Here is a 72,089-nt window from a genome sequence, read left to right on the forward strand (position 1 = left end):
GTGGTTTGTGTCACTGCTCTGGGAAAGCAGCACTGAGGAGGAAATGGGAGCTATCATGTCATGGGGATGAGTAACTGGCTCAGACAGAGCTTCCTTTGTGTCAATGCTTGAAGTCACACTGCTGCCTTATTACAGCCTGTGGCTATTGCAATAAAAAGCAGGTGCAGAAGGGAAATAGGAGGAATGGGAAGGTTTTTAAAAATTCCTCTTTTTTTATATATGAACTCTCATTTTTTAAAACTAACTATAAGTCTTGGGATGTATTTGAATTCTTCAAATCTCTGTACAAAACTGACTAAGTAGATTTTGTCTGCAGTGTAATTTACTTTATCAGTAATCTCAGCATGAAGCAGATTTTTAGCAGCCACTCTTGGGTGTTTGTATCACTCTCAATCACACACAGGTAAATGTTTAGCTCTTAGGAAAATGACTCACCTGTCTTAGGTGCTTGTAGCTAAATATTTATGTTCTTTCAACCAAATAAGAAACAATACACAATTTAAACACTCGCCATGTTCTAAATCATAATTTGCTTTTGAAGAACAGAATTGAAACTAAGTACAGAGTTGAACATGGAAATGCATTCACTAAATCTCCCTGCTGTCAATTTGGCAAAGTAAAAATCCTGCAGATGCTTGGCTTTATGTGTTTAGCTTCTCACTCCATTCCTGTTTGCTGTTTGTTTTATTTAAGCTCCTTTATTTCCTTGCTGGGAAGAACTCAGCAGAATAGCACTGGGAATTAATTACAGGCTCAGGAGTGGTGCCCCTCAGATGTCTGCACAGCTTCTCAGGCACCAGAGAAGTACAAAAGATTCTTTTGCAGGATCTAGCCTGTGTTGCAGCACAAAATTTCAGATAGATGTGTAAGTTGCTGTTAAGAGCCTGTAATTGCACTTTGACTGATTTTAAAAAAATCCATTTAGGAGCAGCAGTCTGTGTATCCTCACAGAGAGCAATTCTAACTTCAGAGCTTTGAGTAGACTTGAGTGGGTTTGTTGTGGTAGGTGACTTTAATTCCTGCGAATCTGCTTTAGAGAGTTGACCATCACAGTCATCCCTGGATTCCCCAGTACAGTGCCTGGATGCAGCAGGCTGTGTGGACAAAAGAGGTGGTGGGAATTCTTCATGGCCCTCTGATACTGATAAAGATAATTCAGCCTCTCATCAGCAGCCCTACGGAAGATCAAAATGTTTCCGTATGCAAACTCTCCAGGAATGCTGGTTTTGGGAAGCATGGCTCAGCTGATGTGGGTTATTCTTCCAAGGTGTCATAGCCAGGTTTGAGACACTTGTTGGGAGATTGAGTTACCTCAGGCTGGGCAAAAATATCAGTGAGAGTTTTCCACAAACCCCTGCTGTATTCCCATGTCTGTGTTTGCATTAACAGGGCTGAGCAAGGCCATGCTCTGCACTGCTGGGCTTTGGAAACACTTTGCAGGTGCAGCAGCATTTCTTTCACCTCTGACAGCTCAGGTTGCCCTCAGACTGAGGACTCCCCATCCCTGGAAGTGTCCCAGATCAGGTTGGACAGGGCTTGGAGCAACCTGGGATATTGGAAGGTGTCCCTGTCCATGGCAGGGGGTGGAATGAGATGAGATTTAAGGTCCATTTCATCCCAAACCATTCTGGGATTCTATGCCAGGATGTCAGACCTCAGCTGGCAACAGCTCTGGGCAGAGAAACCAATGCATTTCTTAAATTCTTAAGCTTCCCTCTAGTAATATATGAATAAGCCTAAAATTAGTTAAATAATTATGAAAAAAACAGAATTGTTGGTGGCTGTAAATTGTCTCAGCTGAGCTCATGTGAAAAAAAGGTGGCTCTGGTTCTAACCCTGCAAACTGAAAAATCAGGAGTTCCCTTCCCTGTGGGGTATTTAAACCTGTCTCATGCTGGGGAATACAGATGAGAAAGGCAGATATCAGCATATCTGAAATGACTGCACTCACACCAACCCTGGTATCTCTTCTATGCTTTCTATACAACTAAAAACCTTGGGTCTATTTTTATAGAATGTCATCATCATTATTATTATTATTGTTATTATTATTATTATGACGTTATGACAACTGTAGAAAATGTTTTGAATTGCAGGAAGTTTGTCAGGGAAATAGTTTGTCATCTTGTTTGCCTCTAGCACTGTTTTGATAAGGAGTACTAACAAAAGTTTATTGCCTAAGGTGTTAGTGAGATGTGTTTTGTTAGCAATCTGTATGGAAATGCTTTCATGCTCCCAGATTTTCCTTCTCTGGTACCACTTCTAAGATTTGTTTCTCTCTTACATCAATACCATCTCGTTTATGTGCCTGGCATTCTGGAACTAATAGAAAGATCACAGTTAGGGTAAAAAAAATACCCCAAAATCTAAGTAAGCCCTGTTTCCTTGTGCTTAAACGTGTCCCACAGTCTTGATAGGTGTGAAAATTAGAGATATGTTGCCAATAGGTTAAATCATGGAATGGAGTGAAGATCACTGATTTTAATGTTTAAATAGTCTCCAGCACTGCTTGGGAATAGCTGCTATATATCAATTACACACGGAGTAGGAAGTTTTAAGACAACTGGTACTGCTAGAAATTCTGCCTGTCAAATTTGTCATAGTTTATTTAATTACAAGTATGAAGAAGAAACAACCTGGTAGCTTTTCACAGGCTCCCCCCAAGGGCAGATGGGTATTAAAGCCAATTCAGTCTGTTTCCTGATTGCTTCAGGCTACAGAAAATTGTTCCCCAGGGAAGAGAAGTAAATCAGTTATGATCTTTAGTCTCTCAGAGGGAGATTAGAGCCAGCACACTGGTGAAACAGCAGTAGGCTTCCTCTGTGTAACTGATTTCACCTTTAATCCTGCCATTGATTGAATATTGCTAAGAACACTGCCATGCATTTTAAGGTCAAACCGATGATGAACACCCCAGGGAAAGGAAGTTATTTACACAGAAAGGTAAAGACGAGCCTTTAGCTTTACTATTTCAAAAAAGCAGTAAAACATCTACTTTGGGGGAAAAAAAAAAAATTATTCCAATTTCAGCCATCAGCCTTTCCCAAGGTTTTGTAAGGCTGCTTATCACAGTGGTATCTGATCATCTTCCAGGTAATATGGAATAGTGAAGGCTTTTGTGGGTTTCACTGAATGTCTCACTCTTCTTTCTTTTCCAGGTAAAGGTTGCCCTTAATGTGAGGCTTTTATTCTTTATCTGTTGGTGTTAATTTTCTTCTAGGATTAAGTAGAGTTGGGACAAAAAGTGACCCTAAAGTTGCAAGAGTGATTTTATGGCAGAAGACGGTTTTATAAGAAAGGGAAAAAAAAGTTTTCTAAGAACCCCTAAATTTTCAGCTACTGCTGAACCTCCTCTCTTAGCCTGTCATTTTATTTTTCATATCACAGTGTGGTTTTTTTTTTCCTTGAGCTATTATTTGTTTTTAATCAGTACAAGAGGATTCTTCTATCTCTGCTGGACTGAAAAACACAAAATGTGCCTCACAGGAAAGATTTGTATGGTTGTATGCAAAACCTGTGTGCACAGAGCTGTGAGAATTACTGAGTATAGGCTGTGAAAAATGAGCACAATGTCTTGATATGGCTGCAGGTGAGATCTGGCACAGAGAGGTTCTCTGTTGATTTTGTGTTGCTGCTTAGAAACACTGATTGTTGAGAGATTCATTTGCCTTTTAATAAGGATGCACCTACCCCTGGAAGGAGAGTGAGGGTAATTTCTTCTGCCCTGGATGTTTCAGTAAGCCTTGTAGAGCTGTTTATTTGACATGATACTTGATTAGGTCTGCAGATGTTAGTCTGCTGGGAATCTATAAAGATCAATCTCTTCTTTTTATTCTGATTCTTTTGTGATTTTATATATCCAGCGTAGCATGATTTGTTTCCACTCCTTCACACTTGAAATGAACCTCCCTGGTTTTCCATTGCAGAGGTTTTCCTCTAGAGTGAGAACTTGTATTTAGAGCTCATAATAACGTGTTCCTGTCTCTGGAATGCAGCTCTGATCTCTTGGGTTATCTTGGACTCCTATTTTCCTTTCCAAGTGATATGTGTGCCTCTTACTTATACTGGACATTGTTGGGGGCAGAAAATTGGAGGAGCCAGCTCTTAAAAGAACTTCAAAACTTTTGGGAATTCTGATGATGACATATTTAGGATAATACAAACCACAGTGAGACCTAGAAATACATGCAGAATAGGTACTTGGAGATAAATTACTGAACTGAACCAAAGTTGAGAAAACACATTAAATGAGAGGCAGCCCTCTTTTAAAACAGCTTGGTTTATTGCTTAGTGTTTGGGACAAAGTCCTGCCTCCTTCATGCGATCACAGAATTTCTGAGGTGACCTTTGCCTGCCTTAGGTACCCCCTGTATCTCTGGTTTGTTGCTCCCTGCCCAGGACCAATCTCACATGATGCTGCTTGGTGCCAAATGTCCTTTATCTGCAGTTTGGGTCCCTGCCCTTTGTTGCCTCTTAATCCCAGTATTGTGGGAATCCTGTCAGCCACTTCTGTGTGTGGGAGCATGGTTTCATCAGTAGCCACAGAGCCAGTGCTGGTCCGTGGGCAAGGAGCAAGGACCCAGCCACCTCCCTGCCATGCCAAGGCCTGACTTCGAACCAGCAGGTCCCTCGCAAGTCTGGGGCCATTTAGGACCTGCCACCCACGCCTGGCCTTGTAGGGGAGAGTTTGGAGTGGCTCCAGCGCATCTCCAGGAACAGTGGGCAGCAACCATTTGGGCTCTGTCCGACACCATCAACTCCCCAGAGCAGGTTCATCGCAGCCCAAGGCAGCAGGGCCTGCAGTGCCTCTGCAAGGTGGAGGTCAGTGCTTTACTGACCACTGCAGACCAGAAGGCCATCCCCGGGCTCAGGCTGACCTTCTCCTCTGCACAGGAGGAGAGCACCCAGCAAAGCTGGCCTTATTCTCAGGGGCTCTTGGTCGCAGCTCAAGGCTGGCTCCTTCCTGCCCCTCACACAGGGGATTAGATGGATTTGCCGCTTCACTTCGCCCAGGGCAAGCCCCACTCCCCTTCCCCCTTCTCCTGCTTCCTGCTGGGAGGAGTTTTAGGGCCAGGACTCCTGTTTGCATCCCAGGACTCTGTGAGGGACTGGGGGGCACGGGGGGAGCAGGCAGGCAGGGGTTGTGCCCTCCTTGGCAAGGAGGTGTCTGCAGAGTTACACCATTATTTTGCAGCCTTTTCTTGCTGTTTTCCTGGCTCACTTCATGCGCGTTCCTATTCCCAAGCACTTCTCTGGGTTAGCCACAAGGTGCCATCAGTAGACACTTGTACACCAGTATTCCGGGGGCTGGAGGCAGAGAAAGCCAGGCAAAAACGCCCTGATGGAGATGGAAAGGCTGATTAATAAAAACCATAAGCAGGAGGAGATCAAAACACAAAGGAAAACACACCAAGGACAGGCAGCTGGACCTGTGTGTCCCTTGCAGGGTTTTTGCTGCTGCACTGACCATCTCATCAGTTCAGATTTTGGTGGGGTTTTTTGTTAAACTGGTTTTAATCCCCAGTGCCCCTAATGACAGTGGCAGCAAGCAGTGTCCGTGCAGCCCTGCGTCCCATTGTGCTGGCTGCTGTGAGAGCACAGATCAGAAGGCGTGGCCCCTGCCTCCGATGGAAGGCAGGAAGCACATCAAGGGGAAATAATTGCAAAAGGGAGAGCCAGAATAAAAGAAAAGTTAGGGGGAGAGCAGATCTCCTGGAGCATCTTCCTGAATGTGGAAGTGCATTTTCTGGCGAGCTTTTGCTGGGTCCCTCTCAGGTGGCTGCTTCACACAGGCAGAGGTCTGCTAAGGCAGGGGACAGTGAATTTACAGAGCAGCTCTGGAAGGAACAGCAAACAGGAAGGGAAGTACAGGACCCACTTGAAATCCCAGCAGCAGATCTGGTGGAGACAGGTGTTGTTTACAGAGCAGGGCAAATTGAAGTCTTTTCAAGTGTGTGATGCCTCTGCAGAGTTAACAGTTGTTTTCCTACAGGCTGAACTTTGGAAATTGGGATGTAGCTCTTGGAAAAACAGGTTATCCTCCCTGGGAAAGCAGAGGACATCAAGGTTTTCCCAACATGAATAATTAAATTTTTTGCTCTGTGGCAAAGTTTGGGTGGTAGGGGCTGATTCCCACTAGTCTGGAAAGGAAGAGCCAGGATAAAAGTAGGTGACAGTGGGAGAAGTGAAGAGGATAAAGATGATTTTGGAGGAGCTGCCGTGCACAAAAGCACAACACCAGTGCCAGAGCAAGGGGGTGAAGGGGAAAGCTTGGGAGGAATGTGGGGCAATGCCTGGAGGTGAGGCATGTGTTACCTTCTTGGATGTGAGGAACTTCTCCCTAATTGCATTTCTGAGTGCCTCTGACACAGCCTGGTTTGTTTGCCGAGTTTCCTTTTTGGCTCCTTACAAATTGACCCATTTGCTTTACTTTGTGCATTTTTTAATTTTTCTTTGCAAAATAGCCTCACTTTGGGCTCATTTGGTAAATTAATATTAGCGTTTCAATAAGGCTGCTATCACTCCTTATTTTACACTAAATCTTCCCTACAAGTTTTTCTTTCTCCCTCCTCCTCTCTATGACTAATAGATATAATTCCAACAGTTTGACTAACTGCCATGTTACAGAAAAGGCAGTAATTTATACTGATGTAATGGCTGTGATAAAAATCATTTGTGTGCTGATTTTATAAATTAGGTAGGAAATGTGAGTGCCTCTGAAAAATGAAGTGCTACCACATGAATTCCAGTGTTGTTAATGCTTCATACCTTTCTGCTTCATTAAACCAATTTCACGGGGAGATGAGTTAGAGGAGGAAGCTGTGCTGCTTAAGAGACACAACAATGGTTTATTGAAAGAAATGGGGATAAGATTAAATTAAGTGCTACTTGAGAAATATGGAAATACAAAAATATTCAAGCTTAGAGATGGCGAATTCAAAAATATGATAAGTTAGCTCTTTCATACCCAAAGAACTGTCTCATCATAATTGCATAGGCTGAATTCACAGGCTACTAATTAATATTGAAGGCTTTCTTGAACCACTCTTATAAATGAATCAGAGTGCCCTAGAACTAATTTATAACTATTTCCTTTTGGAAACCAAGACAACTTAAAATGCTTTGCTTTCTGTGCATTCCTGTCTTGGCTGCTACATCCTTCGAAATGATTTCTTCCATATATTTTATATTTATTTATTATTTCACATGTTCCATTTATCAGCTGAATTTAAAGGGAGCACTAAACAAAAGGTGTAAGATTAAGAAGCCTTCAGGTCTGGTAAGACCCTTTTAATTTAGGATAATGATCTGGAGCAGCCTAAAATAACTTTTCTGACCACTTTTTGATCTGAATTCAGCTGCATTGAAACCAATGCGTTTCAGTTAGATTTATACCAGAATTTTATTCTGATCGAAGCTGTGGAATATGTAACTTAAGAAAGAATATGTTTATGTCCACAGAATGCCTTGGAGATCAGGTAAGAGCTACAACTAAGAGGCTAATTGATTTTTTACCACTTCCATAAAATAGCTGCAACTATTTCCCCCCCCCCGCCCCCCCCCCCGAGGACGAGAAGTTTTCATTCTCAAACCACTAAACCCTATTTGTCCTGTGGATGGTGGAACATGTAAATACAAAGGGAGTCATTCATTAAATAAGAGGCTTATGCATACACAAGTTTTAAAAAATGCATAGTTTCAAAGCCCAACTGCGAGGCTGCCATTTTCCCCCTGCTTCACAATGAGAACCCTGTGTACAAGTGACCCAAGTGCTGGGATTTGGGCCAGCTCTCAGATTAGCACAGAAAACACGTCGAGACCCCATCCCCCTCCCCCCGATGATAATGGGGGCTCAAACTGTGCCCAATGGGGCCGTGTGTGGGATCTCAGGGACAGCAGCACTGCCCTGCTTTCTCCTGGCCACATCTCTGCCAGCGTTCTGGGGGTGCATCCCCTCATGCCAGCACTGCTGCCCACATGCTCTGGTTTGAAATGAATCACCCTCCGAGGTGGGATAATGGGCCAGGCAGCTTTGAGGCCGCATCAAGTGCTCTCGATTCCCCACGAGGGGTAATCAGAGCTGAGGATGCTCAGCGCTTCTCTGGAGCAGCTCTGGGGTATCACAACACTGCTCATGGCAATCCTGGCAGGGATCTTCCCAACAGAGTGCTGGGCACCATCCAGTCCCAGCGCTGCTGGATAACTCCAGTGGGATTTGGCACCTCCTGGGATTGGCCTGTGAGATGTAATTAACCATTCAACTCATCTGCAAGCACAGTGCATAGCGGGGTTTACTTCTCTTCCTCTCTTGCTTCCAAATCTGTTTGTTAAGGAAGGAAGGAGGGAATAGGATAGCAATAAGAATGGAATTTCTATTTGTGCAAAAATTCTGAGGGTCCAAAGCCTTCGTTACTGCACGTTAACAGAAAGTTACAACCTTGGAATTTGGAATGATGAGATTTTCGAAAAAATCTTGTAGAAATAACAGGCTTTGACAGGTTTTTTTTTCAGAAAAACAAAAGGAACGTGTACATCCCCATCAGGATTTTTAGTATAGACATCAATTTCCAAGAAAAAAACTTGTGCTTTGAAGTAGCCATAACTGCACAGGACCCATATGGCTCATCTTTGAATTACTCCTTCTGTGAGCTTCTCCCTCCTAACTGTACCAGAATAATGTTTTTCATTATCCTGTGGAGATACCCAGACATTTTCTCTGCAATTTGCTGAGGTTTTCAGGGGTTTGAGCAAGAAATTTCATTCTCTGTGTAAGTTTGTTCTTGCCCATTTGCAGGCAATCCTTTCTTACTCCTGCTTGGATGCTCAGGATGGAGCTGAGGCTCATGCTGGATTTGGTGTGAATTCCTGCCTGGCACTGGTGTGTCACTGGTGTGTCACTGGTGTGTCACTGGTGGTGGTTGTTATCACCCAGGCTGGCAGTGGTCAGATCTTGCTGCCACTGGGCTCTTCTGAGCAAGGATGAGGAGCTCTGCTTGCTCCTGGGGGAACTCAGTGTGTTTAAGATTTAGATTTCTTTCTCTCTTTGATCATGTATTTGATTTTATCTTTCTGTCTCTTTTGCATAGTTTTTTTTTCCCTTTTTTTTGTCTCTTATTTTTTCCTCACTCTTTCCCTTCCTCTTTACTTTTTCATCTCTGTACTCTGCCTTTTATCCTGCACTGAGTGAATGCAGCTTGTTTTGAGTCCAGGAATAGAAATGCTTGCCACTTTCCCTTTGCTCTGCTCCAGGCATGTGTAAAGCAGCAGATAAATGTTGACAGCATTTTGTCTTTGTACAAGTTGGGCTTACTGCAGGCATTGAGTGCAAATTGCAGAATAAATTCACGTGCTGAATACTGGAGAAGAATTACTTCAAAGATCTAATAATGAGCAACAGAAGCTGCCCACAGTTGCTAAAGCATTTAGCTTAGTGAGACACTTATAAAAGGTAAACATAACCACAAAAAAGAACTCTGTAGTTTGCCTGTAGAGATTCTTGAACTCCATTCTTTTTTGTATCAATGTGCATTTTGAATCAGTTCATTAGAAGAGAATGAAAAATAGAGTTTGGTTTACAGTGGCCACAAGATTTTGGCACGTTATGAGATATCTCACTCTTTTAAACACTGAGTGAGCTGTACAAGAAAGTCTCACTTCCTAACATGTTTTCTACCCCCACTTATATTATTACCCTGGTTGGTTTAATTTGGAGGCTTTCTAGACTGAACATTCAGTATGGAAGAATTGCATGTTTGCTTTTATTAAAAAACTGCTTGTGCATCTTGGGACCAGCTTTGCTGTTTATGTTAGAAACGTTTTGGGTTTCTTCTATATTTTAGACAATCTGTATTAATTTCAGAGATTTAGTGGTAATGAGTGACTATGTCCAAAAGTAGAACTTTGTAACAAAAGTGTGAAATTCCCAGGACTGAGGCTCTTGACCTCTGCTGTTTGTGTCAGTTTGCCACAAGTCTTGCTGCTGCTGCTTCCAAATTTCCTTCCCATTGAAACCATGGCTTGGTAGGAGAAAGGACTGAAATATTCTTTATCTTGTCCTAAACTGGTTCTTCTTTTTTCTTCCCAACTGCTCTCAGCTCTACCAAGTGAACAGTTTGTGCAAAGGTGTGGGATTTAAATTCTCCTCTCTTACTCCCCACTGTCATATCAATGATTTCCTACCCTCAGAACTGCTGGTGCCAACAGGAGGGATTGATTTGTTTTGCACAGTGGGAATGGGAGGGCTTGGTATGCTCAGCCCATGGAAAATCTGGGCACAATGAAATGCTTTACTGGTTCACCTCTAGGTGAGTTTCATGCACATCTCTTGCAGAGTTACGAAACCAAACTCTCCAGAGTGCAAAACAAAAGTCTGAATAGTTCTGTGGCCCTGCTCATCAGCTGGCAAAAAATCATCAGCTCATTGAGGCTGGATGCCTCATGCTGTACACGGCACTTTCTGGAATGTTTTATTCACTCACTGAGCATTTTGAGCCGTGGAAGTGACTCATGAGCACAAATCCCAGTACGTTTAGCCTTTTTCACTTTAGGTTGTGTGCTTCCAGCATCAAACATTTGTTGGATTTTCCTGTCAGAATAGCAACCTCTAAAGTGTAGATTCAGTGCCGGCATCAGAACAGACTGGTAAAAAATCCTCTCTCTGATATCAGAATGGGGCAAATACCTTTCTTTTCTATCCCCCATTGAGATGCATGTTCAGACTTTTGAAAACAGCATCTGAAGTTTTACATTTTGTCTGATTTCACAGCCAAGACACTGGGCCGAAATTTCTGGGGGGCTTTTAGTGCAGCTTTTCCCCTTTAATGAAGCTGAGCAGAGCTTGTTCACCACCAGCTTTAATTGTTCACCACCCCTGTGCTCACCAGGCTGATGATGCTACTGGTGAAGCAGAGACAAAGTTTACTCACCAAATTTTTTTACTCACTAAAGTCTTGCCATCAATCATTTCTAAACAAGAGTGACAATCCTTGGTTAGCAGAAATGTCAAAGAGTGGGTGGAACGTTCATAACAAGGAGCTATCGTGATATCTCGAATAAAATAGGAGGGAAAACATGATCACAGAAGGGACCAATGATCAACACCATTTGTAGGCAGTAAGAGGCCTCCCATCAACTCCCCCAGCCATGGGCCTGGGGTTTTCATACTTTCTTATCTCTTGACATCACTGTTTCCTTTATGTTATTGACCTGCAGGATGTCAAGTGTGAGGAAATGAAAAGTGCTTTTGGCAATAATGTGCATGACTCCAGAGATGTGAGGGGAAAAGTTAAACTGAGAACTCAGCAGTGCAGTGGGAAGTGGTGAATGAGCAGAACTGGCCCTGATAAATAGCTCAAGTCAGTACCATAACGAGCAGTGCCTCTGTTCAGGGTATTTTTCTGCAGGAGGTTGCTGTTCTTTGGCTGTAGAAGTGACATATTTGCCTTTTTCTGAAGGCCGTGGTCTTATTTTCTCTAAATGTGCCATAGTAAAAAAAAAGCCATGACATGCAACCATGATGACTTGGCCTGCCTTTATCCCCGTGTTCCCTTTCTGGCAGTGCTGGAAGGAGAAATGCTGCACTTGAAAGTCATGTGGCTGATGACTTAGCAGAGTTGGGCATCTTCTGGCACAACCAAATATGTTCTAATGCCAGGAAAACATTTCACAGAGCAATGGGCCTTTGGCCCTTTGTTGGAGCATTAAAACAAGGTATTATAAGATAATTTTAACATCCAGCTTCTCTGTCTGTTGAGGAACTACAAATCCCCTTCCCTCCTTAAGAATTTCGAAATCAAGTTGTGGCCTATGTAGCCTATTCTAGAGACCCTCATAAATGGGAATAGTGCCAAGACAGGCCATCAGGAAGGTGTTGCTATAATTAGTGCTCTTGCAGAGAAAGAGAGAAAACTAGTCTGAGGTTTCCTCTTCCTTTTATGGATAAGAAATATAATAATATATTACCTGATGATAGCATGATTCCAATGCAAATGGCAGGGGCTGGTGGCTTATTTAACAGGCCTGGCCTGTAGCAAGCCTCCCTTCCCCGCTTCAGTTTGAAATTGATTATTTTAATACAGAATTCCTGAATGAAAGAGGTTCTTGGCCTTTTCCTGGGCTGTTGAATAATGTATGTGGGAGAAAGCAAATAGAAGCAGAGGGTCTCAGCTGCTGGAACAATGGGCTGAGCACAGAGCTGAGGGGGCACATTAGTTTATCATTGCCTTGTCAATCCTCATAGGCTGGGAATCGTGGGATAGCCTGGAAAGAAGCAGCTGCTGAACGTGTGGTAAACTGACCGGGGCACTTTGGAGAGACGACTGCATTTACACATCTGAAAACAAGATATTGATTTTCCCCACAAAGCTGGGGAGAAATGGCCATCCTGAAAAAATGTATCTGGATCGTGGCTCGTTTGCAAAGCCCTGGTGCTTTCCTGGCTGTGCCCAGAGCTGGGAGCTTCCTCGTGATGGGGCTTGCAAATCTAAAAATAGTCTCTGCATAAACTTTGCTTTTCCTCCTCGTTGATTGACTGCCCTCCTAATCCTTTTAGTGATTCAGTACAAGTGAAATGTAAATGCAAGCCAGCTTTGTGAGTGTCAACAAAAATATTTTCCCTCGATTAGTAGATTTCTCTTTATTTTTTAAAAGTTACATATTCCCTTTCGTGGGCCAAATTGATCTCGGAGATTCATTTGTGTGATATCCCTGAAACCACAGCCCTGCCCTTTCTAATGGAAGTGGGATTCACTTCTGAGTGCCAGTTTTGGTTTAGGACACATCTTCAGGCAGAGGAGTTTCTTCAGAGCTTTCAGAAGCAACAAAAATAAGAAAGTGAAGCAATGCTTGACAGGAGCAGAGTGGGATGATTAATTATTTTAAACAAGGAAAGGTTTAAGGCAGAGATGAGCACCCATTTCCTAGTGACTAATATTCAGTAAGATGCTGATGTCTTGCTCTAGGCCCAGTTATTATCTGGCTTTACTGACACAAGTTTATGATTATTATTTTAGCTATCAAAAATCCTATTTATGACGCAGGGTTTTCTCTGCTGGGTGCATACAAGAACGTGTTCACCATGTGAATCACAGTATGTTAAGAAGTTTCAACTGAGAAAAAAAGTGGCTTTCCAGAAAGGACACATTTTTTGTCTGTGGAGGTCTAATTGTGGATCCAGATTCCCCACAGGAGTAATGAGTTGGTTTGTCCTTATCTTTGCAGCTTGAATGACATTGCAAACATGAAGATTCTTGGCTTCATGAGCTGCTTTCATGATTTTGTCTGTCAAAAAGCAGCTGCCTCAATACTCACAAGCTGGTGTAAACCTTCCATTTTAGCACTCACAGTATGTGTTGTAAAATAAAACACTTAATGCTTTGATATTGAATATCATCATCCATAGTCAAAAGGGCCTCCAAAAGCAGGACAAAATGAAGGCATGAATTTGCCCAGGGTATTTCCAGATTATTACAACTTTTTCCATCTGGGCAGATATAGGAAATCAGGTTCCTCATTGCCTTCCAGGCTGATACTGTGAGAGCAACAGTAGAATAAAACAACAGAACAGAATAAAAAGATTTTTCTGCATCTTTTTAAAGTCAAGGAATGTTTAACACCTGTAGTATGGTTGGATTCCTCTATCAGTGAGCTGTATCACAAGGTATTACAAAATATAACCCCTTCAAATCAGGGTTCTAAGTCTGCATCTGATAAATGAATAAATGCTCAGAATGGTTTTCTGGTGTTCAGAGAAGCCAGATCTTCCTGCTGACCGCAATGAGAATTCAGTGATTTTAAAACCAGTTTCATTCATTCATATTTAGACTCATTTGGGTATAGGCAGCTGTTGCCTTAGTTAATCATTTCAGAATAAGGGATCAAGGCAGATTTTGCTCTCAAATGTGATCAAGGTTAACCTCTTAGGAATTCACAGATTTCCCATGGAAAATCAGAGGCTTCTCAAAACACAGTAATTGTGTTGTGTGATTTCCTGACATCTCTGGGCTCTGGTTTGAGCTGGTCCCTGTGAATGCTGTCCTCAGGAATACCCACAAACAGAAAATGTGAGGGGAGACACTTAAGTTCTGTGGTGAGAGAATCCTGACTAAGCAGCGAGGAGAAAAGGCTGAGTGACATCAGCCAAAACCCAAGGTTATCACTTACTGGAACTTCACATTATATTTGCTTCAGAGATCTTTTTTGAACAGTAACAAGCTCAAAGTGCCCAGCCTTTCATTCCTTTCCCTGTGACTTCAGCAGGAATTTTGCACAGGGTGAGCCAGAAAGGATCCTCTTAAACTGTGAGATAAAGGAAGGGTTGTTTCTCCTCATAGCTGTACATTCATATAATCCTACAAGGTTTACTTGAATTAATTGCATGGGCAGAAAGTAGTAACAGAGCAAGATGAAGTTTTGACCAAAAAGATGCTGTTTCAGTATCTTTCCTTGGTGAAATAAATGCCAACAATTTATAAACAAAGGAAGATTTGGTGCAGTTTTACTGAGCACTTTTAAGACAAGCCACAGACTCTAGATTCATTAAAATTCATTAAAATTCATGACTTATAGAGTGATGTGCCTGTCAGCTCAGCTCAGTTTTCATTCTGGTGGCACAATCGTGCCTCTTGTCCATGGGATAATCTCATAAGCAGCATGTCCCAGGTTCTATGTTTGTCCCTTTTCCTTAAACTCAAAGCAAGAACTGCCTCAGAAGTGAATATAATGAGGGAATACACCCAAATATAGGCAAGTGTGCTCAGTCTGCTGATGCAGGGGTTGTAGATCCCAGACATACCTGGAAAACCAGTGGAGATGGTGGGTTACTCTCAAATACCACTTGCAGAGTTAGCTGCCACCTTACTCTTCTCCCAGCTGGACAAACACTCCGTTCTTGTCCTGCTCTTCCTCACTGACCAGTGCCCAAACCCTGCTGTTCTGGCCATCCACTGCTGGCACAGAATCTCCTTTCCCCTCTTCCCACTGCAGGTCAGGGACTTTTGTGCCTCATTTCCCCCCAGACTGGCCCTGCATTGCCAGGCTCCTGCAGCATCCCTTGCTCGTGGCTGTTCCCATCACACCCCAGCACCTTTCCCTGTGACCTTTCCTTGTTTCTATTCACATTTCCCTTCTCCCAGTTTACAAAGCATGCTGCAAAGTTAAACACTGATCTGCCCTCACCTCCCAGCCCCAGAAAGGTGCTACCACACTCTGAGTCCTGCCTTGGTAACAGGGCCTCTATTACAAGGAGAATAGCAATATTAAAGTAATTTTCTCAAAATATTTCCTTTCATGTGTGTGTGGTGTGGGGGAGAAGCAATAAGGAATACCTGCATTTTCCTTCAGAGCAAATGCTTTTCAAATTACTCATTCTGCATAGGAGCTAAATGCCTTTCATATTCCCCTAAAATGTCTTATTAAAATAGGGGCTGGTAGGTATGCTCCCATTTCAAAATATTTTTGGAATATACGAAAAGTTTTAATACAGAATAATTAGTCTTGTTTTGTTTCCACTGATGTTACAAAAACATTTCATTCTTTTTCCAGACCAAGAATGCTTCATAGAATACAGTTTTAGAAAAGGTAATCCATGTGTTTTGTTTCAGAGGACAGAAATAAGATTAATCAGAGCTGTCTTTGTAGCATAAAAAGTAGTTAAATTTAACTTCAAACAGTGAGGGGGTACAGAAAGACTTTCAATGCCCTCATTCCTTCTTGTCCACAGTGTTTGGCACTGGATGTGGTCTTTCACATCAATTTTTTTGTATACAACTGGCACAAATTACCTGTTGGTAATGTTGGTGAAAGTGCAGGGAGCGAAGCCCTTGACTGAGAATCTGAGTTGAGTATCCTTTTCTTTTAGTAAATGGTTTGTTTCAAATTTGTTGCTTCTCTGCCCTTCCTGCTGTGTTAACCTGGAGGGAGAGGAAACCCAGCGTTTTTTGCTCCTCCTCTCCCTGAGTCCTATCTCTAAAATCAGTGATCTCCTTAATCTGGGTCCCCCTTATCTGCTAAGAGATAAGGCTCAGTGGCTTGGTTAGAAGTTAAACTCTTCTCTTCCAACTGGTTCACCGTGATTTATCACCTTGTTATTGTTCAGAGGAGATGTCCCAGCCAGGTGCAATGTCAAAAAGCAGCCCTTTGCTACCAGAGTGCCTGTTGGGTTTGTTGTTTTCAATACACTGCATTTTCTTACTGTTCCACTAGGAATTCATCTACCAGCTGATGGTCTCCACTCCGCCTGTCTTTCATGGAGAAATTTCCTTCTCCTGCTAGCAATTGCACTGTCTTCCACTCCTGGAAGAGTTACCTTACCCTGGGGGGGGTGAGGAGGGGAATTTGTGAGTGTTGTCCCTCTGCATTCAGGGTAGCAAATGTGTTCATTTTCCTTTGGACTTAAAATGAAGCTGGTGAAATATAAATCCAGTTTAATGTCATCTGATGGAGCAGGACCTGTATTTCTCTGGGATATCTGCCAATGCATCTTGTTGCCACACCTGAGAGCTTCCAGGCTTCATCTCAGCAAAGCATTCATCAAATTCACCAGTTCTTTTCGTGCAGGATCGAGTATCTCCAGACGTGGCCAAGCAGCAGCCGCAGGTCCTCTCTGCACTCAGGCCCACAGGGAGGCGGCTTCTTAACCTCACTTGTGGTGTGGAAATTAAAAAAAGCAAACCATTTTCAGGTAATCTGTAAATACCTCTGTTACATTATGCACTTTTCACTAATTATTTTCCTGTATGAGTCAGACTGAAATCAAAGGCAATTGCAGCTGAAGGTAATCAAAGGCAACTTTCTGTCAAACCTCGCTGACACTGCTGCAGTACGTGCACCCAGGAATTCCCGTTTTCCTAAACCCCAGCATTGTTACACTGCTGCTGTCAGGGACCAAACATGTCACTGTCAGCACTCACTGCAGCTTCTCCTTTGTAGGAAAGGCAAAAACCTGGCCTGATGTGTGAGAGATCTTTATATAGGTGTCCATACAGAAGTCCATACCAACTTCTCTATTTAGTGAGGTGAATCCTCCACTAAAACAGTGTGTAGTGCTGCAGAGGTTGTGTGTGGAAAAGGTCTCTGTGGTAATTTGTCCGGTGAAAATGTATTAATGTGGTTGGCATATGTCTAATGCCATCTGTATTCAGATAAGTCTGGACATCAGTGAGATAAGATTCACGCAGGAACTTTGTCTTTCTCCATTCCCCACAGATCTTAGGAGGTTATTAAGGTCTGTTTGACTTTGTTTAGTTTAATGTTGTAATGAAAAGTGGCTTCTTCTACCTCCACAGCATCAGGAAACTCGGGTCCCTTCTGGGGGATAGGGATGTAAATCAGAAAGTTCATCTGGATGCTCAGTGCTCCTTAGGCTTGGCCAGCCTTGGCTTCAGGCAGCACTGCTCTGCTGCTGGTGCCACTCCCAGTCAGAACCAACTGCAGGAGAGCAGAACTTTCCAGGTAACACTCTCACAATTGTGTTCTGCACAATCCAAGGACTGCACAACCATTTCTGATCTCCTTGGAGAGAATCAGCCTCCTGCTCTGCTCCTCCAGCACAGACCAGCTCTGCTAAATGCTGAATATGGTCCATGTGGGAAGCCCAGAATGGGACCATCTGCTCTGGCCTAGAAGAGCATTTATTAATGTATTAATCTGTATTAAAGTACTAATACAGATTAATACCTCAACTTTTCCTGGTCAAAAAATATAGTCTGATGTGGCAGTGTAAGAGGAGAGGTGAAAGGAAAACTCAGTCCCCATGGGGGAAGGAATTTGTACATTGATAAAGCAAAGAAAATCTCAAAATTACAAATGTTTCATCTTGCTTATGGCTTCACTGATTGCTAAACTATGGAAAGGAAATTCCTAACCATTTTCTTAGAGGTTACTCCAGTTCCCTCAGTTAACCTTTAGATTGCCTAAAATGCTAACATTTTCAATATAATCCATGAAATAAATACAAAGTGAAAATAGTCAATTAATGGGAAAAAAAGAGTTTAAAGCTAATTATGGGAAACTATGTAAGCTCAGCTTATGAAAGATCTCTTTATCCCCAGTCTCCTTACATTTTTTAAAGTCAGCCTAAAGCATATTTTCTTGTGCCAGCACTACTAGAATTCAAGCTGCATCTTTAATTGGTTTAATGGAGCCACAAGGCCTTACATTAGACAGCTTTTTCCTAGTTCACAGAGGTCATATTGACATGTAACTCGTGGCATTTCCTTGTTTCCAAGATAAGATAAAACAAAGGGGAAGCGTTCAGTTCCAGGTGAGTGGGAGAGGGCACAAGAAATGGGAAGCAGATAAGAGTGTTTGATGCAGGTGGGAATTCATCATGCAGAGTCTTTTTCCTCTCAGGTTGCAGTTGCAGAGGAGGCTGCCTGCTCACAGCACCTCAGCCCTGGCTGAGGAATGCAAGCAAATAAGGGAATGATCCAGTGGAGGAATGAACTGTTGATCAGTCAGTGTCTCCTTTCAAATCTCATAAGGCTGCAGCAGGTTTCACAATGCAGGTGGAAAGAAGCTGGGATAATTCCCGGGCTCCTCTCATGTCAGAATAGCAGAATAAATGCAGGTAAAGGCTTCTAGTGGGTGGTTTTTCAATCCTGTCCTCCCAGCAGAGTCGAATAAATTCCACAGCTGCAAAAAACTGGATTGGATGTTGAAAGTGGAACGCAACTTCTTTTCAGTAAAGAGATTTATGAGTCTTCTCCTCTCTTCAGTGAAGTGTCTTCTACACCAGTGCAACCTTGGCTGGCAGTGATGGCAGTGGTCCCTCAGTGTTTACTGCTGCCCTTGCTGAGTGCAGCTGAGCAATAGCACAAAGCTCCTAAGATTCCCTTGTTCTAGGATTCCTCTTCCCCCTGGGAACAACAGCTCTGAGCCTTCTGTGCAGCTCTTGTAGAGGTGAAGATGTTCTCTCAGTCTTTTTCTTAGGATTTTCTTAGCATTTCTTGGACACCAGGAGGAATTTCCTCACAGAAAGGGCTGTTAAACTTGGGAAGGGGCTGCCCAGGCAGGTTTGGAGTCCCCATCCCCAGCGATGTCTGGATGTGGCACTCAGTGCTCTGGGCTGGGTGGTGAAGGTGGGGATGGGTCACAGGTTGGGCTTGATGATCTTGGAGCTCTTTTCCAAGCCATTAATTCTGTGATTCTGTGATTTTTTGCCAACTCGTGGCTGCAAGGGACAAACTGGAGTTCATGATCAATGGCATTGCACACGGAGGATTATTCTTAGAGTGGCTTTTTGTGTCCAGTTATCTTGAATGTGAGCATTATTTTTGCTTCCAGACTTGGGGCTCACTCTTCAGTGGATGCCATGGATTTGAAAGGCAGTGGGGATGACTGTGGTCGTCTAACTTAACTTCGAAATCTGATGGGAAAAGTTTCTCCTCACAAAATACATCTCAGAGCAGGTCTGTCTCATCACTGAGTTTAAATGAAAGGGGGAAATAACCATAATGTTGCCTGCTTCCAAATTTTTCATCACCCAATTAATATTTTACTAAAACAACATATTTAGGCAGAAAAAATGCTTTGGAAAAACCATGGTGAGTTGTCAATTGTTTCTCCATTGTCGCCTTAGCAGTGCACTCCCCTGTGAATTATTGCTGCAAGATCAGTATGTCAGTAGAATATCATCTTTAAAAATGCTTTTACTCATTCATGCACCTTTTCTCTTGACCCTTGGATTCTCTAGTATTTGTTTTTGTATTATAAAGGCCAGATTTCAGGAACAGTAGCACCAGTTCTGGGTATGAGGGTAAAAATCCTGCTGTTCCTGGAGATTCTTCTGCTTGTGTGCCCCAAGATTACGCTGGTTCCTTGCTCCTTTATTATGCAGGAGATTAATTTTCATCCACAGCCTCACAGATTTTTTTTCAAAGTTTCCAGTCCCCCAGATAGATTCCCCAGCCTGCTATTGTGGCCTGCATACTTTATTTCCAGGTTTGTAATCTTATATTTGGCTCTACTGAGATGTGTATTTGTTCATATTTGTGCACAATTTACCAAGCCATCCAACTTTGTATTGCTGGTCCAGTCTTTTTTAATTAACTCTAAAAATAATACCATTGCAACCAAGAAAACATCCATTTTCTTTACTGATGGATTATTTTTAAATAGGTAAAATAGCCAAAATGAAGATTGCACAGATAAACATTGTGATGATTTTTTTTTTTTTGAGATCTAATCATCATGCAAAGCAAGAAAATAAAATTACTTTATGATATGGTGATAGTTAATGTTGAAACATGTTAATATCTAGGGGTAAAATACTTGCATTAGTATAATGCAGCACAATTATTTCTGTGCTGTTAGATTGTATCTAAGTACAATCTGGAGTAGCCTTTGTTCAAGAAAGCAGAAATCCGTGAGCAATAATACCATGTGTATATTGCCTTGTGTGTCTCTTTTCCTGAATATAATAAGCAGTTAATCACCTTCAAAATCTGATGGGAGAAGTTTCTCCTCAAAAAATACATCTCAGAGCAGCTCTGTCTCATCCGTGTGTTTAAAGGAAAGGGGGAAATAACTGTAATGTGGCCTACTCCCAGATTTTTCATCATCCAATTAATATTTTACTAAAACTTCATATTTAGGCAGAAAAAAATGCTTTGGCAAAACCATGGTGAGTTGTCAATTGTTTCTGTTATAGAGCCTCAGTAGCTGCAGATGCAGATGAGCATTGCCAATAATTCTTCAACAGAAAATGCAATGTATCACCTGTATACTTAAATTCACAAGCCAGAAAACTGGATAAATGATACAAAGAAACAACCTGCCCTCTCTGTTCCATAGGAATTTTGAGCAAAGCATTCTGGATTTATAGAGAAATTAAGAATTTTCTGAGAACAGTTCTTAGAGCGGGTGCTGAGCTGCTGCCTGGTGTGTTAACACCAAGTCAAAACCTCATTTCTGGAAAGCCAACGCTGCTTCTTTCCCCCTTGGGGTGGGGGGTGACCCTCTCTGCTGTGGCTGTGGTGGCACAGAAGGTGCAGTGGGGCTCTGAGCAGGAAGGGTGAAGCTTTTTGGGAGGTGCATTGTTTGGAGTTTCCCAGCGGGCGGCTCATCTGGCAGCGCTGCATCGAGGTGCAGCAGTCACGGAGCCTCATGTCCGGCAGCCACGAAGTCACCTAATCAGATGTGACTGACGCTATTTGACATGACAAGTCACCCAGGAAAGTGCAGGGAAACAAAAAGCATATTTTTAAATGAAAATTTCTGGTGAAAGCCGCTGCGTTTCCCCAGGTTTTGTTCTACACCGCGCCAAAGAACGCGCGTTTGAGAACGGGGCAGGGGGAGGGAAAACGCATGAAAAGGTTTCCTGAGGTAGAAAAAACACAAGCTGCTGTCGTGGGGACACAATAAAACTCGTGCAGAAAGTGGTTTCTTGCAGTCTTTTCACAGGAGAAGCCCTTGGGAACATGGTTTGTGTTTGGGTGTGAGGAGCTGAAGGGCCAGCAGTGCGTTTGTGACGCAGGAACAAACACACGCTGCACACACGGGCAGGAGGGCTTGGGACAGGATCCACAAAAGAAATCGGCCACCTGTTTAACTTTGTATCATACTGGAGATTTCTGCTGTTTGAAAGTACAGTTCTGGCACAAAAAAAAAAACCTGAAAAATACCCCTGGGTTTCGCAGAGCTAAGGAGAAAGGCTCTTCTTCCAGCAGAGCTGCTCTCTTTGCTTCTGGCTCAGTTTCACAGGACTTCCAAAGTTATTCTCAGGATGAATCACAGCCTTCTTCCACTTCTGCTTTGCCTGAGCATCCACGCACAAGGATTGCAGCCGAAAACCCCCTTGTAAATCCTGTTACACCTGCTTAGAGTAGGGATGTTCTTCACTTTGATTTCACTTCTCTTGGAATGCTGCATAATTAGAAATGTCCATCAGGTTTATGCAAAGAAGAGTTCAGCTATGCCTTTGCAATGGTGTTCTCTATTTTTTGTTAAATAAATAATTGATGGCTTTGTTTAAAAATGGATTTCTTTATATTATTTACATATTTATATCATACAGATATAATTTATATATTTATTATGTTTATGTTTATGTTTATGCTTATGTTTATGCTTATGTTTATGTTTGTGTAGATGTAGATGTAGATGTATATTTATATTTATATTTATATTTATATTTATATTTATATTTATATTTATATTTATATTTATTTCTATGTAGTTTGGACATTATGACAGTCTTGTAGGAGAAATGCTTGGAAGAGGTTTGTGAGAGTTCAAACAACGTAAGATATAATAGTTAAAACTGGCTGAAGAAAATGATCCCATAATTAAATTCTCTGTGGTTTTCTGTTTAGCTGTCTTATTCCTTGTAGCCTTTTCTCATTCTTTCTCAGTGGAGTTAAGCAGGCAACAACTTACGTGCAGGAAAGCATAAAGGTGTAATGTATATATACATATAATGGTATAAAGTTCAGGTTTCTACTGCCAGGCAATGAGACATCAACATTCAAAATAATGAAGGCATTTGCTTCCTTTGTTGTTACATAAATGTGGATTTAGGAGTTTAATTGTAAGTCCCTGAGTTGATGTTTTGTGCCATGTAACAGTCAGATCCGTGCTGTGAGAAAGTGGCACCTCAGGAAGCAAGAAACTGAGGGATCAGCTTTCAAGAAGCTGCCTTTCATTTTACTTCTGCAGTATTTATCCCCTAAGACTCCTGTCAAGCACAGGAGGAGAAGCAGCTGTTTAAAATTAGAACAGTACACATGTTAACAAGTGCCCGTACATCCCCTAGCAGGGGCACGGGAACACACTGGAAAATAACAGGCTTTTAAGGCTGCTTTAGCAGCACTGACAATTGTTGGTGTCTGAGAGCTTCAGGTTTCTAGGTGTGACGTGTTTTCCAGCCAAGGCTCCTCAGCTGCCTGCACATATTCTGTAACCTGCCAGGGAGCTGGGCAAACAAGGAGGAGGCAAAACTGGCAGGACACCTCTATTTTGGCACAGATTTTGTATTGGCACAGAGCATTCTGCTCTAGAGGAGTTTCTGTGATGTGAGCGTTGCTCCCATGCACAGTGTGACACTGGAAATCTCTGATTTTCTATATAGAGAAGTGTTTATATTCAGCCAAGCACAAACCAATGTGCTGAGTTGGTGACTTGCCCTGCCTGTGTCAGTCTCTCCTCCCAGGTAATGAGTGACAGGCTAGGAGGAAACAGCCTCAAGTTGTGCCAGAGGTTTAAGTTGAAAATTAGGAAAAATGTCTTCATGGAAAGGCTTGTCAAGCACTGAACAGGTTGTCCAGGGAAGTGGTGGAGTCACCACCCGTGGAAATGTTCAAAGAACGTGTGGATGTGGCACCTGAGGACGTGGCTTAGTGGTGAGCACGGTGCTGGTGCTGGGCTGATGGTTGGAGTTGGTGATTTCAGAGGTCTTTTCCAACCTGAGCAATTCCAAGATTTCACACCTGTGCTTAGGGGTAACTTGGTCTGAGTGGGGCTGGTGATCTTTAGTTTTGGGATAATTTTGCTCTCACTGAGAGCAGGGAGAGCATCACTCATCCTTCCCCTTGCCCTGCCCCGGATGTGCTTGGACAGCTCCACATCCACATCTGCTGCCCCTTCCCGGCTCCCAGGGTTGCCTTGTCCTCAGAAAGACCCTCTCAGCCTCCTCTCGCCTGGGGGACTGGAAACCTGAGCCTGTGAGCCTGCAGCTCCCAGGGGAAGAGCTCTGCATTAGCCTGGAATGGTGACCTGGCCAGTGGTGTTTCCCCAGGGGTCTCACAAGATATTGTTTCAAACCTGGGATCGCCTTCCCAGAGCCTCAGGACTGAGTGCCAGCAACATCCCCTCTGTGTTTCCAGACCTCTTCCACTCTAATCCTTCTGCTCTCCTTTTCTTTCCCTCCTGCCCCTCTTTTCCCCTCACAGCAGCTCAGTGTCCAGGTGAATCTCTGCATTCTTGGGCTAAGTTTGTTACTGTTTGTGTTCTATAAACCCCACCCTTCCAAAAACATGGATTATTGAGGTTCTTAAATATAGGTACCTTGCACTTCCCAATAGACGGTTAAGGGTCGATTATGTGTGTTTAAAAATTTCTTCCTGGAGTTTTCCAAGTCCACTTAAATAAAAACCAAACAAATAAAACACTGTAAGGTGGCAGTAATAGAGTTCTTGAAGATGACAGTTGAGACCCATCTGTGAAGATGAGTCTGTATTACTTCTGTTTAAATCACATGGAAATAAGGACTGTACTGTAGACAAGTCCTTGGCTACTCTTTTGTAGTATCAAAAAGAGCCTTTCCAAAGTGCTGTGGTTTTGTTGCCTGATACTCTGACAAGAGGTTGCAGAAAATATAAGGTTAAACTTCATGTTGCTCTCCCAGTTCCCTTAAAATTCTGTTTGTCATGTGTGATACAGTCATTAACACCTGGATGAACAAAGCTGTCTTGCAGAAGTACTTCTGAATATTTGATTCCCAGCTTAGTGGATTGAAGCAGGAAACGTAATTATTCTGCAAAGTATGTAAAAAGAATTATTTCTCTTCTCAAAAAAAATAATAGACCTTTCTAAATTAATTTGTACGTATCCTTTTTTCAGAGGAGATTGTTTTATTCCTGCTTACAAGTGTTTGGCTTTTGTTACTGTGGTTTTGCTGTAAGTTCCCTCCCCCCCTTTTTTTTTTTCTCTTTTTCCCATTAGAAAGCCATGCTGCAACCTATTTGCTCAAACAAAGATGTTTCCTCTCAATAAATCATCAGATGAGCTATTGGCTTCATAATCTTTACTTAAACCCAAAAATATCCACATGGGTGCACAGCATTTGGCTAATTAATTTCTGATAATTTGCACTGTTCACAGCCAGCTGCCAGGGGCTCCTGTGAGTGTTAATCTGTTAGCCATGGTAAAATGAGTGGAGATCTGCTCCTGCTGGTTGCCAGATAAATTCTTCCTATGACAATGTCACTAGGTTAATTAATTCAATTAATGACTCCCAGCGCAATGTTTTTCTTTGTCTTTTTCATTTGCCACAGGCTGCTGAACAGGTACTCCCAGGGATGTATTCTGGAGCTGTGTCACAGATAAGGAATTATGTACCATTTTCATGCCTAGTTCTGAAGCGCCTTAATTTTTTAAAATGAACTTTGGAAGCTGTTAATTCCATCAGAAACCAGTTTGTTTTCTGTTTTCTCTTACATGTAAGCAGTCAAAGACCCATCACCTTATTATTTTCAGGTACAGCCATGATTTTAGGTAACTTTATTGTTAGATAATTTTTATTCACTGTGTAACTTCACTCTACAGATGCCACAAACTGCAAATTTGCTTTCATCCTTGAAAAGAGGAACTTCCAAGCTGGACCAGACCTCAGGTGTATCTTCCTTATTACCCCAGCTCCAATAACAGAACTGTTCTCTGTTTTGAAGTTCAAGAAGCAGAAAAATGCGACTTACATAGAGCTGGTGGTTTTCTATTAAGGAAAAAAGTGAAAGGAAAAGTGCTTCCAAAAGGGACACGTGGAAAGAATCTCAGAGGCACCCTCAGAGACTCTCAAGACTCCTCTATCCTGAATGCCACCTCATTTTTCTGGGCAAAACTGGGAGGGCTCGGAGAGAGCAGCCTTCATTTTTCAGATTAGCTCAGATAAAAGTGTGAGTAAAGCATAGAGCAAGCAGTGAAGAGAGAATGAAAATCAGCTTTTCTTCTCGGGTTTCAGCTAAGGAGCACAGCAGGGGCATCGTGACACCCATCCCAGTTATGGTCTCTGTTGATCTGGTTGTGCACCACCACCCCTTGCACTTCCTGCAGATCCCTGTGGATTTACATTATACATTGATATTTGTACTGAGCTCACCCTCTATTCACTCTTCTCTGCTTCCCATCCATGGCTTTATTTTTATTCCTTTTCTTGACTATGAGGTGAAAACATGTTTGAATGTGAATTCTGCGTTTGGAAATGAACTGAAGCAAGTTGTAAATCCAAATCCCACCACCACCACCGAGGTTCTGCCCTGGCAGCTGTTTTGGGTTAGCCCCCATTTGGTATGTGACTAAATCAGAATAATTTTAGTCATCTGGATGACTGATTTAAACCCAGTGAAGGCTCTAAAAGGCTTCTAAAAAGCTGTGTCTTGCCCTGGGGCATCACAGCAACCCCGAGTAAAAAGGCAGTGAGGAACAAGTTGAGCTGCTAGCAGGAGATCCGTGCTGGCTGTTAGCATCCCCCAAAAGCTGAGGAACAGCTGCCAGCTGATGTCACCTCTGCAGTAAAGGTGTGAACGTGAAAAAGGGGCTCTCTCTGAAGGATCAGAGGGAGCTGCCTGTTCCATTCGCCCCGCAGAGGAATACCTGGCATTTGGGACTGTATTTTCAGAGACTGCCAGCTGACTCCCAGTGCCTTCTCTCCTTTGCCATATTAACCCCTCTGAATTGTGGATTCCAGGGTCAGCCTCCCCTTCCCAGGTGAGCTGAGGGCGAGCTACTCCCTGTTGGTTTGTGAGGCGTCTGCTCTCCCCAAACCAGGTGCCCACCCTTGAGCAGCCCATGCAGGGTGGGGAGGGAAGGGGGGACACCTCAGGTTCACTGCTGAGCTCTGTGAGCCTTAAACAAAGCCCGCCCTGAAGTTTATGGCATCTTCTGACACTTGTCATCTAGTGAAAAGCCTATTATCCCCTCCAGGGGGAAATCACCATGTGCTTCTCTTTAAATTCAACCCAAACATATAGGTTTTAAATAGAAACACTCTGGTGGTTCATGTCAGGGCCCTTTAGCAGAAGCAGCTGCCCAGGCTCGAGGAGCAGCAGCAGCAGCAGCAGTGAAGCTGCCATTTCCCTGCAGTAAATGCTGTCCTTTGTCTCTGGGAGCTGAGTGATAGAAATCGGGATATGCAAATTCGGGCAATGGATCTTAATTATGAGCAGCAGGTGTCTGTGCAAGAGTGCTCAGGTGAGGGGGGCACCGCGGCTCCCCTGACTTGCCCCTTGTGGTGTACAAAGGGAGGGCTGCAAAGTTCCAATTAATTATCCACGTTAATGAGCTCGGCGACCCAAGTGAAAGGAGAGGGCCTTGTCTGCTGCTCCAATTTAGTCTTCTCCACAAACAGTGGTTTAAAAGCCAGTTATGCTGCTCAGCCTCTGAAGAGCAGCAAGAGACAGCAGCAAGGATGAAATTACCATGATAAACCTCAAGAAATCAATTTGTGGGAGTACAGACTATGATGGATCGTCCTGCTGGATAAATTAATTGTCTGAGGAACATTTCTTCAGGATGTCTTGACCAGAGGAGCATCTTCCCAGCGTGTTGGGTAATGTGACCATCTTTGGGGAGACAACGCTGTTTACCTTTCACTGATTTAAAAATGGGTAATTATTAATGATTCTTTTAAAATTTTTGTCATCGCATCACTAATCACACTGAAAGCACTAGGTCAGGTGAGCTGGGGGCATAATTCATGGCTAAAATAACACAGATGAGTGTTGGGCTGTAGTGTGTCTGCCTCATGTCTGGACAGGCACAAGTAAGGGAGGACACACAGGGATGGTGCCTCCAGACCAGGTAAAATCCACACTTTGTCCAGTCTGAGCCCTCATCTGAGTGGATAATTCAGTTTCTATGTCCATTCAACAATGATTTTTGTACCAAGGATGTAAATATTGTACTGTTTATTGAAAAATTAACCATTATTTTTCCTTTTTGCTGAAGTCTGCTTTGTAATGAAATGTGTAAAGTGCGAATTATACACTGTGGTTTCAGCTGATTCAAGATCTGGCTGCTTTGTGAAAGAGAGAATCTCTGTCCCTGGTTGTGTGATGCTGTCCTGGTCCTGGCTTTGACACATGTGAGGCTCTGTACTGAGTCCATTCAACTTGCTGACCAACAGAAAACTAACCCAGAAAAAAGAGCAGGTGGCTGAGATCTTCCTTCTTCATCCCTTGGGGTTAGACCATCCCTTTTTCTCCCACCAGAGACATCATAATTCTTTTTTAAGTAGGAAAGTTTAAGTAGTAGCAGACAGGAGCTCCACATGTAGGGAACAGTCTGTCAGCTGGAAAATGTATTTTAATTGAGTGTGGTATTTTTGGGTTGAGACTTTGGGCCATTTCTGGCATAACCCAATTTTGTTATTACACAGCTCTTGGGTTGGAGCAGATTCTGTTTGCAGCCTTTCAGCCAGTCACCTTCCCCAACTTGTTTGTTTGTTTGTTTTATTTCTTCTTTCTGCCCTCTCCAACTGTGGCAATATCTAGGCAGACATCTGGGCCCTGATTATGCACACCTTGTGTGGCCACTGGTGCAAAGTGGGTGTTAAACAGCACCATCCTTGTGTGGCAGTGCTTTACACCGCCTTGGTAAATGATTACCTGAGGTCTAAAGAAATAAAGTGTCAGCTTCAGTGCACCGCAGAGCAGTTCTGCCACAAATAGGGAGCGCTGCAGTTTGAAGGAATCAAATCCTTTCCTCCTGTGGAAAACAAAATCCAGCCCCAAAGACACAAAACCTCTACCCACTGTCACCATGTGGAGGAAAGGCGTTCGGCTGGCTTACAGCAGAATAACTTCCTGGGTGACCTCACATGGGAAACAGTCTAGAGAAACAAATAATTATTAAACAAAACCACTTCTCTAGCCCTGCTTCTTCCTGCAAAGTCCCTGATTTGTTTTTCAGTAGAAAACTTGTGGATACGGGTGCAAGTTTAAAATTGTGACATCCTATCCATTTGTAACTCTTTTCACAGCCAGGAATATTTCTGAGTGAGAACTGAGGCATCTCTGCTCGTTTGGAGGAAATGCTGTTACACAATGCAGGACAAAACAGTTCAAGCCACTTCAAACAGGATAAATGGACGAAGGCTTCAAGGTAGGATCATCTGTTTATTTACATCCATTGCCCCCTTGTTTCCCACACAAATATATTCTGTGTTTAAAATTTATAAAGCTGGGCAAGCCCTTCTCACGCTGTTCTCAGTAAAATATTGCTCGCTGCATCTCTCTGAGGGGCTGCTGACAAATAGGCTCTTGTTGTCTAACTTTCCCTCTGCTGAGGTTAATGATTAAGTGGTTCAGGAGGTTAATTCCTGGAGATAGTGTTGTCTTTGGCTTGAACAGATGTTGGTAGTGCTTTAATGTGGTTATCAAACTCTGCTGCCCTTCATCCTTTGCTCTGTGCAGCCCTGGGCATTGTTCCCCCGTGCATTCCAGGCCCCCTCTATGGAGATCTAGCAGAGCTGAACATACCATTGCCTGAGGGCTGCCTCCCCCGGGGTCACGCTGGGTAATGCCCAGATCTGCCACACAAACTGATAACAGCGAGATCTGTAAATATTTGTCTGTGCAGAAAGGTGCAGAATACCTGTTGAGGCTCATCTGGAAAGCCACTTTATATCATCCAAAGCCCCCACAGGGCAGAGCATCACCCCGAAACCTGCCCCTCCTCCCCTCAGCACCTCCTGTCTTGCCAGGATATGAATCTCAAGGGTGGCTGAAGTGTTCTGTGGTGTAACCAGCACCTTTAACAGCCCGGTAAAACCCTGGGGGTTGGACCAATATTTGCAGCTTGAAGCTGCATCATTACAGGAGCTGCTGGATGTGTGCAGAAGTCCTTTATTCCCATATCCACATGTCATAACCAGCCAGCAGCAGTTAAAAAATTAAAAAAAAAAAGATAAACTTTATGATTTCTATAAACAGACCGTGAAAGGGTTAATTTTAGGCTGGCCTCAGGCTGGAATTGGGTATATTTGAATGTCAATACTGCCAATGCCAAGTGAAACATCATCTTGGATTTTTCCTGTTTGCCATTATTTGTGAAATTACCTCCTCTCCTCTCCCTACTCAGCTCCGGACCTGCTGGCAGGAATCCGTTGGAGCTAAAAGCATCTAACCTCACTCTGTCTGGATACAAGAGTATCATTTTAATTACTGCATTGGTTTTCTTATTATGTGCTCCTTGGTATCACTAGTTGATAAATTGTATCCAGGCCTAACCCAGTGTAAAGGACTGAATTTTAATTTGGGGAAGAACTGTGTTAGTTTGGAGGAGTTAACTGGTTTATGGAATCAGGGCATTTCACAAGAACCTTGTGTTTCTGTAATATTGAGATTTTTTTAAAAGAAGTTCACAGCTTCAAAGAGAAGCAGGGCCCTGTGACCAAAATACACACTGGTATTTTAAATAGTACGATGTAAAAAAAAAAAAAAAACAATACCAACTTTATGATTTCTATAAACTGTCCTTGAAAGGGTTACTTTTAGGCTGGCCTCATGCTGGTATTGGTTATATTTGAATGTCAGTACTGCTTGGACTTCACCTGTTGGTCATTGTTAGTGAAGCTGTAAACGGAGAGGAATTGTTGCTTTTTGCTTTTGTTTCATGACAAGCTGAGATGAAACTCTTTGTTGGCCTGTCATTGACTAGAAACTCCCTCCCAGCCTGTCTTTCCCTTTCTCTCTCTCTTCCATCTGAGGATCTTGCCCTCTCTGCTTTTACTCCTTCTTTAGGGCTCCCTTGCTCTATTTGCTGTTGCTGCTACAGAAGACACAGCTCTGATTTAAAGGTCTGGAGTGATGGGAGCCATGGGCAGGGACACCTTCCACCATCCCAGGCTGCTCCAAGCCCCGTCCAGCCTGGCCTTGGACACTTCCAGGGATCCAGGGGCAGCCACAGTTTCTCTGGGCACCCTGTGCCAGGGCCTGCCCACCCTCACAGCAAAGAACTTCCTCCTGATATCTACTCGAAACCTTCTCTCTTTTACTTTAAATCCATTCCCCTTTTTTAGTCCACTCTCTTGTAAAAAGTCCCTCTCCCTCTTTCTTTTAGGCTCCCTTCAGGCACTGCAAGGCCACAATTCGGTCACTCCAAAGCCTTCTCTTCTCCAGGCTGAACACCCCCAGTTCTCTCAGCCTTTCCTCACAGGAGAGCTGCTCCATCCCTCCAACCATCTCGGTGGCCTCCTCTGAACTCTTATATGCCTGATGTGAGATAAAAATTGTAGTGATTCTATAAAACCCTGGAGGAATAGCTGCCCCGAATATTTCTGTGGAGAACCACAGGTGTGGACAGATGGGATAGCAGGGGATGGAGGGGACAGGAGCAGGGAAAGGAGTGGGGACAGGAGCAGGGACAGGGACAAGAGCGGGATAGGAGCAGGACAGGAGCTGGGACAGGGACAGGAGTGGGGACATGAGCCGGGACATGAGCGGGGACAGGAGCAGGACGGGAGCGGGGACAGGGACAGGAGCGGGACAGGAGAGGGACAGGAGCTGGACAGGAGCAGGACGGGAGCGGGGACAGGGACAGGAGCGGGACAGGAGAGGGACAGGAGCTGGACAGGAGCCGGGAAAGGGACAGGAGAGGGGACAGGGACAGGAGCCGGGACAGGAGCGGGACAGGAGAGGGGCCGGAGCCGGGAAAGGGACAGGAGCCGGGACAGGAGCGGGGACAGGGACAGGAGCGGGGACAGGAGCGGGGACAGGAGCGGGACAGGAGCCGGGACAGGGACAGGAGCCGGGACAGGAGCGGGGACGGGGACAGGAGCGGGGACAGGAGCCGGGACAGGAGCGGGGACAGGGACAGGAGCCGGGACAGGAGCGGGGACAGGAGCGGGACAGGGACAGGAGCCGGGACAGGAGCGGGACAGGAGCGGGACAGGAGCCGGGACAGGGACAGGAGCCGGGACAGGGACAGGAGCCGGGACAGGGACAGGAGCCGGGACAGGAGCGGGACAGGAGCCGGGACAGGGACAGGAGCCGGGACAGGGACAGGAGCCGGGACAGGGACAGGAGCCGGGACAGGAGCGGGACAGGAGCGGGGACAGGAGCCGGGCTCGGGGGTGCCATTCCCCCACTCGAACAGCAGAGGGCGCAGGAGGGCCCGGCCCGGCGGCGGATCGGCGAGAAGAAAAAGGGGTGGAAAAGGGGCAAAATCAGGAAATTAAAGCTTTTATGTGCTTAACACAATGCCTGGCACATAGAGAGAAACGCAGGTAACCACACAGAGCTGGCTGCAGTACGATAAAAGAGCGGGTGTGCTTCAAACTCACAGAAAGTCGCTGTACCCCAGAATCGAATCCCCTCCACACCATCCCTGCCTTTTGGGGTCCGTTGTCACTGGGAATGAATTGGAAATCATTTTGACGCTGTCCATTCTGAGCATAAGCAGGGATACACCTCAGTGAGGGGCTGTGGATTTCCCGGGGGTGCGTTTCTCCTGGTGAGGTGCCGGGCACCCCTGTGTGTGCCTTGCGCCGGGATATTCATTCCCATTGCTCCATCGCCGCCTGGAGCGGCAGGGGATGCTGAGGATGGGAGCGGCTTGGTTGGCATGTGTGTGACTTTGGGGTGGCTAGCGGCGTTCCTGTGATATATCTGCTGCAACTGGTGTTGGCAAGCTCCGGGAGCAGATGAGGGCTGCAATAAGTGTGGCTCCCTCTGAGGATGCCTGGCTGTCCCCTGATCCTTCAGGAAGCGTCTCCTCTGCCGAGACTCAGGGGTGATTCGTGCAGAAAGGCAGCCCCTTGTCCCTGCTGCTGATTTCCAGCTCTCCTCTGGCTGCGGTGCTTGTAAAACACATCATCAACTGCGGCTGGCTGAAAAGTAGCCCAGCAAAGATAAGGAAACGATCCTCTTTCAGCTGGAGCAATTTCCCAGCTTGGCTCATCACAGAACTGCACACTTGCCTGTGCTCTTGTGGCACAGGCACAGGAGGAACAAGAAAACCAGGACGGAGAGGGCGATGTGAGTGTTATCCCTGGGCCAAGTGCCTTTTACCAAGCTGGCACTGAGCAAAGCTTGTTCTGAATTAGAATATATGCTAAATAAAAAATTGCTTGTCATCCCTGGAAGTATAAAATCCATGTTCAGCACTTTCCCACAGTGGGGGAGAAAAACAGCTCAGAAAGAACTATTTTTGTTTTGAAATCTTCCAAGGGAAATTGAGCCCAGACCTCCACCTCACGGGGCTGGGGGACGTGACTACTTAGCCCGAGCTGCAGGACTGAGCCCTTTCACACCACAGGAGCCTGGAAAACCTGGGAGGAGAGTTAATTAACCATCCAGCACAGAGGAATGATCTTGGTGCTGCAGAAAGAAAGCTACTAAATAAAGGGAGCTGGTCCAGAGGAATTAGGGAATTAGGCTCGCCACTGGAGCAGAGCAGGGCAGCTCTGCGGTGGGAAAGCACCACGGGGCAGAAAGAGTTTTCCCAAGGTCCTTGTGAGGAGGAGGTGAGTTTGGTGCAGGTGTTCCAGCATTTGGGACACGTCACCCCTGTTCTGCTGGGTGCCAGAGGTGATGGGAAGCAGTGACACTGAGCTGAGGCCTTGCCATAGATCAGTCACAGAAGGGTTTGGATTGGAAGGGACTGCAAAGATCATCTCGTTCCAACCCCTGCCACGGGCAGGGACACCTTCCACAAGACTACAGCGAAGAAATTCAAGTCGTGTTCTTAAAGAACTGTACAAACCTCAGTGAAAAGGAGAAAAGTGAACTACAAGTAAGCAATCTGGCGAAGTTTTAGAATAGAGAACAATAATTTCTTCTTAGCTGAATTTGCTATAAAGGAACAGAAAGTCTGGAAGATTTTTTTTTTTCATGACTGTCGAGGCATAAGAAAAAAATCCACATTCATTATTTTTTCCTTGGTTACAGGTGTGAATTTTCAAAGTCAACTAAGAGAGTGGGGTACAAAGATTACACCAAGATTAAAAACCAGCTAAGTACTTACAGGCACCATCAGGCCCCCTTGGAAAGCCTTGTTGGCTGCAGAATGTGTATGTTTAATTTGTAACTTTTTGGAAAAATGACAGTTTATTTCCTGCAGCAGAACATTGGAGGTCTCAGGATCTATGAAAGTCCTTTCAAGATCACTCTTTACTTGTGATAGCCAAGAGTGAGACCACAGTGGTGCCCCTGTTATTTAAAAGTCTGCTGCACTCTAGAGGATGAAAATATTTGTGGGGCAAAGACGTGCCTTGGATCCTCTCTTCTTTGCCCACCTCCCTGGGTGAGGCATTTTTGCACTTTGAAACAATGAAAGTTCACAAAAGAAATGTTCAATTAACTGTTAAACGCTCTCATCAATTCAGGGATCATTTCCAAATCTGATGGATGAGTTCAAAATCTCCAATTCATTCTAACCATCAGGCGGAAAAACAGTTGAACTCCTGAGGAGAAAAGAGCAGATAAACGCTGGAATGAACTTGCATATCTTTGAGAGGTGCAGTGCTCTGCAGACAGTGAGTTATGAACAGGGAAACTTCCCAAGTGTGTACTGTAAGCAGAATAATGATGGTCAGTGGCTCAAGCAAAGGGTTTTCTTCCTCTGGCTTCATTTAGATCCCAGTTTAAAAGGCATGGAGGTTTTTTTTTTGTGTACACACGGGGAGAGTCTCACACCATGCACAATTAAATTATTTCCCATGACAGTGAAAAAGAAAAAGGAAATTCTATTAAAACCAAGAACCTAAAAAGTATGCAAATATTCGAGTGGAAGAGGAGAAGCTGAAAGAGGACTTTATGAGTTCTTGGCTGAGGAAGTCATTACTAGAACTCTCAAAATTAATGACAATTTTAAGTTAGTTTATTTGGATAGTTAGGATATATTCTGAATTTTTAATCAGTTCTGTTTCTTACAGACACATCTGATGGACTCACGCTGCAGGAACTTCTGAGGGAGTTTTGAATCAGTGCACCCCATAAGCCACTGAAAAGTGAGTGCAAAAAAAATGCAATTCCCTGTTCTATAATGGTAGGATTCTGTTTTGTCAGCAGCACTCTTAAACTCACAGATTCTCTATTTTATTAAAAATAGGTTATGTAATATGAAAAAAAAAATGTCGTGGAGTATATTTTTCTGAATCCCATCAAGGTTTCCTGTAATTCTGCATTATTCATGAACAGACTCAATTACACTTCCACTAGATTTTTAGACTCTGGCTCCACTGGCTTCCATTCAAACCTGCATTTTGAATATGCTGAGCTATGAATTAAAAAACCAAACCCAAACAAAACCAGCAGTAGGTGCACTGATAGCAGTGGAACTGTCTTTTTTTTTTGCCTGGTAATATCCCTCCTGTTACTTTTCAGAATATCCAGATTCCAGCTGTTTCTGCTCTCATGGAGTGATGTGACCTGGCACAGGTGAGCCATTCAACACAGAATAGAGGTCGGTGTGTTTGCTTAAACAAGCATTTAAATAGTAATGAATTAAATAGTAAAAAATGTTAATACAAAAAAATGTATCCCGGTTGCTCAATGGATTCCCAGGAGCACACTGTCCATTCCGTGCTGAGGGTTGTGTGGAAAGGGCCAGGAAGCTGGGAAAGAAGGAAGAGTTCTGCCTCCCATTTTGCAGGCAGAGAATTCTGTTGTTGAGGCATCAAGAGACAAATCCAGGCTGATTCAGGGAGTTGGTAAAGGAACTAAACTGAGCCTAAAATTAGAGAGTGTCAGGGTGCAGTTCCGTGATACAGCTGAGCTGCTGAAGCTGCAGGTCCTGCTGGAAAAGGAGATTCATTGAAAAAGGAGATTCACTGAAAAAGGAGATTCACTGAAAAAGGAGATTCTCTGACCCAGAGCAGGGGGTCCAACAAGCCAAAATCCCAACTCACCCCTACTCCTGGGAGTGGGAGAAAGGAGAAGGCCACAGGGCTCCCCTCACTTTCTCCTGCTGTGTTTTTTTGAGTGGTTGCAGAGCTCTGAGGATGCTCTTTGAGCCTGTCCCAACACCACAATCCCAGGGCAGCAGAGATTTGAGAATGGAAAGGGATCCTGCCCTGCTTTCCACCACCACCACTCCTCTGGTTCTGGTCTGTCAGAGCCTGGCACTGTTCCAGCACAGCTGCCTGGATTTCACTCTTAGATCTGTATAAAATACCAACAGTACAATCAGTTTCTCCTCACCAGCTAGGTACTGTGAAATAAATAAACTGTGGGCACATGGAAGAAAGTTAAGTTGGCAGAAAATGGCATTTATGGTTGGTATGTATCACTTCCTATCACTTGCCAACTCTTTGAAATAACAAACTTCACTCCTTGACCCAAATATAAGTCCTAACAATAAACAGATCAGCACCACTTTGCTTGGTTTTTACAGAATAAAAGGCTCCTGTTATTTTCAGAGCCTGATTTTTCCATTTCCCTTAATGCCCTGACCTCTCTTTACTAGCCCACTTATTAGTAACACTTATTTTGGGAGATTGTAAAGTTGCTGAAAGCACGGAAAATACAATTCCTCCAGCCATTAATCCTTGTCTTGATGCTACCTCCACAGCACAATGCCTCTCTCTTTTACTCCTGGCTTTTTTTCTCCCTCTTTTTCTTCCCCTTTTTTATCCCCTCTGTTTACCCCAGTGCAGCCACTCCACGAGGTAATTCCCTTTGTGACAAGCTTGCTGCAAACTATCTCCTATTTACATTGGCTGCAATTTTCAATTAAAGACAAGAACTTAACTTTCGTGGAGGGTCCTATAGAAGTCCAGCATTTGGGACTTAAGATTTGCTTTCCCAGCTTGAGACTTTGAAGTTGGGAAGCTTGAGAGAGAGCCTGGATGAGGTGGCAAAGTGTCTTTCACAGAAGAGCTTTAAAGCAGAAAACATGTTAACCCCCAGGCTCCGGGGCTGGGGAGAAACAAAAGGTAGAGAAACAAATCTCATGCAGAAATGATGTGCAGGCCTGGTACCCAGAAACGTGATTTAAGTGGCTGAGTTAGCCTTTGTACAGTAGAATAACGTCAGCAGCATAAAAACTGGACTGCTTTTAAAGAATATCTCCAGTGTCCAGTCTAAACCAATTAGGCTGGGAGCAGAAGGCTGTGAAATGCCACTTAACATGCTGTTTTAAGCTCATAAAAACCAACTGTAGGGAGGAGGAACTGTAAACTTTTTTTGTTTGCTAAATAAGCAGGACACACGAGAAATTATTGTCAGACCACAAGAAGAATTTCAATGTACAAAATTCCCCTTACAGTTCCTTATTTATGTGTATTGGGATAGCTTGGGAGACTGCAAAGTAATTTTTTATTTAAAAGATGGCAGGTGCCATTTATTTTGTCTGTACCTACCACACACTATCTCACAAAAATTGGGAGGTTTTCTGGCTACATGAAGTTATATATAAATGATCTATATCTATAAATCTATATCTCATAGTAGAGAGGAAACCGCCCTGACTACTTTTGATCCTGTCAGCCCCCAGCTGAAGAAAAACCATATCTAAACCAACCCTTTTTTTTTTCAATTTCTGTCAGCTCATCAAGCTCTAAACCCCCTACACGTTGCCTGCTAATAAGAATTAAATCATGCAATAGCCAGTGGATAAATTAGCTGAGCACAGACGCAATGCTTTATTTAACAATTTTTATCATTATTTTGAAGCATCCAAGAAGAACAGGGTCTGAAAAGTTTTAACTCTGAATTAGCTTAACCACTTGTGACAAGTTTACACATGAGAGACATCGAGACTGTGTGTTCTACTTGCTACTTTGAGGTTCGTCCTGGCTTTCTGTTTGAAAGATCCCAGCCAAAGTTAAATCAACCCACCCTTTGCTGATTTCCAACATTAGACATGTCCCCAGCTCTTTTTTTCCCCCCTAACCTTGCTTTCAGGCTGACTTTCTCCCAATTGAAATTCAGTCCCTGAATGGTCGGTTTTTCCCTTGCTTCTAAACGTTGATAAAAAAGGGTTTTCTTCACTCCCTCAATTTGATGTGACAGGGCCCTGACATGAATAATGGACGTGTTTCTTTCACAGGCAAATCAACTTAATTTAGCATGCTTTTATACTTTCAATAGCAAAGCCACAAGCCTGTAAATTCCATGAGATCCTTTAGGTTTGCAGAAATCTTTAGAATTAGCAGAAAATGTATAAAGTAAACAGCACTTATTTTGTCAAAATACTTGAATAACTTTTATACAGGAGCTAGAGATGAATATATCACTGCCTAATCAGATTGTGATTTACATGCAGTTGAGGATGGGCTGCCCAGGCTCAGCCTGCCCTTTTGCAGAGAGAGAAAAGAGGGGTAGGAGGACTAAATAATCACAAATATTAAATCGAATTAAAATCCCAAACTCTCTTTTGAAGGTGAAGGAGAGAAGTGGAATTTGAAGAAGGGGTTTATTCAACAGAGGCTCTGTCAGGAGAACTCCATTCTCTGCCCGTCTCCCTGGAGAAGTTGCTGCTTTTGCAGCTCAAGAAATGAGGAGAGATAAAAGAATATTATTTATTGTCTGCAGTGGAAGGTGAGAGACCAAAACAATCCACCAGCTTTAGGAAATAACCTGCCTGTGTGCACTGACAGGTATTGTTTTGGAGAGGTCAAACCCAGCGCCCTCGGAGCCCTGATGGCTCTGTTTTACATGTGCCAGCTCCATCTCTGTCTCCACTGTGCTGGACAAGGTGTGTTAAAGCAGGGCTGGAAGATTTCCTTTATGCTGAACAACAGCAAAACTCCTCTTTGAAGCTTCAGAAAGCAGCTTTGGGCTCCTCCTCGGCTGTGTGGTTTCAGGATGTACCAGAACTCCCTCGTACCTCCCTTCTGACCTACCATAAATCTCATGTGAGGCCAACAAATGCAAGGGTGAGCTCTGCTCTCTGCCCCCCCCAGAAATCCAAGGAGTGGAAATGAGGGGAACTCTCTCAGCTTGCCCTTTTCACCTTTAGGACTCATCTCCCAGCAAACAGCCTGGTAACACTATCAAAGGAAAATAGAGGTTAATTCTATTGTCATTACTTATTATTGTAACATCAGGCAGCTGTAACAGCTCATTCATTATAATATCCTGATAGTGCTGATAATGTATCAGTGAACAGGAAATGGGTTGGTTTGGGGTGTACAAACTTCGCTGCTAAAAATCATTCTGTTTGCATAACAGAGTGTTAAAAAAAAAAAAAATCCTTCCCATTCCTTGTACCATTACATAAATAAAATAGAAGCTAGTTTAGAAAAGGGTCTTCTCAAATGAAATCCTGCTTGACTCGCAGCCATCAGGCTGGGTAGGGAAAAGCCAGCCCTCAGAGATGCTCTGCTGCATTCAGCCTTGCTTCCCTCGATGCAATCAACGTGGCTAAGGGGATCCCACATACCTCCAGGTCTGTCTGTAATAAGTAGTTAATCAGCCAATTAGGGGAACCAACAATTACAAATTGGGAAGAGGAGAACAAGGGGAGTGAGTCAAGGTAGGCTGCAACCCCTTTGAAAAGGTTTCTAACATTAACTCCCAAAGAATTACGTTCTACCGTACCTTGACTGATTTGTTTCCCCCCTTCCTCCCCCTTCCCCTTTTCCTACTCGTTGGGTCAGTTAATTGGCTGATTAACCAGCAATTACCTCTGGGACCAGCTCTATATAGAGTCTCTTAATCTAGAATTTTATTGACAAAGGCACGAGGGCAAATTCATCTCTGGTGTGAGCTCGCTGAGTGAATGGACTGACACCCAGGACAAAGTTGAATCATTGTACCACAGGCACTGTGTTTTTAAAGCATTTGATTAACTTGGAACTTTTAAAATTACATTCCTTTTCTGCAAGATCTGCTCGTTTTGGGTAGGAGAGGGAACAAGAGCTGGCGAGGGAAGTCAGTCAGAGGGGCGATGATGTCTGGAGCAGCAATATCCCCCAGCGCTGCTCTGGTTGGTGACAGAACAGCTACACGGGGTGACACCTCCCTTTTTTCTCAGGCTGGCACTGCTGCAGGCTTGCTGGCATGGGCTTTTTCCTCAGCATATGCACAATGATTAATTGGCAGCCCTGGAGGGTGGGGGACATCTCTTATCTTTGGCCTGGTGTGCACAGCTGAGTTCCCCAGCCAGGGTTCCTAACAGTACTGAGGATTCAGCAGAGACAGTAAAACACTTCAGCTTGTCCTTGGTCCCTTTTCAGGCCTTGTCTGGACCATCTTTTACATCACTTTCCTTCTCCTGGATTCCTGCTGGATCCCTGCAGCCCTATGCTTTGTGCTGCAGGAATCAAACCCAGTGCATTTATTGCACCAGAAAGCTCAAACGGGATGCTGCAATTAGAAATCCTTCGTTCTTGCACATGCCTGTGTTGTCTGGAGCTGCTGCTTCCCCAGGCTGCTCTGCTGGGAAGGGAATGCTAAACTGGGCTGGACCCTGCACGCCGTTACCAGGCAGTAGGGAAAGCACGATGCAGGAGGGGATGGAGATCCTGTTCTGGGAGAACTCAGACCCAAGAGCCAGCTCTGAACACTGGAGCCAAAAGGCAGAGGATCAGATTATTGAGGGATCTGGCAAATTCCCTAGAACACTGGGGCCTGGCAGGAACACATCCCTCCCTGCATGAAAGGGGCTCTGTGTTTTACAGTTTCAAACAGCTCATGGGTTAAAGATAGACTAGCCTGGCAATAGAACAGCTCAAAGACCAGGAATATGGGATATCTGTGGTGAGGGAAATGGCAGAAAGAATGTCTTTTTCCCTTGCTGTGGCAGGACAAAAAAAAATCCCACTGCTGGGTGCTATTTTCTAGGCAGGCAGATGAGGCAGTGACACTTCTAGCAGCAGATCTGTGTCTGCCATCCTGTTTGTGCTGCTCCAGAGGCTGCCAGGAGCAGGACAGGCGAGGCAAAGCAGTTTTGCAAATTCAGAGACAAAAGGCAGAGGTATAAGTCATAAAAATGCCAGTGGATATTTTATAGAGGTAGAGGGGCAGAGATGGGGCATAGAATTGCATCCTCTCCCTCTGCAGCTGTCCAGAATCAGTGGTGGCACCTTCTGTAGCGAGCAAGGCCAGCTGGAAATATCCCTGTTTCTGCCTGGAGGTCATCTCTGCTCACTCTCAGTCCTGTGGTGAGGGCATAATGTAAATGTTTTCTAGGTACAGACCAAATTTTCCTGGCTAATCCAAACTGTCTTGTTAAAAATGTTTATGATACAGGACCCCATATAATAAAAAATGCAGGCATTTTTGATAATGCCTCGTTGGTCCTTTCTCTTTCCGACTTCTGCACTTGGAATGAAAGGAGGTTTTGGCTGTAAAGAAGCATAGAAAAATGGGGGAAAATCACGTTGTTTTTTTTTTTTTCCTAATGAAAACATGCTATCTGGTTCAGGGAAGAGCTGAAAAAAATCACTGGAAGAAAAGCCTTATCATAATTGGTCTCCTTGCAAAAGACACTTGCTTTGCTGAAAAAACTCCGTTATACTCATGGTGATAAGAAACTTGTAATAGAATTCCCGGGATCTGAGGGCTGTGGTTATCAGAGAGAGGAGCTTTGTCTATCTTTGAAGTAAGTTCAACCCTACAAGGTATTTTTGAGTCTGAGAACACCTGATACCCAGTTTACATGTGAACTAGAGAATAATGCATTTGAATTATCATAAAAGCGATAAAAAATGTTCCTCAGATCCAGACAAAGCCCGTCACTTTGGTGGTCACAGCTCTGGATTTCCCTGGAATACAGCTCATCCTAAAGCTAGATATCTATCAGTGTTGTGGAGGGATGTAGTGGAGAACTTACCCAGAAACCTTGTGGATTACTAAAAACCATTCCTGTCTTTAATGCTAGAAGGTTTAGAAGCCTCAGATTAAAAACAGATATTCCTCAGATGCCAAGATGGGCTGCATTGAGGCAGGAGGCCAGACAAAATTCTGTTTATAATCTTTCTAAAGCAATGTATATTTACCTTATCAAGATCCAAATTTCCAGGCAGAAGCAGTAACTCTGTCCCTGGCCATGAAGGGAGAAGGGAAGTGCAGGCAGCCAGAGGCTCAGGAGCGCAGCAGCGTCTCTGATCCATCTCAGTGTAGGAGCTGCTGCTTCTTCATTCCTCCTTCTCTCACCTGTGCTCTTTCCACAAACCATTACCAGAGATCTTCAGCCATGGCAGAGTATGAAGGGAATGGGTGACGCTTCCAGGAACATATCCCAGGACCCGATAAAATCAGGATTTCCTATAGGTAGAAAAGTTCTTCCCATCCTGAGCCAGTGGAGGTCTATAAGCCAAGAGGTGGATGCTATGCTGGGCACTTAAACATTCCAAATCCTCTGTCCTTGCAAAGGGAATGAGGGAAAATGGGTTTTGTGTGAATTGCTTAGTAGAAGACAATCTGGAGAAGGCACAGTTAGTCCTCTGTAGCAAAGGACACCATTAGGGATTTCATCTATATAGAAAAATGCACAGCCTGGTAGAAGTGATAAATAAAAATGATTTCTCCCAGCTTTTGAAACTCCACTTGTCGTGAGCAGACAGCAGTCAGAATGATGGTGGAAAAGTGTGGTTAGTGTGGTTTTGAGATTTGCTAGAGAAACGAGGACCTGAATGCAGTGTGTGAAAGCCAAAGGAGTATTTTTGTTTATCACATTCTTATTCTCTATTCCTTTGATGTCTCTTAATGTTGTGCTGCCTTCAGTATTCTGATGGGGTGGAGGGAGTGGGGGTCTTTAATGGGTGCTAGTTTACACCTAACATGGTGTCACCAATTCACTTTTAGTGAAAGTGGCCTGTTTTCAAAGGTGTGGGATGGCAGATCCTCCTCCAGTTCTGGGCTGGGATTCAGGCAGCTTTTCTTCACTGCTAAACATGGATTAGACATGTCAGGAGTGACAGCTTAGGCAGTCCATCATAACAACAGTAAAGACATTCCAGAGCAGGACAGGAGGAAGAGAACAGATTGCTTTTTAGTTAATCAGCCTTGGGATGTGCTGTGCTCCTGCCCTGCAGCCCTTCTGGCCAGGAGGCTGCTCCCTCCCACCGGTGCAGAAGTGACCACGATAACACAAACAAGTTGGGAGCAATGATACACTGTCACCTTTATAAAAAATGAAAAATACAGGAGTCCAGTTCTTCTGTTTCCCTTCTCCTGTCCCCATGCATCACTGCAGAGCCCTGAACAGACGAGCCCACCATTACAATGTTGTCAGGGTCCTGCTAGTTTTCTAGTTCATGTCCTTGTTCATGCTGTTTGCTAAGTACTTGTTCACTGTGACAGCTTTCAGCAAAACAGAACACACTGAATGCTTCTTTCCAAACAGGTCTGTCCTGCTGGGCTTCAAGTGAAACAAGCCCTTCAGACTCCATCATGTGAACTTTTCATAAGGAACAATCTCCTTTAGACAATTCCTTTCAGAGATACTATCCGTGAAACTGGGACTTGGGGATGAGGTGACATCACAGCCTTCTTCCTCTGGCCAGGGTCATGGCCACCAAAGTTGTATTTGTTAGGAGGCCTCCACATGGCATGGTGCATGATTTCCTTAATTACCTAATGTTTCCCCCCCATTAAAAAAAAAAAAAAAAGACAAAATTCTGCAACCCCTTGAAAGTGTATTTTAGTATGTTTTCTGTTGAAAGAAAAGCAAAGGCTCTTGTGCAGACAGTCAGATCCTGGCTTGTGAAAATCAGAACCGATTAATGAAAACATAGCTTGCCTGAAGTTAAATCTTAAAGGCAGATGTGCCAGAGCTGATGGACCAAGACAGGCAGGTCTTTGCTAATTCCCTGGCTGGTGTCTGGACCTTGTGCCATCCCCTTCACATTCATCTATGCCCTGGGTGGTGGCAGCCAAGTGTAGGAAAGAGCAGGAGGTTTGAAGAGCAAGGCAAGGTGTGCACGTCCTTACCACCCAATCAGCACATAAATGGGAGAAAAGGCTGGGTGACAGAGTCTGGGAGTGTGCAAAATGCTCGTGTGCACTTCAGCACAAAGAACCTGGCCCCGTGCATCTCCTCCTGCCTCGCTGCTGAGGGGAGAACTTAGAAAGGTTCCACCACTTTTCCAGGAGCTGGAATTGGAATTGCTGACCCATGAAAGGTGTCCCAACCCAAATATCACCGAATATCCATCCCCCCAAATATCTACCATGCATGGGCAGGGGAGGAAAAGTAATGTGGTAAAAGCAGAGAAGAAGTTACACTGAGGAAACCTTTCAGGTTTAGGATTGGGTGCAGAAAATGGTCCTTTGGGTGTTGGTGTGTCCCACTGATATGGGAATAGAGATTTAAGTGGCTTTGTGCTTTTAACTATTCTTGGTTTGGTAAATTAAACGTGGAAAAAGATATCTCATGAAGGGCTTGGTATTTTATACTCTTATTTCTCTTTTACACTGGATTAAAGAATTGTTCTTCTGCACTGCACAACAAAAAAGTGAGAACTCCAAAGTGCGTTAAGAAGGCGTCGCCCTTAAATAACTTAAAATGCTAATTGGAAAACAAATCTAAAAAAATGTCCTTCAACCCAAGTGGTGTTTGATTCTTCATGAAAATGTGCTAATAGCATGTCAGCTGCCTAGCAGTGACATTTGTAGCTGAAAACATTTTGTTTATCCAACTTCCATGATGAAATGCAAGAGAATTGTGAGCTCCACAATGTGTCTTTCCCTTAACACCGTTGTAGAAGATGTTATTTTTAAACTCAGATGGTGCTTTTTTCCCTCTGCGCTTCTCTAAATGTTATTTTCGGGACAAGGTTTAATTTATGTGGCTGAGTCAATCCGTGGGCCAAATTTAAAGGGCAAGTGATTTATATGAAAATTTTGTCTACCTGTGTATTCTTTGAGATACTTTCTGTACCATCTTTGGATGGAGTTAATTGAATAGACTGAAAAAATTTACTTTGTTACATGCAGAAGTAGCAATTTAGTTTTTCTACCTGACTTCCTGTAAATCTTCATTCATTTTCAGTCAGATCAGGGAATTCCATCACTCATCTTTGTGTCTGGCCAATAATTCAGGATTAAGAATGTGAGACACCAAAGCAGCAGGTCTCTCTTTTTATTCCACATGCTTCTAGCGAGAAATATTAATTTATAACTGCAAAAAGTTATGCATTTTGTCTGCAGGGTTCTAGATGAAGTCAGTAAAAATTGGAGCAAGCTTGGGGCACGAGTTACTCACAGTCCCGTGGAATTTTGTGCACACGTGGAATTGTGGAAGCCATTGCTCTTCCCAGCTGCATCCCACCTCAATGAGAAACCACTTCCATGTGCAATTTCGCAGGTACTTCTGTGCCCAAATAAAGACGGAAAGTTTGAGGCCAAATGTTGAGCAGACAATACCTCTGCTACATTTCGGTTGGAGATGTAATAACTCAGTACTTGTGATTCCCTCACTGATATGGAAAAGGGAGAACATCCTCAAACTCAACATCTCTTTCTTTTCACAGCTCAGTGCTGTGTAATTCCCACTGAGGGCACTGGGAGCTTTTTTAACACCGTAATTTTAGATATTAAAGTAATTTTAGCAACAGTTACTGCCTAATTAATCCTGCTAAAAGAAAAAGAAAGCAACAGAAAAAAAGAACAACAGAAGGCAAAGACCTCTGAAGAATCCCAGAATATTTACAAATCGATTTGCCTTAATGTCCATTTCAAATGTAACCATAATGAAATCATACTTGGCATTAATAATATTGCTTTGGAGTGGTTTGCTCTTAAAATGCTCACGATATCTCCAGCGGTCCAGTTCACATTCAGCTGGGACAGGCAGTGACAGCAATTTCAGGGGCAGCCAGGTGTGGGAGTCGGTCACAGAGCTCGGGCTGTGTAACCTGCGGCTGTGTTGTACAGGACCTCATAAATAACAATTTGTTCCTGCCTGTTCCGTGCCTTTTAAACTCAGAACGCACGGAGGAAAGGAGAGCCAGAAGAGAAATGCCTGCGTGTGGGAGAACTCGAGCACGGAGCTACCTGCAATCGTGTATTGCCTTTGTTTATGTGCGCGGAGAAGAACAACTCCCGTGCTCCGCTATTTCCCTTTAAAAGCGCCCATCCCAGGTTTCAAGTGCAGGCTGGAATAAACACAAACAAACGTCGTATTCATTCAGCTGGGGGCTTCTCCCATTCACCGCTCCCCATTCTCTCATCCCTCTCAAAACTGAGAAACGCACGTTTCCAAGTGGGGGGGATGAGGGGGCGCTGGGATTGAGCTTTTTCTAAGCAACCCTTGCTTTTTCACGATTCATTAAACCCTTTCTCCCTCGCGTGTAATTGGACCCTTCTCATTTACATGCATGGGGGATGCATAACTCTGGGAGAGGTGCTGTGGTCGGGGGGAAAAAAAAAAATTAGAAAAGAGAGGAGCCGGCCCTTGGGCCAGGGGAAAGGAGCCACGGGAAAACTTGGCGAGGGAGAGCCGTGCAGGGGCTTTGGATGTGTGGAAGGAGCTGGTGCCGTGTGCCAGGGCTCGGGGAAGGGACGGATGCTGGGGGAGCTCCGGGCTGCCTCGCCTGACCCCGGGGCTGGCCCTGACTTCAAACCCATCTGGGCAGTGACCCCGGCTCCCCAGAGAAGGGCTGCTCTGTGGCTGAGGCAGCGAACAGCGTGTCTGCCCGGGAGCCTCGGCACAGAGGCACCCGGCTGATTGATTATTAATTAATTAATTGCTGATAGAGCGTTCGGGGCGATGGTGCAGGCTCCAGAGCTCACACCCCACCTGCTGAAGCTGAACTGGCAGTTTTGGGATGGTGGAAGGGAAGAGATCCCGTTCCTCCCTTCCTTTGCACTGTGGAAAATAACTCTTCACACCCAATGGATTTTTTTTCTTTCAAGACAATGTCAGAATTTTAGAAACCTTGTTCATGGTGGGGAAAAGTCTCCAGCAAGAGGGTGAAATATTTTAGCTGGCTTTTTATATTGTTAAATTTCTGCATCCTGCTCTTGGTAGAAACTCCTCCTCTCTTTCTCTGCACAGGCTCTGCGTTGCTCATCTTTGCTCAGCTCTTAAAGTTGCTGTGGCAATGCTGAGCTGTGTTAAAAAAAAGCTCTAACATCATATCCCCCACCGGCAACTCCTGATTTATCAGTAAGGTGGAGATAAACTCAAGCTTGTTGAGATCTAGATCCTGAAAAGCAAAGCTTATTTTTTAAGCTGTGTTTTTGGCTGTGCAATGCATGGGCCAGACTGCCTGGGTATGTCAGACAAAAAATGAGGGTCTGGTATCTGCCCTGCAGGAGAAGGACTGCTCCTTCTCCAGGAATACCTGCTCCCTCCTGCCAGCCCTGCCCGGGGCTGCACTTTCCAGCCCTCCCTCAGAGGGAACAAGCAGGAATGATACTTTTCCTGGTCAAAAGGAACACAAAAGGCATTTGCTGACTGGTGCAGTGGGCAAAGTGAAAATATCTTTACGTTCCAGAGGAATTTGTGGGAAGGGACCCTGCATGGCATGGAGCCTTGGCAATTCACTTCTAGAGACAGCAGTTGGCTTTACATGTCTTAGGAGATGCTGCTTTATGGTGGTAATAATTTGGTAATTTTTAAACCTTTAACAGAAAACGAGGAATGGGATTTGACCCTGTGGCATAGCATTTAGAGCTGTGTCTTTTGTTAAGGTTTTTTTTTTTTAGATTTTATTTGTCTCATGATTTTTTATAAACCGGTTGAGTACTTTTGATGGAAGAAAATATTGAAACACTATCAGGGCTAATATTTATTTGCCTGTTGCTGATGGGAAAAGTTTTTAAGGAATGAAATAAAAAGAGTACATAGATATATTAATGAGTGTTTCTTCTAAGCTCTTACTTTATATGCTCAAGCCCATCTTTTAGCTTAACTTCTATTTAAAAAGTTGAAAGAAATGAGGAAATCCCTGCAGAGAACATCCAGCCACACTTCTGAATTTCAATGTGTCCTTCTAGACGAGCGCCTTTTATTTTAGATGGTAAAGTTGTTGCTTTAATCAGGAGACAATCCTTATATATTAGTTGTACTGGCTTATAATTGTAAGAGTTAAATGATACACAAAACTGGATACACATCTTTGCAGGCCGATTAATGGGGAGGACTGAAAGCAAAAGTAAACACTAACCTCGCAAAATAAAAGAAGTTAAAAGATAAGTGTTAAGGACCTTTTTTTTTTTTCTTTTCCTTTTTTTTTTTTTTGGGGAGAATAAAACAAGATTTAGTAGCTTTCCACTTAATTTAAATGAAAAGAATCGCTACCTTACATATTGCACTGATAATGCGGGGGAGAGCGAAAACAAAACCGCCTTTGTGGCACTGACACCTCCTTTAGTTGTTGTGAAGAAACTTTTCCCCTCGGTATCTGCTAACCAATTCTAATTAATGCTGCACATTCCTCCACTGAAATCATTTAATGCATAACAAGGGGGTGGGAAAAAAAAAAAAAAAGTGAGAGAGAGAGAAAGAGAGAGAGAGAGAGAGAGAGAGGGAAGAGATTCTCAATGCTGATGATTGCCCTGTTCGAATTATGGGAGTGAAAGCCCGGGCCCCCCTAACCTACTGTCTATAAAGCAGAGCTTTGAAAGAGAGCTGCGCCCTACAAAAGCTGTCAATCTCCCCTGCCCCGAAAGCCTGGGTTCACATGGATTCCTGTGACAGCCCTCCTCCCCCACACACAATACATCAATCTGTCTCTCCCCCGAGCACCCACAGCCCATTGTCCGGCCCGCAGGTGCCTCATACAGCACCCATGGCCGCCCCCGGCCCCTGGGAACGGCCGGACAAAGGGCCGGGCAGATGGGCTGAGGGGAATGGGGCAGCCCACGGCTACTTGGGGTTTGGCTTTTTTTGGGGGTGTCTCTGCTTCAGATTGGCATCTTCCAGCCCCCTTGGCAAAGCTGGTCACCCAGCGGTGAGGAGGGTTTGGTGCTCGGTCTCTGGCATCGTGAGAAGTGGGTGTTGAGGTGGATGGCGGCGTTTCTGAGGGGGTCAGGAAATCCAGAGGCAGGGGCTGCTCCTGCCCAGGGAGCTGGGAAGGAGCTCAAACTCTCTTCCCAACATCTCAATGGGCAAGCAAGCCCTGGGCACCTGTCTGCTCTGAATTACCTGTGTCTGGCACAAGGGCAGGTGGGCACCCAGCTGTCCAGTCCTAGTGGCCCTGAAAGGAGCTGACTGGCCACCTGGTCTTGGGCAGTGAAGGTCTGCCCTGGAACAGCATTCCAGGTTTTCTGCAGACCTTGAACAAACTGCTGCGTCCCTTGGTGTCTCAGGTGGCCTCCATGTGAAATGTTAGTGTTAGATTTTCTTTTCCTTCCTTGTCGGTAGGAGCTATAAATTTTGGGAGAAGGGGATGTGTCTGTGTGATTGCACAGGAGGACATTCCTGCCCTAAATTAGTGGCAGCAGTAATGTGGATGGCACGGAGGACCTTCTGACATGCAGTGATAAAGGTGACACTGGTTCTGCTGCTGCTGCTGTCCCTGTCTGAGCTGGGAATGTGCCGTGCTCTGCCTCTCCCCATCCCCCTTTAGACCTGCAGGACTGAGTCAGGTTTGGAGAATCCAGAGGACAGCCATGGAGCCTGGTGTGACAGGGAACTGCACAAGGAGGCTGAGCATGGAGAAGAGGGAGCTCATCCCTCACATGCTGGCACAAGGGGTGTGTGAATGGCTGGCAGCTGCTGGGTTTTCCCAACTCTTTAGAGCACAGGGCTTCTAATCTCTTCCAGTGGAAATACACAGTCTTCTCAAGAAGAATTGTAACCCTAAAAGTTGCTTAATAACCTTGCCTTTACTGAAGTTAAAATTTGCACGAAATAAGCTTCTTTCAATTCCCCTTTACGTATACCAAAATCAAGGAAGCAAACAAAAAATAACAGCGCAGGCTTGACTCCTTAAAGCTCCTTCCTAGATAATTTTGTTCTAGGGTGTCCCAGGAAGTCTCCTTTTCTCCTCAGCAGTGCCACAGCCCCGTGTTCCAGATCCGCACCCTCAGCTGCAGGTTTGGCTGGGTGCTGAGGACATCCCAGAGCTCCGTGGTGTGGCTCCTGCAGCCCTGAGCTGAGTGCAGGCTAATTGCTGAGGGATTTCCTTTGCACTGGCTGAGGTTCTGCTTCAGTGCCTGCAAATTAAAGTGACACTGCAATTCAAGCCAGCACAATGCAATGATGCTCCTGCTGCTTTGATCTTGGTCCTTAGATAGATAACTCCTTAAAAATAAGAAAAAAGAGGAACTGCTGACTAATTTGGTACGAAGCATCAGCCAGAGATCAAAAATGTCCACATGCAGAGCCTGCTTGTAGGTGTGATGATGACATCTGTAGGTGAAGGCAGGTAAAAATCTGGTTCACCTGCAGCAGGTGTGTTCCACTTTGCTGGCTGAACATCTACATTTCAACTTCCATTTCATTTGGACGTTTTATAAACATCAGCCAGAGCTGGGGCTGAGAGAAACAACACGGTCCAGGTGAGCCTAAGGACAAAACAGTTTGCTTTGAGCTTATTTAAGGAAAATATCTCAGATGTAGGATGCTCTGTAGCAGTGAAGCAAGGAGCTGAGTGTCTGAACAGAAGTGGTTTCATGGCTGTTGACATTTGCTCAGTTTGGACTGACAGAGCATCTTCAGGCAGATTTTGAGCCTCCTGCCAAAATACACAGCAAAAGTAAATTCACATTTCTGTTGACTTGTTTCAAAAACTTCTTACAGTATGAGAACAAATGATGCTGTTGCCTGATACTTCTGGTTTTCTTAATTCTCCTTCAAGACGAGGTGAGTGTATTCCTCAGTGTATCAGAACATAGACAAGCTTAGCTGATCCAAGCTGAGCTTTATTTACAACAGGTTCCTACTGCTGTCAGTAGTAACATTGCTCCAGCTTCAAGTGTAGGACCGAGTCTTAGAACAGGGGTTTACAAGCAATTCTCATCCTCACTTCTGTGAATGTTGCTGTCAAGCAGCAGCTTTTGTTTCCTTTTCAGGACCAGGTTGGCTCCAAATCTCCTCAAAGATTCAGTGTTTAATACAGTTCACTAAAGACAGGTGTGTTCAGCCTGTGCTGGGACAGGCCAACAGTGCAAAATAAAAATTAGCTGGGTAGCATCACAGTTTGCCTTTCTTCTGGACCTCAGCTTTTAAATCGTTGTGGCCACAAGTGACATGGAAATGTTGCCCTGAAGGCAGCAGTTCACCAAAGGTCTTTGAGAGGGACACTCTTGCCTTGAGCAGGCAAAAACCTCCCTGATGTGCCTGACCACTTTGTTGTGATTATCTGCACAGGAAGTCAGGGTCTGGAAGTCCTGGCTACACAGTGCTCTGAATCAAGCTTTGTTCTCCTGAACTCAAACACCTGAAAAGAAGTTTAAACCTACAGGTACAGGAATAAAGTAGTGTAAATATGATACCTCTCTTTAGAGGTAGCTGCTATCACTCAGCAATAAATAAAACCCTCAAGGCTGGGTCTTTTGAAGACCTATCTTCTTTCTGATATAATCAACCTCTTGCACACACACGAGTTAAAAATAAAGGCACAGCCTGGCCACTGAGATGAGCTTAGTGAGATCTGATGTACGATTTGCAGTGAGGAAAGTGCAGCTGAGCTGTGGAAGTGATTCATTACCCATGCATTCAGCTCCAGCACAGTGTTGCAGACAGTTATTCTGGGCCTTAATTGCTTCTGTTAACATCATATTCTAGAGCTCATTAGTGATAAACAATGTGTATTAATATCATTCAGACAAGAACTAAAGATTAAGGTGGAAATCCATTTGCTGTGATGGCCATTAGTCAATTCAGAGCTGTTGAATGATGCTTGAGAATCTAAGATGAATTGGGAGAGTCAATATTTCATCAGGCAGATCCTCTCATCCTCCTGTGAAAAGTTCTTTGTCTAGAAAAAAAGTTACTTAATGGAAAGTGCATGCTTGGAAAGGACACACACTGAGTCCTGCCCTGCTGGTCTCCAGCAGTTTCAGTCCTAAAGGGTGGATAAGGCCTGTCTTGGGTCTGAGGGAAGTGTGTCTACTTTGGGAGAATCATAATGCTTCTCCCAGTGTAAGTCTGGCCCAGTGTTGCCAAATTAATTATTTTCAAATGTAGAGACTTCTCAGCTTCAGTTCCATTTTCTGGCCCAGGCAGGTCACTTGTTTTTTTAAGTGAATACGTGCTGGCCTTTCTCCAGATGTGACTGACTGAGGGCACAGATTATTGCTTAGTTTGTTCTTAATTAATACTGGGGAGACCCCACAAATGGCTCAGCACCAGGGGGATGAACATGAACAGCACCAGTGGCACAAATACTATTTTCACACTCAGAAGTGTTGCCTGCTCCCTTCTCACACACCTTTTCTTCTCCCCTTCTTCCTGAGTGCCAGAAAATGCTCATTTCTCTTCATAACTTTGCTTTGAGTGTCTTTTTCTTTATGATATGGAAGATCCACGGTGCTGGAGCCTGGGTGATCTGAGGAACAAACATGGTGTGGGTGATGTAAAGGCAAAGCAGCAGCTTCAGTCTTGCAGTGGGGCTCCTGTTCCAGTGCCAGCTGTAGCATTTTTTAGTAGGATCTGGAATATCTTGAGAGAGTTCAAAGAAAAACAAAATATTTAAGATTAAATTTAAGAAACTGCCTTTTAAAAGTTTATTAAAAAAAAAATAGTAGGGAGGTAGTATGATTATTGAGTTACTTATAAATCAGGAGGTCTGGAAAGGAGTTTATAAACACACCTAGCCCAGCTACAAGCAGGAATTTCCTATTTCCAGTGAAGGTGTGATTTCTTAATAATAAGAGGATTGTACAATGAAAGGTCTTGCTTGGTATCCTTGTTTGGAATACATCTCCAAGATAAAATCTGTTCAACTTCTGGGAAAAACGCTGTAACCTGCTTATGCAGGAGGTCAGACTGGAAGATCCCAGTGCTGCCCATAACAGCCCTCAGAACCCAAACTTCTGTGAAAGTTGGGAAAGTGCTAAAAATTCAGCTGGATATATTCGAATGAAATGATTTCCATGGATAAATTTTATGTGTGAATTGTCTGTCCCTCACCAAAGGGACAGAAATTTCTCCTACTTTTTCTTTTGTTTGTTTGTTTGTTTGTTATCTGGGATGCAATTCAACTAAAGGAATTACTCCACCCCACACCTGAGAAAGTCAGCTGAAAGTTTCTGCTGTCAGAGATCACCTTTTGCCCGTGCTGAATGACTGCAGAGGTGTTTGGGGTGATAATTGCCAATGTCAGCACAATGATCTCATGTTTAGCCTCGCTTTTTATTTATTCTCCAGCGCAATCATTATTTTCTCTTTTCAGCAGCATTAAGAGGGCATTTCAGTTTACAGGAGGCTGCACAGCTGAGTGAGTGGCTGTCTTTGCCAAACCTCCGGGCTTTTCAGAGCACAAATGCCTCGAGTTACCCTTCTCACTTGGCTCAGCGAGAGGCTCTAGGTGTCCAATGCCCACGGCTAATCCTGCCTTTATTCCTCCCAGCTGCGAGCTGGATGGGCTTTGTAGCTCCCGCGGGAACCACTGAACAGTGCGGGGCTCTTCCCTTCTTCCCTGCAGCGGGGGAGGCTCCTCTGCCCAGAGCCGGGTCCTGGGGACACCCAGGGAGCAGCTCCCGGGGACCTGCGGACAGGGAGTGCCACCTGCTGTGGGTACCACAGCGAGCAGGATGCTTTGGGAGCAGGTACACAGCGAGCTGGGTGTTTTAGGGGCAGGTTCCACAGCGAGCCGGGTGTTTTAGGGGCAGGTACACACCGAGCCGGGTGTTTTAGGGGCAGGTTCCACAGCGAGCTGGGTGTTTTAGGGGCAGGTCCACAGCGAGCTGGGTGTTTTAGGGGCAGGTACACAGCGAGCTGGGTGTTTTAGGGGCAGGTACACACCGAGCTGGGTGTTTTAGGAGCAGGTACACACCGAGCTGGGTGTTTTAGGGGCAGGTTCCACAGCGAGCTGGGTGTTTTAGGGGCAGGTCCACAGCGAGCTGGGTGTTTTAGGAGCAGGTTCCACAGCGAGCTGGGTGTTTTAGGAGCAGGTACACACCGAGCTGGGTGTTTTAGGAGCAGGTTCCACAGCGAGCTGGGTGTTTTAGGGGCAGGTCCACAGCGAGCTGGGTGTTTTAGGGGCAGGTTCCACAGCGAGCTGGGTGTTTTAGGGGCAGGTTCCACAGCGAGCTGGGTGTTTTAGGAGCAGGTCCACAGCGAGCTGGGTGTTTTAGGGGCAGGTCCACAGCGAGCTGGGTGTTTTAGGGGCAGGTTCCACAGCGAGCTGGGTGTTTTAGGGGCAGGTACACACCGAGCTGGGTGTTTTAGGGGCAGGTTCCACACCGAGCTGGGTGTTTTAGGGGCAGGTTCCACAGCGAGCTGGGTGTTTTAGGAGCAGGTCCACAGCGAGCTGGGTGTTTTAGGGGCAGGTTCCACAGCGAGCTGGGTGTTTTAGGGGCAGGTACACACCGAGCTGGGTGTTTTAGGGGCAGGTACACAGCGAGCTGGGTGTTTTAGGAGCAGGTTCCACAGCGAGCTGGGTGTTTTAGGGGCAGGTCCACACCGAGCTGGGTGTTTTAGGAGCAGGTACACACCGAGCTGGGTGTTTTAGGGGCAGGTTCCACAGCGAGCTGGGTGTTTTAGGGGCAGGTTCCACAGCGAGCTGGGCGCTTTGGCAGCGGGTTTCACACTGAGCACGATGCTTTAGGAACAGGCAGCAACCACCTGTAACATTTTAATTCGCCTCCTTGTCCAGCTTTTTCCAGGCTAGAGCTCAGGTAATGCTCTCCTCAGCTGCCACTGATGGTCAGGGTGCTACAGGAGGAGAAGCACTGACTGGATTGCTACAGTTTGTGTAGGAAAAGGAATTCATTGCATGTGAGTCCTCTCTTGATTTGATTTTTCAAACTTAGAGCAAGTTTTACTTTATATTTTAACTTCTGAGAAGCAGCATGCTTTCAGACATCTATAACACTGACAAAATTCAAAACTGTGTTCCAGTTCCATAATTCTAAAATGTGTACCAAAATGATATTTTGTAACCTTAGCCTTTAGTGGATCATACCAGCAGCTTATCACCACTGTTAATCAGAAGAAAATCTTAATTTATAGCAATTGAGGGTATTAATTATCTTAAAATGGTGAATAGGAAAAAAAAATCATTTAAAACGATCTGTCTGTGAGTTAGGACTCTCCCTCTTGCAATCAATGACTGTCAGAGCCCTGAGGGCACCAATGGGTCCTATCCCAGTCCCCTGGGTTATCCCATCCCTTTGCTGCAGCCTGAAAATGAGGAGCTAAACCAAACTCATTTACAGCTGCTGCGTGCTAGCAAACCTCACTACAGACCAGGCTGACATGATGCAGTTTTAATAGAAATGCTGACACCCCTTCACTCTTTTCCACAGCTCAGAGAACTGGGAAGAAGAAGAGATTTCATAAAAAGCAAACAAACCAAACCAGAGAGGATGCACAGGATAAAGAGTATTTGGCTCCACACCTTTAATCACAGTGCCACGTCAGGGAGTGTTGGCATTGGTGTACCTGCTTTATTTTACCTTTTATTTTCACCTAAGAAATTGAAGCAGTTGTGACCCACCCTAATTTCTAGAGCTGACATAATGCCCTGGCAAGACAGCAAGACCCCTGTCCCAGCCAGGAGCCAGCTGCAGAAGAGTAGGGAAAATAAACTGCTCTGGAATTTCCTGGAGTGTGAAAGCGCTCGTAGGGTTTGGGTTTGGGTTTGGTAGCAGCTGAATTAGCTCACGCATCTTTTGGGAGGGAATCTTCAGCCTTAAAGCACCTTGTCCTAAAAAAGGGCTTCCCCATGTCAGGTCCCTCACACAGGGTTGTACTCTTTCGCACTCCTTCGGGTTTCTCCCACCTGATACTGGGCTCTGTGGATTGTTTTTCCATGACCTGACAGCTGGAAGTCTGGCTGGTTCCTCTGGGCACTTAAGGCCCTGCTGTGGACGTTTCTCTTGTAAAGACATCACCAGAAGCTGGTTTAGTGCTTCTGGAATCTCCTACAAGGGAACATGAGCTGGTGAAGGGTGAAAACACCTTCCCTGCAGGCTGTGAGCACAGCTCTGGGGTGTTCCAAGCCGCTCCCGTGTGGTGAGAAGATTACTCTGAGACCTTCATGACAATTCTAGCTCCAAAGCAGCTCGTTTGGGGGCCCTGTTGCCAACGGGAAGAGTGTGCAGAGGTGCTGGGGCAGAACCGCCTGACCTAGGATGGGTTACTCCTGTCCAGGGGCAACTCAGATTGGAAGGGACGTCTGGACATCACCTCTCCTGCTGCCTGCACAAAGCAGGTGCAGTTCTGGCAGGTGCCTCAGGACCCTGTGCTGCTGAATTTACAGCTGCCTCATGTTTTGAAATGCTGGAACTCTTTGCTGGCAGGAACAGCCCCCTCAGCTGTGCCTTGCCCGGGCTGAATTCCCGGTGGGCACTGCCCGTGGAAGGGGCAGCACACCCAGAGGCAGGTGCCTGGTGCCTTCCCAGCTCGCAGCAGAGGTTTTTAGAAGCTGTGCAGTGATCCTTGGTTCTTCTGCCATCGTGTGGCTGCCAGAGGGATGCTGGGCTGTGTCCTCTGTGCCGGACAGGAGCTGGTTTCCTCAGCAGTGACAGCTTAATGAACCTAAGGTCTGCTAATGAGGACTGGCTGCGAGCTTCCTCCCTCACCTCAGCCCTCCACCAGGAAAAGGGATTTACAGGACTCCGGCAGCTCCCACTCCTCACCAGCACAGAGGAATGGTGGAAAGGACCCCTCAGCTTGGGGTGGAGGAGTTTGGGATCTTTGTTCCCACAGAATCCAGGGTGCAGGGCACACACAGCCTCCAGGTGCTGAGCTGGGCAGGGGCTGCCCCGGGGGGCTGGTGGGGAAAAGCAGGTGCTGTTTTCAGCCACCCCAATCGATGTCCAGCTCTGGGGCCCTTAGCAAAAGGAGGACATGGACCTGCTGGTGCAAACCCAAAGGAGGCTGTGAAGATGGGAATGGAGGGAGCACCTCTCTCTCCTATGGGGAAAATCTGAGGGAGCTGGAGTTGTTCAGCCTGGAGGAAAGAAGGCTCTAGGATGACCTTATTGCAGCCTTCTGGTGCCTAAAGGGGCTCCAAGAGAGCTGGGGAGGGACTTTTGACAAGAGGCTGGAGTGACAGGACAAGGGGGAATGGCCTTAAACTGAAAGAAGCAGGTTTAGATTGGATACTGGGAAGAAATTCTTCCCTGTGAGGGTGGGGAGGTCCTGGCACAGGGTGCCCAGAGAAGCTGTGGCTGCCCCTGGATCCCTGGAAGTGTCCAAGGCCAGGCTGGATGGGGCTTGGAGCAACCTGGGACAGTGGAAGGTGTCCCTGCCCATGGCAGGGGGTGGGACTTGATCATCTTTAAGGTCTGTTCCAACGCAAACCATTCCATGGCTCAGCTGTGCCCTTCCTGGTGAGGCTGAGTCCCCCTGGGGATTGTTACTGAGATCAAGTAAAGTGACTGGGGGATGCAGAGCAAAAAGGCAGAAGCTGTTCCCAATCTTCTGGCTCTTTCCAGCAATATTAGGGGGGGAATGACTGCAGTGTGAACAGCAACATGTGTGAAAGCACAGGGAACAAACCCTTGGGCATGTGATGGGGTGTAAATGGATGAAAACCGTCTAAGAATGCACCCAAGTAGGTTAAATCGTGCTATCCAGAGATGCTGTAAATAAATACAAGTTCTGCAAGCCCTCTCAGTCCTACAAAGGAACAGAAAGAAGAGAGCCTTAAATTTTCAATATTTGTTTACATTAAAGCAGTACAACTCATTAATTTTTGACTGATTTATGGTCTTGCAAATAAAACAGATTTCTGTAAGGAGCTGAAGTTACACTTTCATCACTTTTGTGAAAAGAAGGAGAGAGCAAGGTGGTACAAGAAGACCATCTGTAAAGAGGGAGGAAGGGAAGGAAAAGGTGGGAGAACATTTCCTTTCCCAGCTGTGATACACTGAAAGGAGAGGGGTGATGCAGCTGGGAGATGAATGTGCCTCTGAGCAGTGGGATCTTCCCAAGGAGGACCTGAGTGAAAAGCAGCACTTCTCTACCTTCTGACCACCTTTGTCTGGGGTGGTCTTGTGCTTCTCGCCAAGGCTGAAAGTTCTTTCTCTCTTTATTGTATTGACACAGCACTGCCCGTGGTGGTCCCTTGTGAGGAACTCAGAGCAAAACTGCAGTCAGAAGAACACAACCCTTGAGCCAGATCTCCCAGTGCCAGGTCTCTTGCCTATCCACAGGCATTTATTGCTCACAACACCAGACCCAGCTTCCTCCAGGACAGCATCATTTGAGTAACGTGGCAAGTCTTTAAATGGATGGCATCCACCACTCCCTAAGGCCAGAGCCTGGCTTGGTGCAGTGTTTTGGTCCTTTCTGCACCCTGCAATGTGTATTTACACTCCAGGTACAGGACAGCCCTACAGAAAGCTCCAGGGTGTCTCCTTGGTTGGCACAACACCCAGACAGCTTCCTTCACCGTGGTCAGAACGGAGGTGCAGCCTAAGAAAGGCAAGTATTTATACCTCGTGGCTCAATGGCAGCTGAAGAAGTTCTCTCTGTGTTAGAAAGTGTCCAGAAATTGCCTCTTCACACATTTCCCTACCTTGACACTTTCCTGTTAGAAAAGGGAAACGGTGAAAAACCTCAGTGCCACCTCCTTTCCTTCAGCAGTGATGCAGCACGCCAGGGCAGCTGGTACTCAGTGGGGTGCAGCTCTGAGCCCAGGTTATACCCTAAACCCACAAGGTGCAGCACACAGGGCATTCAGGACATTGTCCCCTGCAGTTTCAGGAATGTGCCTGTTTAACTTGTTTATTTCTGACAAAGCTGTCCTGCTGAGGGGGCCGTGCAGGGCATGGAGCAGCACAGCTCAACAGCTGCTCAGTGATTCACATCTGGCTGTGGCTCCTTGGGCTGTCCTGTACAGGATGAAGACTTGACCCAAGGATCTGGATGGGTTCCCTCCAACTCAGCACATTGCATGATTCTGTGTGTGCCTTCACACCTTGAGGTTTTCACCTTATTCCCAACCCTCTGCCACCCTGAGTGCATGCTCTGTGCAGACACAGAGCCTCTCTGAGAGCTCAGCAGCCACTGCAGAGCTGCCTGGGAAAGCTCATTCCCCTGCCTGGCAGCCACAACTGCAAGGTATAAAGAAGATTCACATCCTCCACACACCTGTCATCTCACCTCTAGGATATTTCTGGATAGGTCCATTTCCCTGACAACCTCTCCCTCCTCAAACAGAAAGGGAATGCTCCAAACCACACTCCAAACCATGAGTTTCTAAGCCCAAACATTTAAGTATTTACACATCCAGGCACTAAAAGCTGCTTCAGAAGGTGAAGGACAGAGAGGTTGCAGACCAGGACTTAGCTTAAAAGCAGCTGAACGTTTCACTCCAAGGGCACTGCAGCTCCAGAGCCTCTGCCCAGCATCACACAGGCCTCAGTCCACACATCCTGGAGCTCTTGATGGACCACTTGCTCCACTGTGATGCATTTTCCTGGTCTTAAAATCAAGAGTCATACACGGTTAGAAGGGGAAAAGGGATTTTACCTTGGTATTTATTTTAAGGATCCTTAGGTGCACACGTCCAGATCATGTGCATCGAGACGCACCCCGCCGAGTCTATGTCTGTCCCCCTCCCCCCAACATGGGGTATATCATTATAGGTGTTACTAATTAGCAGATCTGTCAAAGATTCCCCAATGAGAGGCTCAAGTGAGCCCCCCCTCCCCAAGGAACCTTCCCCTGGATGGTTCTTTCTTGGTTTACAGAATGTGTTCTGGAGAGGACCTTGGGCTCTGGGGCACACTGATCCCCAGCTACGAAGCTTCTAAAATGTTGAGTCTCTCAGCTTGACAAACAAGTCCAAGAATGTAGGCAAAAAGCACTAGGAATGCAGGAGTTGTAAAAAGGTATAACAGGGGTATAAAAGAAAAGGCAAAAATCTTCATGGCATCACTGTGGTGCAGACAAAAGGCTCAGAGCACTCAGCAAATGAAGATTTCAGAGAACACTTAATTTAAAAGCTAAATCTAGTATCACAATGATGCTTGGCAGTGCTCCTCTAATAAAAAAGTTATTTGCCTGAAGACTCCCACCTTTCAAATGAGAATTTGATACCTGATGAAAGCTGTTTTCCGAGCACCTTGTTTTCCGTTCCTAGAGCTGTCATTGTAAAATCCCAAATGCTGTGTTGACTTGAATTAAACTGAGAACCTTTAAACGTCCATGCTGAAGTTCAGGTCCCTGAGGCAAAAAAAAATCAGTGCTGTTGCCCACCCAGCAGTGCTCAGGAATTCAGTTACTCGAAATGAGACGTGATAATCCCCTCCTGTGGCTTGCTGAGGGACACAGAGCAGAGCCAAGGGCCACTCTGGGCTCCCCAGCAACTGCCCCACAACACCCCACAAAGCACTTTGTGATTCAGCTGCTCAGAGTAGGACAGGGCAGTGCCACAGGCTTGGCTAAAGCAAGTAGAGCTCTTCCTCCGCTCTGTAAGAACTGAGCCCACTCCCATTTGGGAGGGCAAGAACCATTTCGGTTTTTACCTTTTTTTCTATGTTCTCTGTACTCTTTACATGTATATTTGTAGCCTATTGCATTAGTGGGTAGTTTTCCCAGTAATTTTCCATGCCCTTTCCCCTAGGCAGAAAGACAAAACGTATTCCAAGGGCCCCTACCCTATCCTGGCTCTCCCTGGCTACCAAGGTTGAAAACAGCTCATAGAGACACATTTTCATAAACAAAGTACAGCCAGTACCAAGGGGGGGCTCCAGAGAAGGGGTTTGACCTGGGGGGAATTGCATCACCACTTGTCCTCCTAATTGGTGATTTTTGTCAATTATGTTAAATCCCTAAAACCTATAAAACTCTATTCACCCCCGTGGGGGTGGGCTTTTTTGGACATTTTTCCATACCTGCCCCTGGAGGCCTTCAATAAAGATCCACTTTTATATTACCTCTGATATTAACATTGTCTCGAAAGCATGTGTTTTTTCATTTCTAGGTTGAAAAAGGCATCAAAGGTACAACTACTCCAGATGACTTTTGTATCCTGTCTAGTCTCAGTGTCACCTTTCCTCCCTGCTGCATGGCCCTGTGTCCCCAAAATGCCCACTGAGCCTAATGGGAAGCCAAGCAGACACACACCCATGAAATTCCCTCACCTCCCACCCCAGCTCTGCTGACCTCCGTGGCTGATTTGCTTCTGAGTACCTGCCTCTGTCACGGCCAAGAGAAGTCCTTGCTCTGCAATAGCACATCTGATGCCTTGTGCTGCTGCATTAGACTTTATGACATGGATTTTGAAAGCAGCCCGAGGTTATCAGCTGTAAAAGCAGCTGATATGACAGTGGAGGTTTATCCAAGCATCGCTCCCAGCCCTGGGACTGACAGCTCATCAATGGGGAAGAGACACTGGGCTCCAGATCAAACAGCACATCCTTAGAGAGGATGATAAAAATAGGAGAGCAAACCTGCTCTTTCCCAGAAGCACAGCTGCCTCAGGGCACGCTCAGCAGCACTGTCCCCAAAGCCACATCCCAGGAGGGCATCTGCTCCAAAGTCAAACACAGAAGCGTGTGCGGCTCTCCCCTGCTTCCTGAACAGTTACTCAGTGGTGGTTTCTATCACAAAACACCCAGGAGCAAAGAAAACCCTTCCAGAAACTCCCAAGCTCCTTCTGGGGGCCTAGTGGGGACCAGTGCTCCAACAGAAAATGTTACTGAGCCTCAGCAGCATTGGTGAGGCACCCAGGCAGGGGAGCAGAGAGGAACAAAAAGCAGCGGGATGTTCCTCAGGGCACTGCAATTCCTAACAATTCCCCTCCCACCAGAGGATGTAGATTCAAGTGGAATGGAGAACCAAAGCTCAGCTTTGGTCTGGACTTAGCTCAGTGCCAAAAGTACAAGCCAAGCATGTCTGAAAACCTCAACAAACCGTTTCCACGTGTCCTTTGCTGCTGATCTTTCCCTCTTGCTAAGATTTTCCTCATCTCCTCTTCCTTGCTGCTCCTGCCCAAACCTGGCTTTAGGAGCACCTCACTCTGCTGACCACAGACCTGGGGAGGCTGAGAAACACCTGCAGTGTCACAAAAACAGGGCTCCACAGGGTTCCCACCTGCCCTGCAGGACATGTCTGCAGAAAACACTCTACAATCATGATGCACAGACCCACAGTGGATGAGAGAGAACAATTAATGGGTTTTAAATTTCATGTTGTTTTTCAGCTGAAAAAGAAGTCTGGGAATTTGGAAGGCTGGTTGTTTTTTTTTTTCCTTTTACCTTTTTTATTTTTTTTAAGCTGCCTAGTATGTCGGGGGGGAAAAAAAGCAGAAAAGAAAAAGAGAATCAGCCTTTGCATGTGATTCATGTCTAAAAACACCCACGCAGCTCATTGCACTGACCTCAAAAGACAGAAATGCTGCAGCAAGACACTTCCAGAGAGAGAATCCACGGGCACTGAACCACAGTGAACAAAGAGCTTGTGAATTATCAGCTCCTCAGAGCTAATCTGCCAGGCAAATATTAATACAAACACCGTTGATCCCCAAGTCTCATTGTTTCCAAGTGATACTGCATTTTTTGAAGGATGGAAACTTGTCACTGCCTTCAGCGGATCTGAGCTGGGAGAGGAAAAATGAAAAAAGGGAGAAAAACCTAATAAACCAAGGAAACACTTCTTCTCCTACTGTGTAAGCAAACAGCAACTGGGTATGGCCAGGATGGCGGAGGTGCTGCTGGGTTTCACCAGGCTATTCAGGAACACTATTCTCCAGCTCTCAAAATGTGGTACTGCCAGCACTGCCCGCTGTGCTGTCTCAACCTGTCCCACATCAATCTGCTCCAGAGCCACTGAGAAGGGGCTGGCACTGCCCTGTGCTCATGCTCTGGGTGTCAGCACAGTGAAATCTCGTTTCTGGGGACTGTCCCAGCTCAGCCCAGCGCAGTCCTAGAAGTGAAGAGGATCTTTATCAAAGCATGACCCGAGGCCAGGCACAGGCTCATCCCTGCAACCGTCACTGGATCCAAGCAAAGTAAAATCCATCCTTTCCTCATCCCAAGTAAAACCAGTAAAGGAGGAACTTACTGCCTGGATATCTCCAGATGAATCTGCACGAACAGTTACAAACTCATCTGTGATTTAGAGAGCTCTCAGACCTCAGAGCTTGGTTTCCAACCTCTTTTCCCACTGCTTCATGTGGTCTCCAGCCAGTTTCTGACTTCTCCAGGAATTTTTGGACTCCTGGCAAAGCAAACCTCTCCATAAAGATGGAATCACTGGGGAGTTTGCAGAGAAACCCTCATTTGCTCAGTGCACATCCAAGTTTGGAACCGTAGCCCTCAATGTTCACCCAATTCTTCCTCAGCAACAAGGAGCAGGCTGCAGCTCTCTGTGGTGTCGAGCACCTCTGTCCAGAGACAATGAAAAAGCTGGAACACCTTTTCCAGCTATGAAATCCACAGCAAGAACCTCCAAAGATCAGCCACAGATTCAGCCCTTTGAGGATGGGGAAGCCTCTACAGCCTCAGGCTACAAGAGTCACAAGATAGTCATAACTGAAAAGAAAAATCCCTCCTATGACAGCCTGAGCACTGAGCCTCCCAGCCCAGACCCCTCTGAAAAATTCCCTTCTTGGACTTATTTTGGAATGAGATGACCTGGACATCAGAACAACAAGCTCTTACAATTCATTAAAGCTTTACCTGCATCCAGGACAGTTTTTCACATTGTTAAACATTGTTCTGGGAAATTCACGAGCTCAAGATGACTGTGCTTCAAAAATGATGTATGCCTGAGGGCAGAACATCTTGTGCAAATACAGAACAATATCAACATGCAAACCTGACATTTTTCCCTGAAAGATAATGAAAAACAGTTACTAATGCTCTAACATACAGTTTAAGAATTTTACAAGAATTTGCCTTTTGTTTTCTAAATAGAAATCGTTTTTACAGTTAAAAAAAAAAGCTTGTATAGAATAAAAAAAATGTAAGAGGGCATAAAATTGAGTTTGAGAGATGATGAGTCGCACGCCTGTCCACCAGTACCTGTGTCACCTCTAACAGAAGCTGAAAGCAAAGGGAAAGAAGGTAAAGAGCAAGACAAGGCTGTGAGATGCTGATTCTCTCTAACACCTCAAAACCCTTCCAGCTCCTGGGACTGTGAGCAGATGCAATTCCTCTGTCTTTAGCAGCCCTACAGGGATGTCTTCCACAAACTGGCCATTACCCCCTGGATCCCATGTAAACCTTTGCTCCCCACGACGTCCCTTTGCAGGAAGATCTCCAGTTCAGCTGAGTGAACAGCCACAACTTTTCCTCGCCTCCAAACTGCTCCTATCACTTTTATTTGGTGGCTCCAGGTGCTTGCAGTGGGAAAGATGTCAGCAGTGAGTGCCCAGCACTCTGCTCATGTTGTGTGTACGTGCTGTGGGCAGAGAGCTGAGGTTTTGGAGTAGATGCTGAAGAGTGCAGCAGAACAGACACTGGAATTGGCTACAATAACATAAAGCCTTCTGAGAGACTGCTAGGTTCCCTCCCAAGTTGTCACAAGGCAAAAAAATTCACAAAGGCTTCACTGTCAACCTTTCTGCATGAATAAACAATTCAAAAATAGCAGAATTCCCTTTGATACAAAAAAAAACCTGGCTTCTGCTAAGCAGTGCTGTTGAACAAGCAGCTTCTGTGGCACTTCTCCTCTATTGTTTCTTCCCTGAGACAGGCTCTGTGCTGTCCTCGTTCCAGGTGACGCCTGTTAGCGGCGAGAGAGTGCGACAGGCACTTCAGAAGTTTCCTTTTTCACCTGTTCCGGGGAGGAGAGCTCTGAAGCTCGCAGCCCTGAAGTGATTTCTTGCCATTTCCTCTCTTTGTGCTTCGCTGCAGGTTTCCACCTCTGGTCTGCAGCACCCCAGGGAAAATACATACTACTTGTAAGCTGTCAAGGCAAGGTAGCTCACTGAAGGGAGTCATAATCAGGAGGCTAAAATTAGCTGTAGAGCAGGCTGCATCTTCAGTGGGAAACACTTGGGTGTTGCATACTGATCGAGATGGAAAACCGGGAGAGCAGCCCTGGATGCAGAGAAATGACAGGAGCAGCATTTCCCTTCTCCCTCCTTGCCCTGAAATACGGCTTCTTTTTTAATTTCTGTACACTCCTGGTCTCTAGCCATTTTAACCAGAGCGGTGCAGAGGCTTTCCTCTCTCCAATGCTTTTGTATTGTTTGTTTTTGTTTGGATTTTTTTCTTTCTTTCTTTCTTTTCCTCTCCTCATTTACCCCTTTTCCTTTTCTCCAAAGAGCTTTCTTGCATGGAAAATGGCAGCCACCTGCTCCTATTGTGAAGCTGCTGCAAATGGGAACAGCCACTTTACTGAACACAACTGCCTTTGGGCAGGAGCAGGCCCAGCTGGGACTAAGATCTACAAGTGGACAATTAGCAGCCAAGTAGTGGACTGGAGCTGGTTATTTTTATTGCTGCCCCGAGGAGATAGGTCAGGCAAGGCAAAACATTAGGATAACCAGCAAACTGTAAGCATCTGAAGCTCTTGCAAGCCCTGAAATGCCTCATTTCTGCTCAGCACCGGGCAGCAGGGAGATGTTTTTCTCATCACCATGTTTGCAGCATTCAAGCTGTTGAAAGAGGAGCTCGATGATCATTTTTCATGTGTGATTTTTAAAAGCCAATTCTGCATTTTTTTTCTTTGCTCACCACATCATGATCTGTCACTGCCAGCTGCCACTGGTCATTGGTCACTGGTGGTGCCAGAGTGGCATTTTCCACTCAGGTGTGCATGAGGTGAGACCCTCTGTGCCAAACCCACATCTCTAGAAACAGCCCAGAGACACAGGACAGCCTCCACGTGACCCATTTGTCCAGTCCTGCTGCCAAAGGAACCAAAAAAGAGGTGGCCACAATTTTGTCATGATTCTTTGTGCATCACTACCATCAACCAGCACTGCCCTGCAAGGCCAGGATGTGCATCAGGTGTGGAGATCAGGAAGAATTTCTGCATGGAAAGGGTTGTCAAGCACTGGCACAGGCCGCCCAGGGAAATGGTGAAGTGCCCATCCCTGGAAATGCTCAAAACCTGTGTGGATGGGGCACTTGAGGACGTGGTGGTGGTGCTGAGTTGATGGCTGGAATTGATGATGTCAGAAATCTTTTCCAGCCTGAGTGATTCCATGATGGAGAAGTTGCCTTAAGCTGTGGTGGGTATGCCACTGGAAAACTGCAAAGCCTGCTAGGAATGACCTCCCTATTCACAGACATTTGGCTGGATTTTACTTCTTTCCAATTTTCAGGTGTGTTTCATTGCAGGAAAAGCAGAGACAGAACAGAAACCTGCTTGTCTGAATCCTCCATGTGCTATTACGACTGCTTTTCGAGCCACAGTGACACCCTGTGTAGTGCCAACCTGGCAGCTGAGCTCCCAGAATAGCTGCACAGGACTTTTTTAAAATCTGTTGTGATGTCAGAAAACTTCCCTTTTTAGCCTTTGCCTCATCTATCAGCTATAACTTGCTCGTGGTTGCTGAGCCATAAATAGAGGCTGGCAGTTAATGTAGGCTAAGGTTCACAAAATCATTTCAAGGAGTTAAAGATCATTAGGAGAGAGCCAGAATCTCCTACAGGGTATTTGTTGCCTTAACCTTATGGCAGGATGAGAGGCATGAAAATGGGATGAAAATGTGCAATACCTTATTATAATGCAGCAAAGTTTTTTCAGCATATTTTGTATCTATCATCGTGAAAGACTTAAGGCACCAAGCAGATAAAAGGCGTTGTTTGACCTAAAAAAGTCAAAGGTTGAGAAGGGGGGGGGGGGGGACAGACAGAGGGACTTGTGCTCAACTTCCAGAGCTCAGTTCATCTCTCCCTGCAGTGACTGAAGGAATTATCTTCCACAAGGCAGCTCTGGGTGAAAATTTTATGCGGAGGCATCTGAACACACATCAGAAGTGAAACAAGGAACTGGAGCCTGCCCACGTGTGGGTGCCTGCAGCTCCACCAGTGCAGCTCCCCAGCAACTGGGACACCCAGCACAAGCTGAAAACTGGTGGGGACCCAGCAAGGAGAACGCAGACTTCTCCCTCCTCACCCCTAAAACCCTCTGGGACCTTCTGAAGTTGTGCCAGTTGGCAGGGCAATGACCACTACTCATCCCAGGCAGACCAAACCCCACCTCAGCTCTAAACATCTCTGCCACAGCCAGAGAATCAGAAACATCACAGAGTCCAAACAGCAACAGGAATGTAGCTAAAAGCTGCTAGAGATGGACATTTAAACCAGAAGCATTTGCTGTTCTTCGTTCCTGGTTGTTTGCCACAAAGCAGGAACGTGCAATGACGACTCACGTGCATCCACTGCTTGAGGAGTTCACGAGCACACCCAGGGCTCACCCATTGCTCTGGCAGTCGATAGAACCTTGCTTTGCAGGGTCAGATCCTGGGGAAGAGAAAGACCAAACCTTTAGGGGAGGAATGAAACAGGAAAAACCTTCTCCCCCTCCAAACCGACAGTGAAGCACCTTATTTTTCAGATTTCCATTCACCTCCTCCTCTTTCCCCAGGTCAGAGAGGGCAGCTGTGCCTAAATACTCAGAAAGAAACAATTAAATGGTGAGTTTTGGGAAGCAGGGAGACTGCTTCTTTGGAGAGCACAGTCTGCCCTTATAAATCTCAAATGATGCAGGACAGAAGGCTTCGTCCATTTCCTTCACTGAATTCCTCTCCTTGAACAGATGTGCTGGGACTCTGCCACCCCCCCTGCTCCACTCCAGCCTCAGCCACACTTCATTCATCTCCTTCCTTTTTCTGAAACCCGAGTTATGCAATCCCAGATCATTCATTACACCCTGGCAACCCTGAGCCAAGTGGAGCGTGACAGAAACACGGGGAAAACGGAGCCAAGGAGCAAACCTTGATGCAGCCCATGGGAAAACTCCTGCACGTGGCACACACATCCCTTCAGCACGGAGCAACAGAGCTGTGCTGCAGCACATGGAACAGCAAAGGTCACAGGCAGAAGGGGCTGGTATCTAAGAGAGGATTTTATTTTCTTTTAAAGCCGAGATAATTTCCAGTTCCTTTTTTTCTGCTTGAGTTGGAATCTTCGAATCTTCGTAATTTTGTATTTCTGGTTTTGTATCTCAGATTTACCATTCTGCCACTGCATCTTTAGCAGCAAGACCGCATCTTTCACCATCTGATCATATTCCCTCCTCCTCCTCTTTTTTTTGTTTCTTCCCATTTTTTTACTCATCGGGGTTGCCAAGGCATCTCTGTCTCCTTTACCTGGGAGCCTTTTGTAAGAGTAGCATCATGGACCAGCCACCTATTGCACAGTTGCTTGCATCTACTTGTTATGAAGGAATTAACCATCAACAAAACCATCTACCAGATAAATCAAACTGCGTTGCACCAATCAGAACTTTTTTTGGTGGACAACTGAGTCAGCCACAGGAGAAGAGTGTTCAGCCCCAGAAGGTCCTTTGCACGTAAACCAGGACCCACCAAACAGTATTTACATAATCATGAGAAAAAGATCCCCAGTCTTTGATCCCAAAGCATGAAATAATGGGCTCATAATTATTTGAGAATACTGTCATAACCACTCTTTTCCATTACTTTAGGACAAGCAGCAGGAACACAGCCCTTCTGCCTAGAATAATTTCTCCAAGAGAACAGCAGTGACATACAGAAGATCATGCAGAGTTTATAAAAGTACAACTCTAGGATTATTTATCTCTGTGGTAGAAGTTCAGGTCTCTGCCTGGTGACTTTCATGTCGTTTCAGATAGGGATTCTTGGAAGATTTCAATTTCAGATTAAAGATTTATGAACTTCATGTTAGTGACAGCATAGCGAGCCTGCAGGTGATCTGTCCAAAGGCATCTGGTATTTGAGGACAGCACTATTTTAATCCAAAACAGTTTCTTTTGGGGTTTAGCTTGTCTTAGGAAAATAGACAGAGAAGACTTGCACCTCAGAGATGCTTAGCTATCTACCCAGATTGGCAATCAAGTTAAAAACAAAGTTCAGTGCAGGTGCTTATCTGTTACACTACACTATTGGTTTTCCTAATTGCAGATTCAGTGCTTTTCACTCAAACCAGTACACAGCCTTCAGTAAGGACACAGAAGGAACATTCCTGTGCAACTCCGGCCACTGCCAGGATTTTGGTGCCCTAAAGCTACGCTTTGCAGGAGAATGAAGCACTGAGGTAGACACAGGCTGCAAAACAAGAATATTTTTCACACGGGGATTCAGGGCTTGTGGGAAGGCACCAATTAACCTGAAATATAATCCCGACTGAAAGACAGAACTGGTGAGGGCAATACATTAAAGGGAGAGCAAGGGGCCATGAGATTACATCACGCGACCTTTGGGGCAGCGCTCATTCTGATTTAAACGTTCCGTTCCCAAGGCCTGCCGCTAGATGGGAATAAAAACCAAACCAAGAGTCGAGAGATGCTTGGCTTGAGCATCGCTGCCGAGCGTAGCCGCAGGAGTTTCCCAGCTCCACACCACAGCCAGCGAGGCCAGAAGGGAGGCACTGGTCCCTTGAAAGCCCAGCAGAACGACACGAAGCGACCACAGCACCCAGCAGCAGCTGGGCTCTTCAGCCGTGCCAGAGGAGCTCATTTCGCAGTGGCACCTGATGCTGCTGTGGGCACAGGGCAGAGCCAGCCCCAGGTACAGTCCCTGGCCACGAGCCACCCAGGAGCTTTAGGGAGTCCCTGCCCCATATTCTTGCAGGCATCCACCTTCCCAGGAGCAATCCGTGCTCTGCACTCCGCTCCCAATGGAGCTGGGCTTCCCGGAGTGCAGCTCGGAGAGAAAAGCAAGTTTTTCCTGGATGTGTCAGAGAAAAGCTTTGTGTCACAGTAGTCCCTTACAAGCCTGCCTGTGGATCAGATATCCCACTCCATCACTGCATTTAGGGTGAAGGGCAGATAAGCCACCCTCACTTTCTGATCCCAGTTTATCTCAGATAGCTCAAATCTTCTGAAAAATATGCAGTAAATCAGTGGATAATTGTAGCATTCAGCTTGTCTGGAGCAGACATCGTGTCAGACATCAAGGCAGGTCTGATTGGCATCATTTTGGCGTCCAAGATTACCTGAGATAGCCTGGGACAGAGGTTTCAGCAGAACAGCTCATTGCTAAGCCTAGGGATGCCTATGGATGGCAAGGTTGTTCTAGCAAAACAGTCTCCTCCTAAACAGAGCTTTTAAAAACACCAGGTACTCGTGGAAAACTACTGGATTTGGGGTAAAAAAACCCAGTATGAGCTCAAAGCCCATTCAGAGCTCTTCTTTCATCATCTACCCCCACTAAAACTAGTGCTTTAGTAGAGACAACCAAGTGGATGCACCTGCTTTGTCACCTTCCCCCAAAGATCATCTTTCCACCAGGTTAATTACCCTGAGTTACATGAATTAGTTTGGCCTCATCTCCTGTGGTCACTTCTGGTGATGGGAGTGTGGAGTTCATTGCTTATCTGTCCATTCCTGGGATTTTTCCTCCCTTTTTCACCCATTCCTGGGATTTCTCCTTCCTTCACATTCCTTTTGGCCTTCCTTCAGTAGGACCACCAGGCTGAGACACTCAGCTGCCCACTTCTCACCTTCCCTGCTCTCTCTAGGAGAGGGAACCCGTGGTCTGTGTTGTACGAGGTGGTCACCCAGCTCCAGGAGCTCAGCTTCTCTTCAGATGCAAGGTGATATTTAGAGGAGATATCAGGAAAGATTTCTCCATGGAAAGGGCTGTCAAACATTGGAACAGGCTGCTCAGGGAAGTGGTGGAGTCACCATCCCTGAGAGTGTTCAAAAAAGGTGTGGCTGAGGCACGTGAGGAGGTGGTTTAGAGGTGAACATTGTGGCGGTGCTCTGTTGATTATGGAATTGCTGTGATTGGAAAAGACCTCTGTGACAGGCATAAGGATTGGCAGAGTTTTTCCATGGCCAGACAGGGTCATTAATAGCATTTCTTGCCGTGAGGCAAAGCCAGGGTTACCTGGTGCCAGCTGCAGAGGGCTCCCAGGAGGGGACAGTCCCCTTTCCTGTCCACAGAGCATCCCCTCACATGCCCAGGCAGGGCCTTCACCTCCTGCCACTCCACAGGGATTGCCATCTCCCTGCAGCAAGGCCTGTGTGGTCCAGAAGGAGAATTTTAACTAGAACATCTAAAATACTGGAATAAGTGGGACTTCTCGAAGCACCACAGAGCTCCAAAGGTGTCAGGAGCTAAATTACTGCAGAAACACCCAAGCATGTGCTGTCAAGAGCAATGATGCTTTGGCAGAGAGGATGGACAAAACAGCTTGACAGACCCCTTCTTTCCATCCTGGCATCCCTAATTGCTCTGTTAATGACTTGTAATTGCATCCTATGTGTCAGGACATATTTTGGTTCCTTGCTTGATACAGCACTGGGGCCAGTAAGATCATTCAATTAACTGCACAGTCCAATACCTCCCCAAGCACCAAAGCCTCCCATCCCAGATCTGCTGGGATCCTCTTCCTGTACCTCTGCAAGGGCCTGAGGGAGGAGGGAGCAGAGCAGAGAGAAACATTCATTCCCCTCATTTAAAAATGTAAAGCACATTCAGGACTGCATGTAATAGTGCTGTAAATCTTATTTCCATAAAGTACCTCCAGGGCTAATTCACGAGACATTAATCATATTCCAGCTTCTCCCAGCTGTTAACTCATCTGCAGGGTTTTTAATAAAAGATTTTGTGTGCATTTTCAAGAGGAAAAATTGTACCAATGAGGGCTGGTCTACTTGGAGCTGAGATTTCCATGGTCTGGAACAAAAGCCAACTTAGAGGCTTCCAAGCCTCTGCCCAGGAGGTTTCACTCCCCAGCTGAGCCCTCTCCAGCTCCAACCAGGGTGACCTCACGCTCCATACTCAATAACACCCCATGGTGAGGAAGTTTGGCTAAGGGACAGGCAATAATCTATTTCCAGGTCACTTCCTTCAAGTGAAATCTGATTTATTCCCAGCCAGTTCATCGGTGTTGTTCAGTGGCAGAACCCTTAATTACTCCTTTAAATCTCATTTTAATTTCCAAGTGCTGCTCCCTTCTAGCCTCCTGGAATTATAATCTGAGCTGTGGATAAACACACTTTTTCCTTGTATCACAGGATCACAGAACACCTCCCCAGCCAACCCCCATCCTTTTCCTCCAGGTGAGCCTGGGACAGCAGGGGAGGGATGGTGTTGCCAGCCAGGCAGCAGGTCTGCCCTCAGCAGACCTTCCTCAAGCTCCTTTTCCATATGCAAAGCCAGATTTGGGAGGATTGCATTGTCTAACTCCATCCCCTAAATCAGCTTGTTGGCTAATCCTGTTTTAAGTGTACTCCACATTTGAGGGAGCATCACCGGTTGCAGAAGCCCCTCTTGCTCCACTTAATTACACAGAATAACACTAAACCCAGCCTCAAACTACAGGAGCCTCCTTGTCACAAGGCAGATGATTTCCAAAAGCAGT

This window comes from Coloeus monedula, assembly GCF_965178545.1.
Source record: "Coloeus monedula genome assembly, chromosome: 12".
Classification (NCBI taxonomy): domain Eukaryota; kingdom Metazoa; phylum Chordata; class Aves; order Passeriformes; family Corvidae; genus Coloeus; species Coloeus monedula.